Here is a 72,089-nt window from a genome sequence, read left to right on the forward strand (position 1 = left end):
GATTGTTTCCTTCTTTAATTGTCCCTTTCCCCAGATTTTCTGGGTTGGTGGCTCTCTGGTAGCCTTAAAAAAAAATCAGAGTCTATTGAACCTGGAGTCCTTCATATCTCTGAATCCTTTTGACTTCTCGGGGGTCTTCTCCCAGCACCCCTTCCCATCTACAATTGTCAAAGAGGAAGGTGTGGTGGAAGAAATCAGGACATCATTTGGGTGAAGAGCAAGAGTTACATCTGCACTCTACTTAAATGCCATTTTGGGTCTGTGTTTCTCTCATGTTCCAAATTCAGCCTCGTTGTGTGTAAATGTCATCAGGTGCTGCGAAAAAAACCTTTCAAGGGAGTCTGGGGTCACAAAATTATGCCATTGTTTTGTCTTCCAGTACTGAGGTTCATTCACTTGGGAGCCTTATTCTCCAAGCACATCTATTATAATCTCAGTACCAGATTGTATTTAAGGAATGACTCTTGATGTTATTTACACAGTGGATTGTGTGTGTAAAACAATAGAATTAAAGTAAACTAAAAAATGAAAATTCTTGGTTCTGGCCTTTGATTTTTCCTCAAGGTGCTTTTGAGTTGTTGAGTTACAGTTGACTTTGTAATCTTTGTGAGCATTAGCTTGTTCCTTCCTATATCATTCCTTTAATGAGAAGCTTTGAACAGTGACTAGCACATAGTAGGTAGTCAATAAATGTTTACTCCCTTTCCCCATCTCCTTAATCACCTTATCCAGAGAGAAATATGGTCTGATTTATTTTTAATCTTTAGATCATGAAAACTAGCATGAAGTTCAGTGCTTGAGCAATACCCTTGAGGGTGTTTCTGGTCAGCTTGGCTAACAAGACATGCTGTTCCTCTCCTTTGATGATACACTAATTGTCCCCTTAATCCTGTTTCTTATGGTCTTGGCCTTTTGATGAGGCTGTCCCAGAAGCTATAACTGAGCCCAGTTGGGTAAGAGTTGGGATTCCAGCAGATCTTTTGCTGCCCTGAAAGGAGAGGGGTGAGGGGCATAAGAGGACCTCAAAGATACCAGCGGAGTCCTACAGTACTAAAGTTTTACATGGAAACTTATTTGTTCTGTGTGACCCTTGAAGGCAGAAAAAAGCCAAAGTTGGGGGTGGGGGTGGAAGGAGAGGTAATAGAAGGCAGATTTCTGCTAAATTAAAGGATGGACATCCTAATCTGCTGAAATGGGTTGCCTTGTGAGTTAGTGTGTTCTGGGCACAGCACCTGCTAGGATTAGCTTGACCCTTCTAGCTCTGAGATTCTAGGATAAGTTAAAGGATGGTTAGTGTCTCCTCATTTGTCAGTCTGTATTTTATGAGTTCTCTATAGGGCTTTTCAGGACTCATTTCTCAGGAGCCTCAGAGGTTCCCAGATTAACCTTAGCCCTGAAGAAGGAAAGCATCAGGACCCTCTTTGATCCAAGTCAATGGCAATGCCCATGGTTTCTCAATGACTTACAGGATATAACCAGACATTTTATAGGCCCCTGGATATCAGTGGTTGAGGTCTAAGACAATAGAATAATGAAATGATAAAAGGCTGACAATACTAAGAATAGAATTAGAGTTAATCTAACCCTCTCATTTTAGCAATGAAGTATTAGGCCCAGTGGGATGAAGTGAGTTGCCCATGGTCTAACAGAAAGTCTTCATTAATTGGAAGTAAGCAGTAGAATGAAGAAATAGTAGGGTGGCAATCAGGAAACCTCAGTTCTAATCTCAGCCCTGCAACTAACCCTAGGAGTGAAATTGGGCAAGTTGCTTTTCCCTTCTGAGCCTTAGTTTCTCTGAAAAGTAAAGAGTTGAACCTGATGATCTTTCTAGTTCAAAATCCTATGATATGTGTGTGTGGGGGGTGTCCAGGAGAGATGTCTGAGTGCACTTTATCACTTTCCCTCCTATATGTGCCTGTCATCTTTGGGTTGATGATCTAGTGTCCAATCCTGGACCTGTGGAGCATCAGAACAAGGCTGGAAGGGAGTTTAGAAAATGATTTTACAGACAAGGAAGTTAATTGACTTGGGAGATAACTAACCAATCAACTCAAAACCCAGTGTTTTTTCCATTCTACTTATATTGAACTCATTTCTGCATTCAGCACTGCATCTAGATCCTAGTAAGCACTTAGTTAATGCTTGCTGATTGAGCAAGAGACTGAGAATAGCCCATGGATGACCTCAGAGGCTTTCCATAGATAACTTACTTTAGGGGCAACTAGGGGGCACAGTGGATAGAGCACTGGCCCTGGAGTCAGAAGGACCCAAGGTCAAATGTGACTTTAGACAATTGATAACTTCCTACCTGTGTGACCTTAGGCAGGTCACTTGGAACACCCCCCCCCCCCCAAAGATACTTGCTTTAAAAAAGAGTATGTTGACAGTTCATATAACCAAAGGCATCTTCTGTTTGAGGAAACTTGTGTGGCCATGGTATGTCTGGAAGCCTTCAGTATGGTCAGAGAGGCATGGGATAGAAAGTTCCTAATGCCAAATGAAATAGACACAATGCAACTGTTATTACCCTCAGGAGATGCCTTGGCAAGCTGAGGAGAAAAGAGGTGCTTGCTTAATAATATCACAGCCCTGACCCTTAATCCTGCCCAGCAGGCAACTGTCCCTTGCCAAAGTCCTTCCTCCACCACTTGCAAGAATGGATCTTGGTTGGTTGCCAAACGGGGACAAGCAATCTCACTGGTGATGATGATAAGAAGGCCAGACAGTATTTCCCTCCCTTCCTCCATCTCTAAAGACTACATTCTTAAGAGGGGGTCATGGTATATATCAATTGAGATACAAACTCAGGTCTTCTGACTCAGAATCCTGTGTTTGTCCCACTTCATCTTTTATTTTCTTTAATTTAGCCTTATTGTCTTTTGTTTTACATTACAGCAATTTCTGGATATCTTCCTTTCCCTAACCCAGGTGAAGCTCAGTTAAACAAAACCAAACAGAGTGACCATTGCCTGACCACATATGCATCACTCCATCTCCAGAGTTCCCCAGGAAATTATATGGGTATATTTCCTTATTTCTTCTTCAGGGTCAACATTGATTGTTATCATTACCTAGTCTTCAGCTATGTTTAATGCTATTTTCACACACACATACAAGACATATTTTGTGTATAGGTTTTCTGGTCCTGCTCACTTCAGTCAGAATCACTTCTTACAAGTTTTCCCATGTTTCTTGGAATTCCTTATAGTCATTGTTTTATTGTGTTGTTTTTGGAGGCAGTCAGGGTTAAGTGACTTGCCCAAGATCGCACAACTAGTAAGTGTCTAAGGTCAGATTTGAACTCAGTCCTCCTATCTCCTGAGTTTTATGCCCCATCTAGCTGCCCCATATTCATTATTTTTTATAGCACACTCACTGTTCCAGTACATTAATAGTACATTAATATAATCTCAATTTGTTTAGCCAGAGCCTCAGTTGATGGACACCCACCTTGTTTCCAGGTTTGTGCTCAGCACAGAAAAAGGCTGCTATGGATATTTCGACATGTATGGGACCTTTCACTTCCTTGGGAGTTCTTTCTATGACATTTCGCTACTGCTTAACCCTTTATATTGAAAAGATATTTTCAGCTTCAGAGAAGGGACTTAGTCTCAATTCATATTCAGAGTTGCAGAAAGTTTTCTAGGCTTTTCTAGGCTATCATTTGAATGATGGGATGAATTCTTTCATCCATAAAATCAAAAGATATAATTTAGTTTGTACAGGCAGCTGATTAATGGCCATCTCTTGCTATGAACTGACCCTGACTGAAACCCAGACTTAGATTAGGAGTTTAATTTTAGCACCTAGAAATCCTCACTGTTCCCTTCTCTTTGTTGTTCTTAAGTATTCTCTAGATATCTCATATTATCTGTGTGAGCAAAATATCTAACTTCTCAGGCCTTTTTTCCTTATCTGTAATATGAGGGACTGGTCCCTCTTTATAGAAAGAAGACACCATGAGTGGAGGGCACTGCCTACCTAGCTGCACGATGATGAGCAAGCCACTTTACCTAAGATTTGGTTTCTGTATCTCTAAAATGGGGGATAATAATCCTCACATCACTTATCTCAAAAGGAATGTGCTTTCCACAGTTTAAAGCTGCTATGGAGTTTTGAGGTATTCTAATGGCCTCCCCTATACTGTTACTGTAAGGATCTGACAGGATAATGGATGTGACTCACTCTGTAAATATCAGTGATTATTATTTTGCAAGATGTGTGGCAGCTTAGCCATCAGTCAGGTGTCTTTGGAGTCAGGAATAATACTTGCCTAAAGCAGGCAAATTGGGAAGAAAGTCTCTCCTTTGTATTGTGGTGTCCTGCAAGGTCAACTTAAAGTAGGTCCTGGGTTGTGGGAGTTGCTTAGCTACTGAAAGGGATACCAGGGAGAGAGAGAAGTAATTGTGCCACTTGGCCTCAGGGCTCCTACTGTGAGCCAGGGCCTATCCCTTTCCCTTCGTGGAGGGAGGAACTCAGCAAAGGATGCAGTTGTCAGGCAAGGAAGCTTCAGATTCCCAAGAGGCAGATGGGAGGAGGTGGGAGAACCTCCCCGATTGGCATCTTGATATCTGGGCAGAGGTTGGCTTGGACTTGCCTCAGCAGGCTAACTCTTGCAGAGAAGAGTTCAGCCTTCATGCATTCAACACTTTCCAACCACCTGCTATGGGATGCCAAGAAATTAGGGTTAGGAAGTAGAGTGGGAAAAGCTCAGGTCTGGGGTGCAGGAAACCTCTGGTGCTTATCAGCTGTGTAATCTTGGAAAGCTACAATCCCCCCCTCTGGGCCTCATTCAGTGCCTTCATTAAATGAAAAGTCCAAATTGAGCAGGAATTGTTCATCTTTTTTGTGACATGGACCTCTTGGCAATCTGGTAAACCCTTTCTCAGAATAATGTTATTAAATGCATAAAATACATGGAATTACAAAGGAAACAAAAAGTTAATGGAAAATATATAAATATATATAAATACACACAAATATGTACATATATTGTGTGTTTGTGTGCATACACATTCCCATTCAAGTTTATACACCCCCCCCTGAAATCTATCCATAGATTCAGGTTAAAACTAGTTAAAAACTGATTATCTATTAAAGTCCTAAATTCTGGTGATCCTATGATACATTCATGATCTTCCTGATCCTATTTCTTCTTCTGTTAAATGAGGATGATAATAGATGCTCATCACATAGACATATTTTTTGGTAATATGTCTCATTATATTTGATTTCTTGGAAATATTTCAAATTCCCTTACATAAAGTATATTTGCCTCTGTCACTTCTATAACAGGCTGTTCTCTCATCTTCTTGGACAAATATACCCTTCCCTTACTTATATCCCCAATATATTCTAGTATATCAAAGAAAAACACTTCTTTATTGCTTTCCAGAATCTCCCTTCTCTCTATTGGCCAGATTAGGTTTTCCCTGGTTCTTTGCCATCCCTTTCTCTCCTCTTTGGCTTTGATTACTCCCCATGACCAATAGTCCTTTCTGCTAAGGACGTGTGACCTCAGCCTGTGGAAAGAGGTTTCTCTGTTTCTCTGAGGCAGCTTGATTTTTTCTGTCTGTCTCTCTCTCTCTCTCTCTCTCTTTCTCTCTCACTCATTCAAAGAGAGGAACTTATTCCTGACTGCCCCACACCAATCCTCGATGGTCTCTAATCAGAGAATGGATGCTCCTTCTCCTGACTTGGTTATTTCTATTTATGGCACCACTATTCTTGCCTTCCACACTCACAATCTTGGAATTGTCCTTGACTCCTCCTATTCCTCACCTCTCCTGTCCAATCAGTTATCTAAGATGATGGAATCCCCTCTGCAATAATCTTGCACTTGCATTCCCAAAATTGTTCAGACAAGTGCCTTCACATTATGACCTACTTAGATTATTTCAATATCTTCCTAATAGCTACTCTTACTTTCACTCTATGCTGCTGCCAGAATAATCCTTTTATAAATGGAGCCAGTTATATTTCTCCTCTGTTCAAATATCTTCAGTGATTCCCTATTGCCTTCTTGGTAAAATTCAAAATTCTTTGCCTGGCAGTTAAACCTCTACACCAGGGGTGGGGAAACTTTTTTCTGCCAAGGTTCATTTAGATATTTAAAACATTCATTTGCAGATTATATTTAGTCAAACATTTATTTAATTCACCCTTAAAAAGCTACTATATTTATTGAATTTCAAGTCCTGCCTGCGGTTGCTTTGGCAATGCCAGATCAAAACTGCCCATGGGCCTCACCCCTGTTCCATACAATCTGGGACTATCCTAATTTTCAACTTTATTCTATATTGCTCTTCTCTATTAACTCTTTACTTCAACCAAACTGTTTACCCTCTGTCTCCCAAACACACCTGCTTTCATACATTTGTGTCTTTGCTGTCATTGTTACCTGTGCCTGGAATATCTTGTTCCTATTTCCATATTGAATCCTATTTATAATTCAAAACTTCAGCTCAAATACTATCTTCTCAATGAAACTTTCACTTCTTTATCCTCTTGGTTGATAATGATTTTCTCCCCTATGACATAATGTAGCATTTTGTTCTATCCATCTTTGATGTTCTTACGATATGATATTGCATGTTATATTTATCAGCTTTTGTGTCTTGTTATGCTTATTAGGCCATAAATGTCTGAGAGCAAGGACCAAGGTTATCTAAATTCTGTAGGTTTCCCCAGTACCAGAGATAGTACTCTGTAATGTTAAATGAAGGAATGAATATGGAATGAATAGTATCACAGGATTTAGAATTGAAAAGTGACCTTACTGATAACCTAACCTAACTCCATTTTACAAATGGGAAAACTGAAACCAGGAGAATGAAATCATTTTTCCTATAAGAATCATATAGATGCTAAGTTCCAACTTTGAAGCCAGTCTTCTTTTCCTACATCATAATGCCTCAAATGAGTCATTTTGTCTTCTGTTTCTCATGGTGAAGGCTTACAACTTTCCTTTTTGAGTCATGCCTTGTATTTGGTTCACCATTTGATTCTTCCAAATAGGATCAGGCCACCTCCCTATCCCCTGGAACACTAACAGCCTGCCTTAGGTAGCCTTGGCATTTGGATAACATGGTGGGTGCCAGAGGACTTGGCCACTAACCTCACACAAATCTCTTCTTGGAGCTTTGAAATAAGGAAGTCTAGAACCAATTTCTAGGTTAGGCATTCATAAAACTGTCCCTTGGGAGTGGATAGCCTTTCTCTTGTAAGAGCCAAGCTCAATCCTAGAGAAAAGAAAGCCAGTTTTACTGAGACATGCTTAGAAATGGAAAGCACTTGCTCCTTCTGAATAGTTTATTTGGGGCTTTTCAAAGATTTCTAAGTATGAGCAACAACAATACCTGGACTCCTTTTCAACATGCAAAAGGCACAAGGAAGTGAGACATGTGATGGGAAGGAGTGTGCAGTACTAAGTGAGACACATTTTGAAATATCTCCAGAGAAGCAAGATGTGAGTGGTGTCTCCAGAAACATGATCTAGAAATATATCCAAAGGGACATATGAAACATATGAAGTAGTTGCTATATGTCCAGAATGACACCTACCAGCAGAGGGAAGGGAATGTACTTTGTAGGAGAATGCCTTAGTAGGATCAGAAGATGGCCTTCAAAGAGGGAGAATAGCAGATTCCTTTGGCAGAGGCTAGAGGTGACCATTCAGCCCCCTAGACAAAGGGTGCAGGAAGAGAGTCAAGGAAGGATGGGGCCAAGAACAATGTGGTATTTCATGATTTCCCTACTTCCAGGAACTGAGAACAAAACCATAATCAGAAAAAAATTATTAGATAAAGAACTAGAAAGGACCTTGGAAACCATTATGGCACTGAATGAAAGCCACACTTAAGGTAACAGGGAAACCATACCCAAAGGAATCGAGACAGTGGATATACTCATGGTGTATCCCAAAAAAGAATTAAACAGACTACAAAAGACTTGGCAAAAATGAGAGGATATTATCATGATGATGATCTTAAATGTTGTGGAGTCTGTGTCCAGAACAGAGTTCTCTTTAGAAGTCTCCCCTGTGGCCCTTCTGTGTTATTTTGGAGTATCATCAGATTCCAGAGAAATAAGTCCATCATTTTTGAGGAAATAAAAGGCTGTAGTTTCAGAGCATCTGGATCCACTCAACATTCTGGCTGGGAATAGTCTAGTTCTTAATTGTTTTATCTTTTGAAAATATCGCTGAGGGAGTTAAGGATGGGAAGGAAAGGACCTGGCCTACCTCCCGGCTATCAGCCCAGAACTCACACCTGAGGTGGATCTCAAAAACTCAAATCAAAATCAAAGGCATTCCTTGTTTCTTTGTTTGGGTTATTTTTCTCTTTTCTCCAGTTTTAATAGCTTTCTTGAGTCCTTGGTTACTTCTAGACAATGGAATGTTTGCACATTGACAATATACTCAGATTGGGGAAAGGGTGGGGTTGGGAGGACTGTTTCAAGTTTTCATGAGACAATTGAAGAGAGCTCATCTTGAATCACACAGCACAGAGACACCAACAATCAAACACTAAGCACAGCCCATCTCTAGATGTATTTTTTCTTGAGGTACCAGTAAGCAAAGTATCCCATCCCTCCCAGGGAGCCCATAAGGAAAGATGCTCCAAAGAAGGATGGTGGTTTCCTCTTAACCAGTCGGAATGCATTGGGTATGACAGCAGAAAGTAGTGTGGTATGGATATCCCCGAGGACTTTCCGGAAGGCAAAGCGTCTCTGGACCCTCTCAAAGAATGATTGCAGGTTGGGTCGACTACCATCTTCCCAGTATTTTTTTGACAGTCCCAAGAATTTGAGGCGGTGTAAGGTGGCCCCGAGGAGGACATCAGCGAGTGTGAAGACGCAGCCACAAAGCCACAGCTCACATTTCTGCCCTGTGAAGCAGAGGGAGCAAAATAGGATTTAAAAAAAATCAAATTCATACTTCACTGGTCACCCAATAGCTTCTCTTAGTGTTGATATGGTTTTCCCAGAACCTCAGCCTCAAAATTGAATGCTTTCTTTGATTCTTAGAACATTCTTTACTTATCATATTCCTTGCTCTGTCCTTCACTGGCTTCTCATTTTCTAGTCTGAATCCTTTAGTCTGGCATTCATTAGACCTGACATCTACTCAATGCTGACATCTATATTACTGCCCTTGACCTACATCATGCCAGCCAAGCTTATCTTCTCTTTCCTCCTTAAATACAGAATGCACAATCCCTCCTCAGAGGTTTTACTTTAACTATGGTCCCGTTTTACTTGTCTAATCTATCTGTTATTCAAGGCCCAATTCATATATAATTCTTCCAGAAAACTTCCTCTAGTTGCTCCACCCCCTTGTCATCACTTTGTCCTTTGAACTCTTAGGACTGAAAGTATGATGTGACATATGGAGTCAGGACTTTTGGATTTGAATCATCTCAGCTCCTACACTGCTTACCTCTGTGACCTTAGAAAAGTCATGTAATTTCTTTTGTGACCTCAATTTCTCCTCTGTAAAATAAGACAGTTGGAATACATGACCAGTTCTAAATCCTATGGTCCTACTGCTATCTAGACTACCTGTATGGCACTAATAGTAATTATAATAATGGCTAACATGTATATAGCCCCTATTTGGGGCAGCAAAGTGACACAGTGGATAGAGCACCAAGCTTGAAGTCAAGAGAACCCAAATTCTGGCCTCAGACACTTACTAGCTGTGTAATCCTAGCAAAGTTACTTAACCTCAGTTTGCCTGAGTTTCCTTATTTGTAAAATGGGTTGATAACAATAGTATCTGCCTCCCAGCATTGTTGTGAGGATCAGTTGAGATAATATTTGTAAAGTATTTAGTACTTTATTGCTGTGATGATGAAGATGATGGTGATGATGATGATAATGCTAATGATAATGATGTCTGGGATGCAAGCAGCAGAAACTGGACTTAAATGGGGATATTGGAGCCAAAATGGTCCAAGGGCACCAGGTTTTAAATAGAAACCAAATGGAACCATCCTGGGGAGCTGCTCTGGACTTAACATCTTCCCTTGTTCCTCATGGATGGTTCTTGTGGAGAGATAAATAAACTTGATAACTTATCCTCATATCTTGCTTTAGAACCCTGTCATTTTCTTCTTTTGCTGCAAGTTTCTGAAAATTCAGTTAAGAGAACTTGATTTTGGATGCCATAGAAGAGATAGATTATTCCAAAGGGAGTCCTTAGGATGATCCAGTGACTTTGGCAGGAACTCCATTGAAGAAAAGGCCTTGGTGAAAGAATAAGAAAGTGTAGTGGAAACATCTTTGACTTAGAGGCAGAGGATCTGGGTTCAAATTCTGACTCTACAGGTAACTGTAGCTGTGTGATATAGGGCAAGTCACATCTCTTTGGGTTTCTTTTTTTTTTTTCCTCTATTAAATGAAGGAAGTGGTCTACTATATAGAAAATAACTCCAAGGAATGTGATCAACTAATCAGAGAACAGTTCTTTCAAGGGCACTGCCATCCTTCTTCTTGGGTGAACTTCATCTAAGTTCAAAATCTCAGCATTATCATTTTCTCTCACCTACATTTCTTTTTTTTCTTTTTTTTTAGGTTTTTGCAAGGCAGTGGGGTTAAGTGGCTTGCCCAAGTCCACACAGCTAGGTAATTATTAAGTGTTTGAGGCCCGATTTGAACTCAGGTACTCCTGACTCCAGGGCCGGTGTTATATCTACTGTGCCACCTAGTCGCCCCATCACCTACATTTCTAATCACTGGTTGGACTTTGTTATTTCTACTTCCACATCATCTTTTCCATTTGTCCCCAACTTGGATTCAGGCTATTATCACCTCTCAGACAGTTATAATAATATATTTAGACAAATACAATATATAAGGGTTATACGCTCAATTCTTTATCTATCTATTATTTATATTGATGGAGCATATGAGCAGAATCATTTTGAAGGCTACTGAACTAAATGATCTCTGAGGACATTTTTAGTACCAACATTCTAATGAGTTTTCTTGGGCTAGCTGTTCATCCATGTATTTATTCAATAAATATTTATCAAGCAACAACAGCGTGCAGGGTACTATATTATACTTTGGTCAGACAACAATTTAAATAAGACAAAATTCCTTAAAGTCTCTTAGGGTATAACTATAACATAAAACAGCACGTGAGTGTATTGCAAACATTGTGAGATCTGAGGGGGGTCATTATGAAAGTATGTATTTGACTGGAGAAGGAAAGTTGGGTAGGAATTTTGCACTTGAAAAGAATGAGGGAGAGTTTTGCAGGACTAGTGAATCGTGTGAACAAAAAGAAAGTACAGAAGGCCTATGGTGTATTCAGGAGACAGAGCATTGACCACTTTGACTAGAACAGAATGAGTGAAGATATTTAGGAAATAAGCCTGGAAAAGTTGAGCAGTTCCAGATTGCTTAGAAGCTTATACAACAAATAGAACATCACTTAGGAAACAGTAGGGTACCACTGAAAAATTATTGAGCAGAAAAATCAAATGACAAGATATAAGAAAGATTATTATAGCAGTGAATCAGAGAAGAGACACTGAAGGTAGGAATGCCTGTTAGGAAGCAATGATAGTAGTCCAGTGTATTATGGTAGTTCAGTGTATAGTCCAGTATAGTAGTATAGTAGTCCAGGAAGGTGGTAATCTGTGTGGATTTGGAAGTGGGAATTGAAATGAGGAGTTGGATGTAGAAAAATTTTGAAGAAGTAAAATCTATAGGTCTTGGTAAATGAATAAGAGTGAAGATAATCCTGAGGCTTTAGTCATGGCCAAGAAGTGAATAGCGGTGCCATAGAATAAGGTAGTGAAGTTAGAACAAGAAGCAAGGTTAGGAGAAACAAAAAAATTAGCTTTATACTCAAATTCTTGAGTATGAAGCATTGTTGGGACATCCAGGTGGATATGTGCTAAAAGCAGCTTAGAGATGTGGATCTGGAGTTCAGAAGAAGTCAAGGAATAGTATAGATAGATATTTAGAAATAGTATGCAAGGAGGTGGTATTTGAGGCCATACTAGGGAATTAGAGAGAAAAGAAAGAAAGAATGTAGAGAGAAGAAAAGAGGTTCAAGTTCAGAGACTTAGGTAACACCTAAATGAAGGGGTTCAAAAGAGAATTAAAGAACCAATGAATGAGACAGGAAAGGAATGGATAGTCAGAAGGAACATCAAGGCAGTGTTTGATCCTGCTAGGGATGTGCCCCAAGGAAACCAAGATGGGAAGAGCTCTCACAAACACCAAAATATCCAGAGCAACACTTTTGTGCTAAGACAGGAACCAGAAACAAAAGAATATTCCTATTGATCATGAAGTGGCTAAAAAACATGTAGCACATGAATGACTGAATAAATAAAAAGTTATTAAGTGCACGGTATTGTAATAACTTCAGGGAATGTGAATGGTTAGTACTTGTTCTCAAGAATCATAGGGTTACATTTTAGAATCAGAAGGTTATCTAGTCCAACCCCTTCATTTTTTGGATGAGGAAATCAAGGTGTGAGATCCACAAGTGGTAAATATCAGAGCTAGGATTTGAACTCAAACCTTTTTTGATATCTGGCTGCCACTGTACTAGACTTTCTTTTAAACATTCATAATCTAACAGGAGAGACAACAAATATATGTGGTTTGAGTTCATTATTAATTATAATTGTAACTGAGTCATAGAAAATAATGGATATGAAAATGTCAGAGAAGAATAGGAAACATAAATGAACTGATAGAGTGGCATAAGCATAAAAAGAATGTAAATAGAAAGAAAAAACCTGAAATAGGATACTGAATAGTTAAAATGACTGAACTTAACCCCATAATAGTTAAGAAAATATGCCTTTCTCCCTTCTTTTAAGAGGTGGGGGACTATGGATGTCCAATATTCCATAGTACTATCAGATATATTGGTTAGTTTTCTTAACTCTTGTTTTGTTTTCTTAAAAACGAATGGCACACAAAGGAAAATAGATAGGGACACAGTGAATGTGGAATAGGCTGCAACATAAAACCAGTGGGGAATTTTAAAGAACAAGAACAAAAAGTGTGAAGGGAGTGTTTGACAGGAAGGAAAGATGGGCTGGACCATGTGTTAAGGGTAAAGAATGAAAAATGGGCATTCAGAATGCATCCTTGGTATCCTTGTGGTAGGTATCATGAGGAATTGAGGAAGGTCCACATTATATTAGGTAGATTCCCAGTAGTGAACTAATTGGAAGCTATGTTCAAGATTCATACAGAAGAGGAAGGCATAGGTGGGTTATGATCTGGGTCATTGGTAGGAACCCCAAATTGATGAGTTAGGAGTCTGACTCTGACACTTACTTATTCTGTAACTATGGGTAGGTCATTTCCCTTCCCTGATCCTCCTAATCTATAATGTTTTCTAGTCTATAAAATGGGGATAATTCATTTAATCTATCTCATAAGATTGGGGAGAAAGTGCTTTATAAGACTTAATATGCCAGATAATCTTAGATGTTGTCAACAAGTACAGATATCTTTCCCAAAAAATTTAGCAGTAAAGGAAAGGGGGATAGATTGGTAGAAAAATGGAGTAAAAGGGTGAAAGGAAGGCTTTTAAAATTTTTCAGTACTGAGGAGATCTGAAAATGTTTGAAAGGTGGGAAGGAGCAATAGAGAAGAATGAAGATGCATGAGAAAAAAGAAAGTCCAGTAAGTGGTAGGAGAAATTATGCCTAGGGAGAAGGATCAGCAACCTCATTGACAACTATGGCTTTGTTCTATTCTTTGATGACAGAGAAGGCAGCAAGGGTGGCTGGTGAATCTGAGAAGTTTTGAGTAAAGGAAGAAGAGACTGAGAGAGCTTATGTCAGATGGTCTCAGTGACATTCCAGGTTATCTTCTGGGGGGGGCGGGTTGGAAAGGAAGAAGAATTTGAAAGAGAAGAGAAAATATAGTTTGAAACAGCTGCTGCAGGAGTCATTGAGGGAAGAATAGAATTGTTGGGTGGAAACAAGAGTCCAGATAAAATAATGCAACATGAATTTGGAATAGGGGAAATCAGCTGGGTTTTGTGATTTTCTCACTAATACCCTGCAGCTCTTAAGCAGGGGAAGAGAGATTGGATTGTGAGGGTTACCCAAGAATGAGGATTGATAATCAATGCCCTCCAGCTTCTAGAGAGCAATCTAACCCTTGTTTTTTAAAAAGCACTGACCTCTTATAACCCTGATTCAGTATCTCACTGCTCTGTTAAGACAAGTTTTTTCCTTACATATAATGGAAATTCCCTTCTCTTTATTCTGAGAACCCATTTTCAGAATGCCAGTGACCATGGGTCACAGTTACTCTCCATCTTTCTCGTGAAAAGCCTTCACTCTACTGAACAATGAATCTCAGTTGACAGTCAGCATGGAGCAGGTGCCCGTACCTAGTTTGTCTTCAAAAGAGCTACTGGAGACAATGAAGGGAGAGAAAGATGAGGAAGGATCTAAGAGGACCCAACAGCTGGACTTGTCCAGTCCTAGAAAGACAACTTCAGTGTTTGGTCTACACTGTTATAGTCACATCAGTTATATGACTGAGAAGAATCTGCATCATCCTTCCCCATCCCCTTGGAGATGTGTGCTCCAATTCTACTGGATTGGAAGATAAGAATTCTATATAATAGCCTCTATTTATTGTGTCACCATGGGTTTTTTATCTTTCCCAAGTCCCAGTTGTCTCTTTTTACCCACCTTACACCCACCTTACACCTGTAAAATGAAACAGTAAAGGTAAATAATGTGATAGGAGAAATCATTGAGGGGAGATCTAAAAATCATAGGATCACAGTTCTACAGCTAGATAGGACCTTATAGTCATCTATACAACTCCCTTATTTTACAGATGAAGAAACTGAGGCCCTGAAAGATCAATCAAACAATAAACATTTTTTAAGTACCTCTGTGTGTTAAGTGCTAGGGATATAAAAAAGGGAGGAAAGACAATCCCTGGCTTCAAGGAGCTTACAATCTAATGAGGAAGACAACAAACAAGCTATAAAAAGGATAAATAGGAAATAATTAAGAGAGGGAAGGCACTAGAATTAAGAGAGGTTGCTTGGGGAAGGCTTCTTGTACAAGAGGAAATTTTAATTGAAACTTAAAAGAAGCCAGTAGATGGAACTGTAGAAGAAGAGTACTCCAGGCCTAGGGGAGAGCCAGAGAAAGTGCCCAGAACCAAAAGATGGAGCGCCTTATTTGTGGAACAGCCAGGAGACCAGTGTCACTGGATCAAAGAAAATGTATTGGAGATTAAGATTGGAACATTATGAAGGGCTTGGGATGTACAACAGAGAATTATGGATTTGATCCTGGAGGTGATAGGTATGTAATATGACTGGATCAGACTTTAAGAAAATCACTTTAGTGTTTTAATGGAGGATGGATTGGAATATTGAAATACTTGAGGCAGGCAGCCTGCCCAGCAGGCTATTGCAATAGACTAGTTTTGAAATGATGAGGGTCTGTACTAGGGTGTTGGCATTATTAAAAGGGAGAATCATATTTGAGAGATGTTATAAATATGAATTTGACAAGCCATGGCAACAGGTTGGATATAGGGAGTAAGAGATAGAGAGAAGTCAAGGATAATACATTGAGATAGGTTGGGGGACTAGGAGGATGGTGTTGCCCTCAACAGTAATAGAGAAGGTGGGAGTGGGGAAAAGAGTTTACAGGAAAAGAGAATGAATTTGGTTTTAGACATCTTGAGTTTAAAATGTCTACTCAACATCCAGTGTGAGATGAAGTCAATCTGAACTCAATTCCTTTGACACTAGAGTTGTGTTCTTTCCCCTTATACTTTATAGTTTGTCAAGGGTTCAGGGAGCAGATAAGAACCAACTTTGGGCTTGAAGAATAGGTGCACTTTGGAAAGGAGGGAGGAAAACATAAGCTTGATGTGTATGAAGAACAATGAAAATATCAACTTGGCTGAAGGAGAAGGCTTTTTCAGAGTGGAGAAAGATTTCAGAGGACCAAGAATGCCAACTCTGACATTCTATGTTCTAATATATCTCTTTTAAGCCTGACATTTTATGTTCTATAGTCTAAGGGTCCTATCTCTAATGTTCTTTATTCTAGATTCTAGTGTGTCTTTCACTTATAAGGTATAAGAGACCATCCAACTCTAATATCTTTGGAGGTCTAAAATGCCATCTTTTATGGTCTAAGGTCTTTTTTGACCAGGTAGAAGAACTCAATTTGTGGTATGAAATGGATGTGTTTTTATAGGGTGTTGATCAGACTATGGTAGGTGAAAGTACCATCTTAGAAAGATTCTTTGGAAGATTATGCAGGAGAGATGAATGGAGAGAGAGTGGCAGGAGGCCAAGGCTTTCTGTACTTTGAGAACCTTAGCAGAAAGCACTTAATGAATTTTGAAGAACACATGCAGACAGATCTGAGGGGATCTTGGAGCCTGTTTTCTACGGGGTTTAAGAAATCAAGGCTGTTTCTTTACTATTTCCCCACCCCAAGCCCATTTCTGTATACCCTGCACATACCCTCATATTCCAGCTTCCTCTTCTCCAGCTCAGCTTCAATTTGGTCCAACACCATGGCCAGTTCCCCAAGGATTTTCTTCAGGTAGTTGACATTGTCATGTTCCAGGATCTTGGCCTGAGGAGATCCAGAGCTAAGTTGAGAGGGGTGAACCCCAGAGGCCCCAAGCGGCCAAGCTTCCCCATTCCCTGAATATTACCAAAGCCCACCCTACCTGTCCTCATCTGGATTAGACAGGGTGAGGACAGGAGCAGTTGAGAATGAAGTGCATACTAGTAGAAAGAGACTTGGGAAGAAAGTGAGAAAGCCTGGGTTTCAGGAACAGCATTGCTTACCAGTTATGTAGCCTTGGGTGAATCCCTGCTCCACTTTGCCTCAATTTTGAAAGAGTTGGATTAGATAATCTCTAAATTGGTGGCCAAGTAGAGAAAGCATTGAGACTAAAGCCAGGAAGACATGAGGAGTTCATTCAAATTCAACCTCAAATATTTCCTAGCTGCGTGACTTGGGGCAAGTTTCTCAATCTCTGTTTGCCTCATTTTCTTTATCTGAAAAATAGGGATAATAAAAGCATCTACCTCCCAGGAATGTTGTAAAGTACTTTGAAAACACTACATTAATGTCAATTAGTGTGATTGCTATTCCAATTTTGTAATCCTTCATCCCATAATTTAAGGTCCTTTTCAGTCAATAATAATAATAATAATAATAATAATAATAATAATAATAACTTTTTTATAATACTTACTATGCTCCAGGTACTCTATAAGAGCTTTACAATTTTGCTCTCATTTGATCCTTAAAATTACCCTGGGAGATAGGGGATATTATTTTTCTTATATATAAGGAATCTGAGACAAACAAAGATAAATGACATGCTCAGTGTCACACAGTAAGTGTCTAAGGCCAAATTTGAACTCAGGCTCTAGGCCCAGCACTCCATCTACTGTGCCATCAGTTTGTTTTTTCCTTAAGTTTTTTTTACAAGGCAATGGGGTTAAGTGACTTGCCCAAGGCCACACAGCTAGGTAATTATTAAGTGTCTGAGGCCAGATTGAACTCAGGTACTCCTGACTCCAGGGCCAGCACTCTATCCACTGTGCCACCTAGCCGCCACAACATCAATTCTAATTTTCTGTGTCCTCAAGTTCCTTTCAGCTCTACTGTTCTATGTTCTAAGATTTCTTCCAGTGATGACATCCTATGTTTGATGTTCTTAGGTCTCTTCCTCTCTAGCATTCTCTAACTCTCTGCTGATTCGGTATATCTGTCCTATCTGTTGTATAATTAGTAATGCACCCAGTCTAGCACTAGTCATTAGGTGCTGGGAACAGAATAGAAGGAAAAGACAAAACCTATGAAAATTGTACAGTCTAGTTGGGAAGATAAGGCTAACATGCATGAAATAATTAGAGAACATATGTATTTTTTCTTCTTAGACTAAGTTATAAGCTCCTGTTGCCAAGGATTATATAATTTATTTCTTCTGTTTTCTCCTCAGAACATAACTCAGAATTGGGTACATGCTCAGCATTAATAAGAAATTATTAGGCAATACATGAATCATTGAGTGAGTGAGTGAATGAATGGACAGGTACCAGGGAGTCTGAAGTGAGGAGTTAAGAGCTAAAATCTCCTTAGAGACAAGCTCCATTTAACAGAATGGACCTTGGGAGGCACCATTATGATTTGTTGCCCATAGGATTATAGACTTAGAATTAGGAGGAACCTTGGAAATCATAAATTCCCCTCATTTTATAGATAATGCAACTGAGATCTAATGAGACTAATTCATTTGTCTAGAGTCAGATAGTAAGTGTCTAAGGTGAGATTTGAACCCAGGTCTTGCTAATTCCAAGACCAGTAATCTACTCACTTCATCACATGGTCCACACTCACTTCAGTACCTCAAGCATCCATGATTTTGTAATTACTCCTTAGTCTTCTCCAGTCTCAGTATCCCTGATTCTTTCACTTACATCACTTTCTCTATCTGAGCCTCCATTTCTTTTCTGTAAAATAGCTCAAAGCTGTGTTGTCTGTTCCACAAGGATAATGTGGTTTTAGTCTCTTTTTTAAGGCTTAAAATGATACCCACAGATGGGTAACCTACCAGATATAGATGGACACCTAATCATGCTGTAGAAGACAATTTCATGAGATATTGTAACCATAAACATTCACCTGGTGGTGCCTTTCTGCACTATTTAATCCTTGGGTGACAGACACAAGTCCATCACTTGTCTGTAAAACTTTTCCACATTGGGAGGACCTGGCAGTATTTGCACCTCTCTGCCACAGCCTTCAAGAACTCAAGATCACCTCCACACCATGGTGAGGCATCTAACAACAAAAACAACAATAAGGATTTTACAGCTTTCAAAGCACTTTATAAATGATATCTTTTTATCCTCACAGTAACCTTGGAAGGTAGGTGTTCTCTCCATTTTTACAGGAAAAGGTAAAGTGACTGACTCCAGGTCCAAAACTTTATCCATTGTGCCACCTGCCTACTTCTAATAAACCCTGATGAAGATCTTAAGAAAAGTTTACTGCCCATATTTTCCCAGAACTTCTTCCATGTTTTGATGATGGGGCATCGGACATACACTCAAGTAGCTCATTAGCTTCAGAATTATAGATTCCTAGATGGTTATGACTGGAAGGATCTTAGGATATAGAATATAAGAACTAGAAGAGATCTTAGCACATAGAATGTTAGAATCAGAAGGAAGCTTAGACCACCCCAATTTTACTAAGGAGAAAAAAGACCCAGAGCAAAAAAGTCACTGGTCTAAGGTTACAAAATTTTTTATTTCCAAAATTGATATGTCTGCTAACCATCCTTATTTTTCCCTTTCCTAACAATAGAGTTCATAGTTCTTTTTTGAGGGCTTTGGATTTATTTGAATAACTTCTCATTTCCCAGAATCTTCCTGGTCCAGAGATTTTTAGAAATTTTATTTATTTAAGGCAATGGGGTTAAGTGATTTCCCCAAGGTCACACAGCTAGGCAATTATTAAGTGTCTGAGGCTGGATTTGAACTCAGGTCCTCTTGACTCCAGGGCCCTACTCTATCCACTCACTACCTAGCTGTCTCAGATATTTCTTTCCCTCTAAGGACATGGCTGGACTTTGGATGAGTGTGAGTGTGTGCTTGTTTGAGTGCTCATGCACACGCATGCAGACAAGCCTACAGGGGGGAGTGGGGCTTCCAGTGACTTACCATGAGTTTCTTCTGTTTGGAAAGGTAGGGCTCTGATAGTTGAGGCTCTTCTTCATGGTCCAGTTTCATTAGGTCGGTGCTGGCATTTGCCAAGTGTCCTAAGAAAAGAAGGCAAGGCAGATTCTGTCCCCTCACTCCCTCCAGCATCGCCCATACAGATAAAACTGATAACTCATGTTGTGGATATCATTTTAAGCCTTAAAAAAAAGGCTATATTGGGGCAGCTAGGTGGCGCAGTGGATAGAACACTGCCCCTGGAGTCAGGAGTACCTGAGTTCAAATGTGACCTCTGACACTTCATAATTACCTAGCTGTGTGGCCTTGGGCAAGCCACTTAACCCCACTGCCTTGCAAAAACCTAAAAAAAAAAAAAGGACTATACCATATTATCCCTGTGAAATAGGTAGCATAGCTATGAGCCTATTTTACAGAACAAATAGAGACCCAGAGAGAGAGAAAGTGATGTAAGTGAAAGAATCAGGAATACTGAGCCTGGAGAAGACTCAGGAGGAATGACTGCTGTCTTCCAGTCTTGGAAGGTCTGGTGCTGAAGAGGGAATGGGATTGTTCTTTGTCCTGAAGGGTGACTCTAGGGGGCAGAAGTGTAATGGACTGCCTTAGGAAGTACTGGCTCCCACTGCGGAGGACTCCAGGCAGAAGCTGAAGTACTGCACATTGGGGATGTTGGGAAGGGATCCCTGTTTGGATTCGATGACCTCTGAAGTCATTTCCAGGTCATAGATTCTATGAGGCATGGCCTATCCAAGTTCACACAGGACTTTAATCTAGAGATCAGGAAGTAGATTTTGTGGCAGGTCCCAGACCCACTCTCTGGATGCTTTCCTTATTTTTTTATTAGTCCCTCATTGGGGTTATAGTAATAATAGCTAACACTTAAATATCTCCTAGTATGGGCCTGGCATGATGATTAGTGCTTTATATTTGTTTTTCTCATTTGATTCTCACAACAAAATGGTAGGTAGCTACTGTTATTGTCTCCATTTGATATATGAGGAAACTGAAGCAAACAGGTGAAGTGACTTGCCCAGGGTCACACAGTGTATAAGGTCAAATTTTAACTCGGGTCTTCTTGACTCCAGATCCAGAATTCTACTTGTGCATCACCTTGCTGTCACTATTTCTTTCTTTGGTCCTACTAGATTGCCCAGCTCAACTGGCCAGGCAGTAGGATATAGTGAGAACTATGTTGGTTAACTTGTCAGGAAACCTAGCTTTGCAACCTGGAACCCAACTGCATGACTTTGGAAACTCACTAGACCTCTCTGATCCTCAGATATTAATACTTCTTTTACTGGTAGTCATTGTAGCCAGTATTGTAAGTTATAATAATATATCAATCATAATAGAAATAAAGAACAAAATCCTAGAGACCTTTGGAGATTCTATATAATTTCATACTAGAGTTTTGTGATTAAGAGAAGAAATAACAGAAAGCAGACTTGGATTTGATATTGTTCCCTATATACATATTGTGCCTCTATACACAGACATGCAACTAACTTCTTTCTCCTCCTTCTAACCCATAGAAGAACCTATGGAGACACATTGCTCCCACTTCTCAGTCAAAGGAGCCCCAAAATCATAGAGCACTGTCCCCAAAGTCAGGAGGACTTGAGTTCAAATCTGGCCTCAGACCCTTGATACTCACAAGTTGTGTGACCTTGAGCAAGTCACTTAACCCTGATTGCCTCACATCCAGGGCCATTTCCAATCATCCTGATTCATATCTGGCCACTGGATCTAAATGGTTCTGAAGGAGAAAGGGACTTAGCACAACACCTGCTCACACAAATCCAATTCACTTGATCATCATGGCATCACTTTCCTGATGTCACGGTCTTCAAGAATGAAGGACAAAAAAAGCATCAGTGGGGAAGGAGGAGTGGGAGATTTTATAATCAAAAGCGACTAAGAGATCAATGAACCCAACTTTTAATTTTACTGATAAGGAAATAGAGGAGACTAATGTGACTCACTCAAGGTTACACAAGTAGAAAATACCATGGCTTGCACTGGAACCTAGGATTTCTGACTCAAGTTCAGGACTCTGTCTACTGTCTACTTGGGTCTCAATGTGTCTTCCTAAATGATATTTTCTGATGACAGGCAGACATCAGGTAAAGTGATTATGTCAAATCCACCTCTTAAGCATCATTCTCTTCCCCCATGTTAGTCAAAGTAAATCCTTCTCTCTGCCTTTCTCTGTCTCTCTGCACTCCTCTCCTTCTCTCTCCTTTGCTTCCTCACTCAACCTCTCTCTTCTTTGTCTGAATAGGACCAGAATAGGCAGAGCAAAAGAGAGATTGGCAAACCAGAATGAGAAGGAAGAGGAGGAAGAAGCAGGAGTCAGCATCATGAAGGGAGAGAAATTGTGTGTGTGTGTGTGTGTGTGTGTGTGTGTGTGTGTGTGTGTGTGTGTGAGAAGATACTTTAGAAATCATCTAGTCCAATTCTTTCATTTCCCATTTTACATGGAGGACCCATGAAGCCCAGCAGGGTTAGTGACTTTGCTAAAAGTCATAGCAGTAGTGAGTAGTTTGACTGGTATTCAAGTTCAGGTCCTCCAGGTCTACTTCTCTAAGTTTTAGGCTATTACAACATGCTCCCAGTCCAGGGTGGGGTGGGAAGGAATGGTGAACATGTAAACACTCAAGAGACTAAGGAGAACAAATTTAAGCCAGAGGAATCTTAAGGTGCATTTATAGGCAGTATTAACAGAAAGACAAGATTTAGGAAGGAGGAATTTTCTATGGGAACCCTTCAAATTAGAGTACCAGACAACTAAGGACCACTTGTTTGTTCCCAAGGTCAAAACCCTACTTCTCTGAAGTTAGCAGTATTTGGCATTTTAGGATCCCAATGTCTACAATGTCCCACTGGGGAGGGGGCTGTTCCACTTGTGTCGGTCTTGCCTCTGGGGAATGTCAGGGTTCCACTGCTTTCTTAGCTTGGCCTCACCCTACCTAGGCTGCTGCAGGCTCCAGGGAGCACCTCCTCAGCTCCTGCTGCCTGGCTATATTAAGCTTCGTCAATGTTTCATGAATGTTTGAAGGTCAAGAGCAGCATCTTCTCTTCAGTCAGTCACTTGGGGCAGACACTGGCCCTCAACAGGGCTACTCAACATAGGTCTAGTGGGGAGGGAAAAGGAAGGAAAACCAGGGGGAGGAAGGCTCCCTTTGGACCTGTCCATTGATTGATTAGTGGTATCAAACTCCAGCAGGCGCCTGGCACTGTAGATCTCAAGGTGACTGATCGGCTTCCATGGCCAAGGTGACTTACCCTCCTTCTCAGCACCTACCCTGCTGCTGTGGGTGGGGGTGGGGCAGGGTGGAGATGTGTATCTTCTAAATTTCACATGTTCCACTTGACTCTCTACAATTGACCCTGATAGAAGCAGCAGCAGCTTTGGTGAAGGAGAGGGGGTAGGAAGGGAAATGAGGATGAAACCAAACCACTGATTGGGGACAACACAGAGGGTCTGGTTTTGGTTTGGGGAGAACACAGAGCCTGGAATAGGGGGAAAAGGACTGAGTCAGAGAGATTTAAAAAAAAAATAGAAAGAGGGAAGAAGGGAGAAAGGGCCAGAGATAGAGAGAGGAGGAAAAAACTGAAGGATTGAAAAATGAAAGAAGAGTTAGAAAGAGATGGAGAGAAATCAGAGAAAGAGAGAGGTGGGTAGGAAGGAAAAAGAAACAGATGGAAAGAATTGATTCTCAACCCCTGGGCTAGGCTTGCCTGAGCTGACCACTTACTTCGAATCTCAGCCGTGGCATACTTAGGGATCATGGAGTCAGTGGTGAGCTCAGGGTGGAGGATGCAGCCGTGGGTGTAGGCGTCCATGGGGAGGGAATCCAGCAGCTCACGGTACTGCAGTACCCGGGCATGAAGCAGGCTGCCAGCCTCAGGTATTAACTGAGCCACATGTTCTGGAATGGGGAAAGAGAAAAGAGGCAAGGTTGGGTATGGTCCACCATGAAGGGGATATCAGAAGCCTCTCCCAATCCTATTTCAGGGAGTGAGGTATTACAGACCCAACATACATGTCTTAGGTTCATGGTCTCAGTCCTGTGTCTGATCATATCCACTCTCTCTGGAACACAGTCACTTGGGAGAGAGTTGAACTTCTCTGGACTCTCCAGTGGTACCAGAATCCCTCAGAATCAGACTGGGAAAGAAAATCTAGAAGCATTTAGACCAACCCCTCATTTTACAAGGGAGGAAACTGAGGCCCAGAGCAAGAAAGTAGGTTGCTCATGATCACACAGACAGATCTGGGATTTTGAAATTTCAGGCTAAAGCATGTCCCATTATACAGACATCCTTGCTTACCCTGGTTTGAGGAGTCCTTTTGGCAGAGAAGACCAAAGGAGCTTCCCCCTGAGAAACTCTTAGACCTCAAGGAACTCATAATGTTTAGAAGTAGAAAGGTCAGAATGCTAGGGAAAAAATGTTCAGAGGTTCTTGACCTTTTTTTTTGTGCCAATCTGGTGAAGCCTATGTACTCCTCAAACTAGATTTTTAAATATATAAAATAAAATACATAAGATTACAAAGGAATATTGAAATAAACATATTAAAACAGATGTATTTTAAAATAAGTTCACTGGTCATAGTTTAAGAATTCTAATCCAATGCTTGCACTTTATCCAGTATAAAAACAGATTCAGAAGGGAGAAGTAACTTTTCCCATAGGTACATAGCTAGTAAATGGCAGAGGCCTTGGTTTACCCATGCTTCTATGCCTGCCTCCAGCCTTCAGGTTTTTTTTTTCCCATGGTAAACAAGTAACCATACCTCCAGTGAAAGTACGTTCCACGTAGTCAATGATCTGGTCATAATCACTGATTATGTTGTCTCGGTGAATGATGACTGGTACTTCTTCACCCAGGTTTAGGCGCATGAACCACGGCTCCTTGGGCTCACTCAGAGGCAGGCTGACATCCCGCTCATCACAGGGGAGTCCCTTCTCTGCAATCACCAGCCGTACCTGGTTGGGGGTTGGGGTGGAGGGGCTCAGAGGGGACAGGGGCATGGGAAGAGCCCAGACACACACAGGGGGAAACTCTGTTCAGGGGAGATGGGGGGCATGTGGGGAGGGAGATAACACACAATAGGGTATAATACTGGTTTGGGGGATGTGAGCTGGGAGTAACCTGGCAGGGACCTAAATATTCTGCTCATCCTCCTGAGGGTGGGCCAGTCAGCTACCAGTGATCATTCTCCACCATGTTCTTTTGTCTCAGAGAGACATTAGAGTTGGAAGGGACATAATGCACAGAACAAAGACTCAGGAAGGGACCTTAGAGATCATCTGTTTCAACCCTCTCATTTTACAGAGGAGGAAACAGAGGTCTGAAGAGACTAAAGTCAAGGCTGAATGCTCATTAATCAGAGCTGAGCTCCTCCAGTTTCACACCAGGTAGGAGGAGGCTTGTTCTGTCTGGAAGCCTGGATGTTGATGACTGCCAGTGGCAGCACTGTGGGGCAGTGTGAACTCTGCGTGGGTGGGTTCTGCTTTTTTCTAGTAGTCTGTTCCTTAGCACCTCTGAGACGTGGTACCTATATGTGCATACTTCTAAAGCAGGACATAAACACGAACTGTGTAGGATGTATGAGCTCTTGCACATCTATGACTTTGTGTATTTCTGGGTACACAGCAGCCCAAAGTGGGTAAGGCAGCCTTGCTCATCCTCACAACTTGCCTGGGGCATGGTGATGAGGGCTGGAAGAGTTGGGGGAAAAGCTTTAAGTTCCTCATGAGTTCTTTCCTGGAATATTATTCAATTTTTTCTAACTTAGCCCAGTCACTTGTCTCTTCTTCTTCCCAGATAATCCCAGCACCACTGACAGGAAAGCAGCAAGGAGGGAACCCAAGCAATACCACACACAGAGAATAGTTGCCAGAGTTGGTATAGATGGAAACATCCTAAACCATCACTAAAACTGGGCTTCAGCCTACCCATCTGTGAAATGGAATAGTTATACTGGAGTTCTGACATTCTGTGCTTCAGCAAAAAGAGAATAGTGATATCAATATCATCATTCTATAATTTTTAATAGCTGAAAGGACCTAACATTTGTGTAGTATATTGCATCAGTCATTCTACCCCAACAATTTACTCTCTCTCAGGGCTGTGGTTTCCTTATCACAAAATGAGGAAGTCAGGCTAGATAGTCTCTAAGCTTCTTTTCAACTCCAAAATCCTTTGCTTGTCACTTACATTAGATTTTTAGAAGTACAGATGCTTGATGGGGTAGGGGTAGGGGGAAGGAGCTATTGATGTTTTATTTAGAGAGAGTGACTTAGGGTAAATGTTATAGGTGTGAGGTTGCAGAAGCTACCAAGGAGAACCTCTTTTTTCCTGAGTTGAACTATGGACCAGAGCATCTGGGAAATCTAACTTGGAAAGGAGGAGTGTGAAGAAGGGTCATCAGAGTCATCTGCTTAGCTTTTTCATCTTTGTTGTGTGGAGGCAGGACCAGCTTTAAATAGAAATTGGAGGGGCTCCTGGTGGTATCCCAAGATATCATCACCCCTACCTAAATGAAAAGCACTGTACTCTGAGTTAGAAGACTTAGGTTATAGGACCAGCTCTGCCACATACTATCTGCATGACCTTGGGCAAATCACTTCATCTCTAGGGGTCTCAATTTCCCCAACAGTAAAAGGAGAGGATTGAACAAGATTATGTCCAAGTCCCTTCTGGTTCTAAATTCCTCCACCACCTAGATTCTTTCTACCTTTCTAATCTTACTCCTTATAGCCTCAACCCCACCCAGTGACAATGTAATCCTTGTATTCTTTGCACTAGATGCTCCAAGTATTTTCTCTTAACTCCATCTCTCAGGTCCAGGCATTTTCACTTACTATCTCTCTTGCCTAGAATACTCTCTCTCCTCATCTTTTACTCCTAACTTTCTTGGGTTCTTTCAAGTCCCAACTAAAATTCCACCTTCTGCTTTCCCTCTGGGAATCATCTCTAATTTATCTTCTGTATATCTTGTTTATTCATAGAAGTTTGTATACTCTTCTCCCACTCCCATTAGGTCATGAACTTCTTGAGCTCAAGGTCTGTGTTTTGCCTTTTTTTGCATCCTCAGCACATCAAATGCTGCCTGTGCCTAATAGCCTGCTTATTTACAGACTGCCCTGGCTCTAATTCAAATCAATAAGCATTTATTAAGCACCTACTGTATGCATGTTTATCCCATCCCTCACATTCTCTGCTTTGTATTCTAAAATCTTTTACAATTAAAACATTCTGTGGTTTCGTGATTATCATTCTAGATAGTCTTTACTATTAGTGACTCCTTCTTTTGGTTTAGGCATCTCTCTCTCTCCAGGATCCTCTGGCAAGCTGCTAATCCTTCCTACCCTTACCCCAGGGAGAGAATATTCATTCCCTGACTCTTTAGAGTGACTGAGTATCTCAAATTCTCTTTTGCTGAAGGAAAGGGCACCTGAAAGTACTGTATTGGGGATCTAAAATGATAGTATATCACATTTCTGCAGCAGAGGTTAGTATAACAGTATAGTATCCCTATGGACCTAGAAGATTGCCTTCCAGAGGTCCAACTGAAAGAGAAAAAAAAAAACTATTGGTGAACAGCTAGAAAGACTTCAAATTATTAAACTATACCCTAATGGGATTAGAATGGTCAGATTTAGAATGTTTTTAGAAAACAGTCAAATCCCCTTATTTTACAAATTAAGAAATTGAGGCCCAGAGAAATCCACTGATTTGTTCAAGGTCACAGTTACTGACAAGCAGAGCTAGGATTTAAACCAAGGCTTTCTGACCCAAAATCAAGTTCTCTTTCTTAACTTCTTCCTCAAATTTAAAACCATTTAAATGGTGAGTTAATTCTGAAATGAGACAGTCCAGGCACTGAAAATGCAAGGTAAAGGGTAAGAGCTCTGTTCAGTTGAGTGTTTGTAGCTGAAGGTAAAGGCTAAGACCAAGTCAAGGCTGGTCATCCAGGAGTTGGACTAAAGTTGGAAAGTATCTGTAGGGTCTCATAGGCTCAAGAAAAGCAAGGTACTCCACAGTGGACTGGGGACCATAGGAACTGACACCTGTCAGAGTTCACTCTTCCTCATATTCAAAGTCAAAGTTAAGAAGGTTTGGCTGCTGGCTATTAAGCCTCTCCAGTGGCCTTGACCATGGTGCTGAACACAAGGATTCCGCCCCCCCCCCATCCCTTCCTAGCACTCCCAAGGGTCTGATTGTCAATCAGTAACTGATTATGTTGTTCACTTGTTTCAGATGTCCAACTCTTCATGACCCCATTTGGCAAAGATACTGGAGTGGGGAGGATATCAAGTCCCACCTTCACTCCCTAAGAATCAAATTGTGTTACAGCCTCTCCCTAACCCAGCCCCTAACTTTTGGAGGAATATCTACTTAAAAGGACATAGAGGAGTAAGATATAATGGAAAGAGCAGCAGACTAGAGTCAAAAGACCCCGGGTTCTAGTCCCGGCTCAACCACTAACCTGCTGTATGACCTTGGGCAAGTTAATTCCCCTCCTCAGTACCTTTATCTATAAAATTGAGAGACTGGGGTGCAGGGAGAAGGAGAGGAAGGAGGGGAAGGAATTTGGATCTTTAAGATCCTTACTAACAATGCAATTTTATACTGTCTCCTCTTCCCTCATTGTTCCTATCTTCAGGGATGAAGAGGGAGAAGGGTGATATTCCTTTTTCCTCTGCCTCTCTGGTCATTCCCAGGGACTATGAACTCCATAGTACTGGTCCCTGAATTTCATTCAGGAAGTTGGTATCATTGAAGCTTATTTGAATTCCCAAAGGGTTGTATTAGCCCAAAGGGTTAATGAATCATTAAAGGTGTCCTGTGCCTTTAAATGTGCCTGACTAGCTCTGAAAGGACCCAGCAGGCCCCAAGGAGCTGTGACAGGCTGAGGAGGGTGGGGAAAATATGGGGAGGGGGGGGGTTAACTCTTTCCTTCCCAGTGTGAAAACAGGCTGGAAGGGAAGAGAAGTAGTGTAGGATAGTGGAGAGGTATTGGCTGGAGCTTCAGATGCTGGGAACTTCTGGGCATAAGACAGTTTCTCTGATATTCCTAAGCAACTCCTATTTGGAAGCCAGCATCATAGTCATCAAATTGGGAGGAATTTTAGAATTCATTTCCCTTACTTCACAGCAGAAAAAAACTGAGGCTAAGGAGTGAAGGGTTACTTGCCTAAGGTCACAGAGATTAGTCAATAGAACTGAGATTCTAACCTAGACTCTCTGACCCCAAATCTCATTCTTAAAAACAAAACAAAACCAAAAAACCTTTCGTGCTCCTTTCAGAACCCAGGCAACTTTGAATACATTGGTTTGAGAGGTGAATAGGTACGGGGAGGGCTGAACCTATGTGATTAGGGAGGACAAGCATCCCAGGCAGGAGAAAGTCTAGGCTGAGTGAAGTCCCTAACCACCAACCCCCAAGCCCAGGACTGGAAGTAGTGAGACCTTGTAACCAATTCTGAAACCAATTCATTTTATGACCCTGGGGAAGTCATTGTCTTAGGTCTTAGTTTCCTCATTTGTAAAGTGAGGGGTTGAACTAAATGATTTCTGAGAGACCCTGTAGTTCAAAATCTGTGGAGTCAGGGTGCTTTAAAACCACAGATCCTCTATTCACCCTGACCCCACCCCAACCCCCATCTCCAGTTCTGTGGGAAAAGGTTAGAACTAGCTATGTTGGGCTGGGCTGGGTTGGGCTGCAGTGTCTGGGACAAAGGATAATAGGATCTTATATATCTGGTCTGGGAAAATGGGAGTTCTTCCAGCTGAGCCCCTCATAACCCCTTCCTTCTCTTCCTTTTGACAGCAGCTTTCTTTGCTATTTTCTTTGTCTACACTTGTCTTCTTGGCCCTATCCCCTCCCCTCCCCCTCCATTCTTAGCTTCTCCTTGGGAACCAGAATACCCAGGCAGAAGGGATGAGCAGGTCTCAGACACCAGGATTTGGGTGGGTGGGTGGGTGAGTGGGTTGGGGACGGCTGCCTCCTCCTCCCGGAACCCTCAACTGCAACTCTAACCTGCCAGGAAAACCAGGCTAGCTGCAGGCTGGGGCTGGAGCACCCCGGGGAAACCCATGGTGTTGGCTGTTCCTTGGGGATGAAGAGAGCGAAGCCTCACCTACTCCGACACTCCTCCCCACCTCCCCACCCCTCCACCAAGCTCAGGTCCCATTCCATCCCAGGGCCCTTGAACCAGGAGGCTAAAATACCCGGGCTTCTGTGTTCCCCACTCCCATTGCCCTCCAGAGCCTGCCTCCTGCATGTACCTTCTGGGAGCTGAAGGACTGAGTCCAGTGGTAGAGAACCAGGCTCTCCTTGGTCCACTGGGAGGGGTCAGCTGTCTCCTGGCCCTCCGAGGCCTCTGGAGCCTTCCCTGCATCACTCTCCAGCGCTGAAATGGGCCACCAGCTACACTTGGTGGGAGTCAGATTGTTCGGCGTCGCCATGACAGGCTGAGCTGGGAAGGAAAGGGGAAAGGAGGCTTCCTAGTGGTGGCAGTAGCAGCAGCAGCAGCACTCACGGAGCATCACATGGCCTCTCCAAAGCCTCTGTTGTCACTGGGGCTCCAGGCTGGAATCACATTACTCATCGGGGGGCTCCAGAGGGACCGGCAGGGAGCCTTCCCCTGCCCCACCCTGAAGGCAAATGGCTGTGGCTATTGGGTCACTGCAGAATTCATCACCCTGCTCTAGTCCAAGCCCAGCATGGGCCCTGGCAGTTCTGCGAGACACCTGAGATTGCTCAGGGTGACTGGGAATTTGAATTATGTTAGAGAGATCATCCCGCCCACTGGGAAAGGGACCTTCATCTCTTCTGCCTAGGACATTGCTGGACAGAGGAGTGACAGCCCTGGGCTTGAAGATCCACTTTAAGTCCTGACTGCCAATATTTGCTATGTGACCTTGAGCAAGTTACTGAATATTTCTGAGCCTCAACTTTCTCATCTGTAAAATGGGAATTTTCCAGCATTAACATTCCATGTTCTAAAGGTGCTAGTATGAGTAGTCACCTGATAGTTGGATTTAAGTATCAACTGGAAAGTATCACCCATCCCCCCCCCAACCTCCTCCTCCTTAGAGGGGTAGTAGGGTTCAGCAGGAGCACATTGGAATCAGAAGACGCAGATTTGAGTCCCCTCTGTGTCACTATTTGTATAACTTTGAGCTAATTCCCTTTTCTCCTCAATAATATGAGGAATAATCATATAGACCCTACTTAATTCTCAGGATTGTATTTTTCTTTATGATAAGGATAGGAACTGGGGCTAACTTTTTGTTGGTATAGAAACTCACAAGTGAGGAATCTCCCTCTATCGTGAAGGTTTGCACCTTCTCTGACTCTTAAATACCTCCCTAAAATTTCAAAAAATTAATGTGATTTTCCCGGGATCACAGATTGTGTCATGTTTAAATCCAGGTCTCTCCAGCTTCAAGACTAGCTCTTAATTCACTATGCCATGCTGACTCTCATATTTTTTTCATGATTTAAAAATGTTTTATTGATGCTCTTCTTTTTAATATCATCATTGCTTTCCAATATCCTCCCTCCCCCACACCACCTTTCTTTGTGGAACATAAATGCAATAAAGCAAAACAAATCATCACTTTGGCTATGATTGAAAATGAATGCCTCCTTCAACGCCTATAATCAATCCATCACCTCTTTACAGGGAGACAGGAGACCTGCTTCATCATCAGCCATCTGAAGTCAGAATTAGATATCATTGAGTAGAATTCTGAAGTTAGCACTTAAGAAGGGCAACATATTCATACTGGCAGTCCATCCCATTGGCTGATATTCCAGCATTTGAAAGTTTTATAACAAGCTTTCCCTTTAAAGACAAGTCCTTCTGGGAGTAGCAAAGTGTTTAATTCTCAGCTATTCTCTAGTTAGTTTATCAACCTGGAATTTGATGTCCCCAACAATATGACTCCAACCTACCTTTACAGCCTTATTTCACATTGTGCTCTTCATTCTAACCAAATAGACTGCTGGCCCTTTTCAAAATATCATTCTGCCTTCCTCCACCTCTCTGAGTTTATAGAGGCCACAGTGCCTAAAGCCTAGGAGTGCCCCCCTCTCCACAACTTCCCTTTTATTGTTTTGAGGGCTATGTCTTCCTCCCAGTCCCTCAGTATCACAACTTAGAGTTTATCCTCAACTCCTTACTATTTCTCATCACCCCCATCATCCAATCTGTTACCAAGAATTGTTGATTTTGTATTTTCAATATCTCTTGAAAATGACCCGTTCTCTCTTCTAACATTGCCACTACTCAAATACAGGCCCTTATAACTTCATTCATGAACTATGCAATAGTCTTCTGGTTGCTCTGCCTGACTCAATTCTCTCTGCATTTCAATCCTCCCCTAAGGTGATTTTCTGTAGGCACAGGACTATCCTTCCCCTCAATTCCCCCTCCAACTCAATAAACTTCAGCTGCTTCCTATTGCCTCCAGGGTCAAATACTAGATCTTCTGTTTGACATTCAGTGTTCTTCATAACCTAATCCTCTCTTACTTTTCCAGGCTTCTTTTTTCTTTATTTTTAACATTCACTTTTAAAGTTGAATTCCAAATTCTCTCCCTTCAGCTTTTCTCTGACTCATTAAAAAGACAAGCAATAAGATATCAATTATACATATGAAGTCATGTAAAACATATTTTCATATTAGCCACATAGAAAAAAACAAGAAAAATAAAGTGAATAAAATATGCTTCAATTTGCACTCAGAATTCATCAGTTCTTGATGCTGAGGTAAAGGGAGCAGAACCAAGAGAACACTGTATACATTAACAACAATATTGTGAATTGATCACCTTGATGAATGCTCCTCTCCACAGTTCAGAGATCTAGGACAACCCTAGGAGACCTGTTATGCACAATGCTATGCACATTCAAAGGAAGAAAAACTAAACAAAACAAAGAAAAATCTATGGAATCTGAATGAATACTACATTCACTTTTTTCTTTTTACAAGGTAATGGGGTTAAGTGACTTGCCCAAGGTCATACAGCTACGTAGCTATTAAGTGTCTGAAGTAGGATCTGAACTCAAGTCCTCCTGACTCCAGGAACAGTACTCTATCCACTGAATCACCTAATTACCCCTGGTGTTCACTTTTTTTTTTTGCAAGCCAATGGGGTTAAGTGACTTGCCCAAGGGCTATGTTCACTTTTTTTTTTAGGTTTTTGCAAGGCAAACGGGGTTAAGTGGCTTGCCCAAGGCCACACAGCTAGGTAATTATTAAGTGTTTGAGACCAGATTTGAACCCAGGTACTCCTGACTCCAGGGCCGGTGCTTTATCCATTGCGCCACCTAGCTGCCCCCCACCATAATTTCTTATAGCACAATAGTATTCCATCATCATCATATGTCACAACTTGTTCAGCCATTCTCCAATTGATGGGTATCTCCTCAACATTCAATTCTTTGTCTCTACAAAAAGAACTGTTATAAATACTTTTGTACATATAGGTCCTTTCCCCTTTTCTTTAATCTCTTTGAGATACAGACCTAAGCAATGTGGTATTGCTAGGTCAAAGGGTATATTCAATTTTATAGCTCTTTGAGCATAGTTATAAATCGTTCTCTATAGTGGTTGGATAAATTCACAACTCCACTAAATAAGTGTACTTATTTTTCCCCATCTCCTCCACCATTTGTCATTTTCTTTTCTGTAGTGTTAGCCAATCTGATAAATGTAAGAGGTTATTTCAGGGTTGTTTTTATTTAAACAATTATAATTTGGAGTATTTTTTCATATGACTATTAATAGTTTTTATTTATTCTCCTGAAAACTGTGTGTTCATATCCTTTCAATATTTATCAATTGGGAAAAGCTCATAATTTTTTTTTATAAACTTGGTTCAGTTCCCTATACATTTGAGAACATATTCTCATATTCTCTATTTATCAGAGAAACTTGTCCCAGTTTCCTGCCTTTCTTCTCATCTTGACTATATTAGTTTTGTTTGTGCAAAATCTTTAATTTCATGTAATAAAAATTATACATTGTGGTTCCCAGGATCCTTCTCTATATTTTGTTTAGTCAAAATTCTTCCTTTAATCATAATCTGACAGGTAAATTTTTCCATGCTCTCCTAATTTATTTGATATTACCCTTTATGTCTAAATTATTTAACCATTTTTTTAATTTTTGCAAGGCAATTGGGTTAATTGATTTGCTCAAGATCACACAGCTAGGTAATTATTAAGTGTCTGAGGCTAGATTTGAATTCAGGTCTTCCTGACTCCAGGGCCGGTGCTCTATCCACTGCACCATCCAGTTACCCCTTATTTAACCATTTTGACCTTATTTGGGTATACAGTGTAAGATGTTGATTTATGTCTAATTTCTACCAAACTGCTTTCCAGTTTTTCTAGCAGTTTTCGTTAAAAGCTGAGTTCTTGCCTTCAAAGTTTGGTTCATTGCATTTATCAAATACTTGATTATTATGGTCATTTACTGCTGTGTATTGTGTCCTTATGTATTTTACCTATTTCATCACTTTATTTCTCAGCCAATACCAGATTGTTTTGAGGATTATCACTTTGTAATATAGTTTGAAATCTGATACTGCTAGGTTGCCTTCCTTGATATTTTTTCCATTGATTCCCTGGATATTCTTGACCTTTTGTTGTTCCTGATGAATTTCATTATTTTTTTCTATTCTATAAGCTAATTGTTTTGCATGGCACTGAATAAATAAATTAATATAGGTAGAATTGTTATTTTTAGTATATTGGCTCAACCTACCCATGAACAATTAATATCTCCTCAATGGCTTAAATCTATCTTTATTTGTATGTAAAGTATTTTGCAATTGTATTAATATAGTCCCTGGATTTATTTTGGCAAATAGATTTCCAAGTATTATATGTTGTTTGCAATAATTTTAAATAGAGCTTTTTCTTATTTCCTGCAGACTTTAGTTGGTAATATATAGAAATAATGAAGATTTATTTTATATATTACAACTTTGCTAAAGTTGTTCATTGTTTCAAATAGTTTTTAGATTGATGGTCTAGATTATCTAAGTATAACATCATATCACTCGCAAAGAGGGCTCATTTTGTTTCCTCCTTGCCTATTCTTATTCCTTTACTTTCTTTTTCTTGTTCCACTATTATAGCTAGTCTTCTAGTATAGTATTGAATAATAGTGGTTATAATCAACATCCTTGTTTTACCCCTGATCTTATTGGGAGGATATCTGGCTTATCCCTATGACAGATAATGCTGTCCTTGGTTGTAGATAAATATTACTTGTCAATTTAAGAAAAGTTCTACTTATTCCCACACTTTCTCATATTTGTATGTGTGTGTGTGTGTGTGTGTATGTGTTTGTGTGAGTCTTAAATAGGAATGAGTGCTGTATTTTGTCAAAAGGCTTTTCTGCATCTATTGAAATAATTATATGATTTTTGTTGTTTTGTTATTTAAATAATCATATGATTTTTGATGTTTTGTTATTGATATGCTAATAACGTTTATAGTTTTACTAATTATTGACCTGGTCCTGCATTACTAGTCTGAATCTTACCTGGTTATATTGGGTGATCTTTGTAATATATTGTTGTAATTTCCTTGCTGGAATTTTATTCAAAATTTTGTGTCAAATTCATTAGGGAAATTGGCATATAGTTTTCTTTCTCTGTTTTTGCTGTTCCTAGTTTATGTATCAAAATCATATTTGTGTTATGAAAGGAATTTAGTAGGATTCTTTCTTTGCCTATTTTTACATATAGTTTATATATAATTGGAATTAATTGTTCTTTAAACATTTGGTATAATTTACTTGAAAATCCATCTAGTCTTCCAGATTTTCTTAGGGATCATATTTATGGCTTATTCAATTTCTTTTTCTACGATAGGATTATTTAACTATTCTTTTTTCTTTTCTGTTAACCTGGGAAATTTATATTTTTATATATACTAATCTATTTCACTTAGATTATAAGTTTGATTGCCATATCATTGGGCAAAATAACTCCCTAAAACTGCTTTAATATAATTTCTATTGGGGCGGCTAGGTGGCACAGTGGATAGAGCACCGGCCCTGGAGTCAGGAGTACCTGAGTTCAAATCCGGCCTCAGACACTTAATAATTACCTAGCCGTGTGGCCTTGGGCAAGCCATTTAACCCCATTTGCCTTGCAAAAACTAAAAAAACAATAATTTCTATTGGTGGCAATTCTACCTTTTTTTAATTTTGATATTGGTAATTCGGTTTTCTTTCTTTAAATCAAATTAATCAATGGTTTATTTTATTGATTTTTCATTTTCTAGTTTTATTTAATAGTTCACCTTTTTTTTTCCTTTCAATATTGTTAATCTCTCCTTTGATTTTCAGGCTTTCCATTTTGGTGTTTAATTGGGGATTTTTAATTTGCTCTTTTTCTAGTGTTATTTATTTATTTATTTGTTTGTTTGTTTGTTTTTAGATTTTTCAAGGCAATGGGGTTAAGTGGCTTGCCCAAGGCCACACGGCTAGGTAATTATTAAGTGTCTGAGGTCGGATTTGAACCCAGGTACTCCTGACTCCAAGGCCGGTGCTCTATCCACTGCGCCACCTAGCCACCCCCTCTAGTGTTTTTTAGTTGTAGTTCATTGATTTGTTCTTTCTCCCTTTATGGATGTATTATACATTTAGAATTTAAATTTTTCCCTATGTACTTTTACTTGAGTTGCATCCCCCAAATTTTGGTATGTCTTCTTTATGTTGTCATTTTTCAGAAAACTTTTTATTTTTCTATGATTTATTCCATTATCCATTCATTCTTTAGGAATAGATCATTTTTATTTAATTTTCAATCTTTGATTTCATGACCCTTTATTAAATGTAATTTTATTGCCTTATGGTCTGAAAAAGATTCACTTAATATTCTATCTTTTGCATTTTATTATAAGGTTTTAAATGTCCAAATACATGATCAGTTTTTGTGAAGGTGCCATGTATATCTGAGAAAAGATTATGTTCTCATTGTTTCATTTTCCACTGAATTTTCCCCAGAGGTCTATCATATCTTTTCTAAAATTCTATTTATTTCTTTAACTTCTTTCTTATTTATTCTATGGTTAAATTTTCTATCTGTAAGAAAGGAAAATTGAATATCCTACTAGGATAAATTTCCTGTTTTTTTCCCTCCAGTAACTCATTTAACTTTTCCTTTAAGAATTTCAAAACTGAGAGGCAGCTAGGTGGCACAGTGGATAAAGCACCAGCCCTGGAGTCAGGAGTACCTGAGTTCAAATCTGGCCTCAGACAGTTAATAATTGCCTAGCCTTGTGACCTTGGGCAAGTCACTTAACCCCATTGCCTTAAATTTAAAAATAAAGTTAAAAAAAAAGAATTTCAAAACTGTGCTGTTTGGTGCATATAGTACCTATTGATAAAATGTAGTTTCCCTACTTATTTCTTTTAATTAGGTCTCCTTTTGCTTTCACTTTGTCTGAGATCACGATTGTTACCCATGCCATTTTTACTTCAGCTGAAGCATAATAGGTTCTGCTCCAGCCCCTTATTTTAACTGTGTATGAGTCTCTGTTTCAAGTGTGCTTCTTGTAAATAACATTTTGTTTGATTCTAGTTTCTAATCTATTCTGCTAACCATTTCAGGTTTTTTTTTTTTAGATTTTTCAAGGCAATGGGGTTAAGTGACTTGCCCAAGGCCACATGGATAGGTAATTATTAAGTGTCTGAGGTCAAATTTGAACTCAGGTACTCCTGATTCCAAGGCTGGTGCTCTATTCACTGTGCCACCTAGCCGCCCCCCCCCCCCATTTCAGTTTTATGGGTGAATTAATCCCATTCACCTTCCAAGTTATGCTTTTGAACTGGGCATTTCCTGCTATCCTATTTTCTTCTGTCTATCCTTCTCTCTCTCTCTTTTTTTTTTTTTTTACCTTGGCCCTCCTGGGGTGTATGGGGTATTCAGAAAGGACTAGCACCTCTGGTGTAGGCTTGCTGAACCCTTTTCAGGACTGCTAATCTATCTTTGGTATCTAACCAGTCACCCAACTGTCATCTGTGGTTCCAACAAGGTGTAGTATATGCTACAGTCACTATTTAGATAGATGAGCTAAATCAGATTGACTATAACTGATGGATTTCAAACCCAGTGATGAGTTAGGGGATGATTATACCAAGCAAGTGAAGATGTCTCCTTTGTGGAAGCAGACATTGTAGAATGATTACAGCTAGATCAAGTCATCAAAGATGCCAAGGTTATTGTGCCATCAATAGTCATCCTGACTGTCTTGCCACTGGAATTTGATTACTCAGGAAGAATGAGTGAGCTGAGAATTATGTACCTTTGCCTCATTTAAATGCAATTCATGATGAAATCAAGAAATCACCCTGTGATATGATTGGTCCTCTTCATAAACAAAGGACAAACATTATCTTATTCCTCCTCAAAAATCTGTTTATTTTTCACCACTGCTTCCCTTAATCTGCCCTCCCTTTTATCACCTCTTCTCTAATCTCCTTCCTTTTCTATTTCCTTGTGGGGTAATATAGATTGTATACTCAATTGATTGTATGTGTATATATACTCATCTCTCTTTGAACAAAATCATGTAAAAATGAGGTTCAAGCATTGCCTGCTCCACATTTCCACCTTCACTGTAAAAGCTCTTCCTTTTATGGAAGATAATTTTTCTCGTCCTTTTTCCTCCCTTCATCTTTCTCCCAGTACATCCCTCTATCTCACTCATCCATTTGTTTTAGATCATTCTAATATAATCTACCTATTCCCATGCCCTCCTTCTGTAGAATTCTTTTAACTGCTATAATTAATGATAACATTCTTAGGAGTTATAGGCATCATCTTCCCATACAGGAATGTAAACATTTTAACTTATTGAATTCCTTGTGATTCCTTTTTTTCATGTTTACCTTTTTATGTTTTTCTTGATTCTAGAATTTGAAAGGCAAATTTTCTATTCTGTTCTGGTCTTTTCATCAAGAATACTTGAGAATCCTGTTTCATTAAATGTCATCTCTTCCCCTCCCCTCCCCCAAAGGAAGTTTTGCTGAGTAGATTATTTTTGGTTGTGATCCTAGCTCCTTTGCCTTCTGGAATATCATATTCTAAGTCCTTCACTCCTTTAACAGGGTAGCTGTTAAATTTTATGTGATCTTTATTGTGGCTCCATGGTATTTGAAAGCTTTCTTTCTGTATGCTTGAAATATTTTCTTTTCTTGTCCTAGAAGCTCTATAATATTCCCAGAAGTTTTCAATTTGGAATATTTTTCAGCAGATGATTGATGGATTCTTTCAATTTCTATTTTATTTTTTGCTTCTAGAATACCAAGGCATTTTCCTTTATATTTTCTTAAAATATGATATCTAGATTCTTTCTTGATCATGACTTTCAGTTAATCTAATAATTCTTTTGGGGGGGCAGGGCAATGGGGTTAAGTGACTTGCCCAAGGTCACATACCAAGGCAATTATTGTCTGAGGCTACATTTGAACTCAGGTATTCCTGACTCCAGGGCTGGTGCTCTATCCACTGCGCCATCTAGCTGCCCTAATCTAATAATTCTTAAATTATCTCTTTTTAATCTAGTTCCCAGGTCAATTGTTTTTCTGATTATATATTTCATACTTTTGATTTTGTTTTATTGCTTCTTGCTGTCTCATGGAATCATTAACTTTTACTTACTCAACTAATTTTTAAGGAATTATTTTCTTCAGTTATTTTTTGTACCTCCTTTCCCATTTGTCCAATTCTGTTTTTAAGGAATTATTTTCTCTAGTATTTTTGAGCCTCTTTTATCTAGCTATTGTCTTTTCATATTGTACTGCTCCCACTTAATTTCTCACTTTTTCCTCCACTATTCTTTTTGGTTTTTTTAAAATTAATTTAAGGGGCAATGGGGTTAAGAGGCTTGCCCAAGGCCACACAGCTAGGCAATTATTAAGTGTCTGAGGTCAGCTTTGAACTCAGGTCCTCCTGATTCCAGGGCCAGTGCTCTATCTACTGCGCCACCTAGTGGCCCCTACTCCACTATTCTTAGTGGAATTTAAAAGTAAGTTTTTAGCTCTTCCAGGAATTCTTATTTGGTTTGTGTCCCATTCATATTTTTCCCTTGAGACTTTGCTTATTGCTCTTTTGACATCATTTTTTCCTTAATTTGTCTTAATTTTCCCTATCACCATAGTAGTTTTAATGTTCAGGTTCTTTTTGCTATTCATTTTTCTAGCCTATATCTTGACTTTGGACTTTATGCTAAAGTTGGGCTATGTTTCTGGTGCAGGGGTGGTGTGGGCACTGTCCCAAGATTCAAACTTTATCAAACTGCTGTTTTCAGAGCTAGTTTGAGGAGGCAGGGTTGGAAGCTGTGTGATCTGAGAGGTATGGTCATTACACTGTCTACCTAATCTACCCAGAAAGGATTCTGATCCATTGTAGCCACAAATGCCAGGAACTCTACTCTTCAGGTCTTAGTAGTCTTGTGACTACTGCTCCTCAAGGCGCCTGATCATTTGTGACTCTTCTAATCTGCTCTGACCAGAATTGTGATCCAGAAGTAGGTATAGGTAAAAGAATTGTCAAACAGCACCCAGTACTAGCACAGGGTTCCCCTGTGATCTCTATTTGACAAGTTGCCTGATCCCCTTGCTGTCTCTGGCTTGGGAGCTATTGAAGCTGCTGCTACTGTCACCACAGCTTCTGTTGCCTGAAATTGGTGTTGCTGTCGCATATATTCTGAACATGTACCTCTCCTTCTGATATCCCAAGTCGTTTTGGGTTGAAAAAATGTTTCACTCAGCTTTTTGTTGGTTCTGCTGTTTCAGAATTTGTTTTGAGGCATTATTTCAAAGTCTGGAGGGGAAATGTTGGATTAGGCTGTAGCGCTTTCTCTACTCTGTTATTTTGACTTTACTCTGGAAGTTGAACTTTCTCAGTCTTCTTACACGTTCTTCTGACACACAATTTTGATCCAGTAATATTGGCCTCCTGACCATTCTTCAAAAAAAGACAATCTTTACACTTCTGGGAATTTTTCTCTGTCCCAAATGTTTGGAATTCTCTCTCTCTCTCTCTCTCTCTCTCTCTCTCTCTCTCTCTCTCTCTCTCTCTCTTTATCTCCACCTACTGACTTTCCTGGCTTCCTCTAAGTCCCAATTAAAATCTCATCTTCTACAGTAATCCCTCTATCTCCGCAGAAAGTAGCAGAGTTCCTGCTTGTTAAATGTTTATTGATTTATTGATAGATGTCTAATAAATATTTATTGACTATTCTTGGGTATCTTACCATCAGCACAATACAGGCGAAAGAACAATAGCCCTGTAATTAATGACTTGAGTTCAAATATCATCAGTTACACCTGCTTGTGTGATTTTAGGTGAAATAATCTGACAGTAACTAAATTTTTCTTTTATAAAATGAGAGGGGTTAATCTCCATGATCTCTGACATTCCTTCTACCTCTAAAATATGATTCTGATGAACTTCTCTCAAGTCTTGGTTTTCTCATTTGTAAAATGGGTATAATATCTGCATTACTGCTCTCACAGGGTTATTGGGAAGAAACCACTGTCAAGTTCAAAATGTCATATGAGTGTGAACTATTCCTTCCAATATTTGATTATACCTGATCTTGTCAGGAACTCCCTTCACTGAAGTGGATTGCAACCCATGTATATTCTAGTAAATAGCTGCATGAGTTGATATGGCTAAAATTTAGATAGTTGGATAGGTAGATAGATGGATAGATAGATAGATGAATAGATAGATGGATGGATTAGGTATAGCTATGACTATTTGGATAGACCTAGACATGGATATCAACTCATGTAGCCACTATAATTATTACATCCCAAATTGTTAACACAGTCTCAATATATGTGGGGAGGAGACCATATGAAAGTAATAGTAATTTTTATTTAAACAGCAATTTATGACAACCAAGCACTTTACATAATTTAACAATCCTTTTATGACTTGAGTCTGTCTCCCCCATTAGACTGTGAGCTCCCCGAGGGCAGATGGCTTTGATCTTTTTTTTGTATCCTAAATACAGTGCCTGCCACATCATAGGTTATTTTTTTTTTCTCTTTGCCTAGGCAATGGGATTAAGTGACTTGCCCAAAGTCACAGGGTTCTGTAATTATTGTCTGAGGTCGGATTTGAACTCAGGTCCTCCTTACTCCAGGGCTGGTGCTCTATCCACTGTGCCACCTAACTGCCCCTACATCATAGGTTCTTAGTGCTTACTGAGTGACTGATTACCAGGCATCAGTCTTATTAGAGATTACAGCCTTCTTCATAATCTAAGATCTAGTCAAACTAGCCTTCTCTCTCCTCTCGTCTATGGCCCTCTACTTCCTTCATCTGTGTTGATTCTTAGCTGTCCCTCAGGTCTGGAGTTTTCCTCCCTTCTCCCTTCTCTGCCTTTAGAAATCCCTCATTTTTAAAAATATCAAATCAAGACTCATTGCCTGAGGCCTTTTGCTGGATTCTTTTGCTGCCAGTGCCTTTCCCTCTCTCCAATTTGCCTTATATCTTTGAATGTTTGATTTATGTTTAAATATACACATACACATAATTACATACAGCACATACATGTTATATAAACTTCTGGAGGGCATGAGTTGTTTCATTTGAGTGCTTGGCACATGGCAAGCATTAATGTTTACTGTTGATGGATGGAAGCATCACTATACTTATTTTATGAATCAATAGATTGAGGAAGGGGAAGTGATTCACCAATGGTTGTATAGCCTTAGCCAGTCACATCTTTCTGGATTCCGATGGTAAGACCAGTTCTCTTTCTAATCAATACACCAAGGGATGGACTGAAGGCAGGCAGGACAGGATTAAGGTTTCTGGGGCTTCAGGCGGCATCCTGGTCCTTGTGCTTTTGTAATATCAATAGAATTTTAGCCATATTGAATGCAAAGTCCTTCAAAGTAGTCCCCTCCTACTTTTCCAGTTTTCTTATCCCACCTCCCCACATATTCAATCCAGTGACACTGACCATCTAACTGTTCCGCAAACAAGACCCTCTATCTCTGGGCCCTCTGGGAATTTTTTCTGTTTCCCTGATTGGAATGTTCTCCCTCCTCTTCTACTACTAGTATCTCTAGATTCCTTAAATCCCAAATAAAATATCACTTTCTATGGGAAAATTTCCCCCCATCTCTCTTAATTTTTCCTCTTTTATTTCCTATTTTTCCTCTATGTAAACTAACCTTGACATGGTGCCTCCCCCATTAGATGGTAAACTCCTTGAGGGTAGGAACTCTTTTGCCTTCTTTTTTTGTATTCCATTGCTGCCACGAACTAAGTACTTCATGTTAGAGATCTTTTCCTCTTCATCCTTTTAAGTCTAAATTCAGGAGGAGAATCTTCCCTTTCATTCCCCATAATATAATCTGCCCTAAATAGGGTTATTTTCTCCCTGTAAAAAAGTATTTTGTGCTTATAACATATTCCTTCAAACCCCTATTGAGACAGTTTTCTCCAATTAGAACAAGGTGTCTGTTTGAACTAGGGTTCAGCTTTGTCATTCATTTTTCATAGTATTATGAGTAATATTAGCTTAGAGAGAGCAAATGACCTATCCTTGGTCACTCAGAAAAGCAGGGTCTCTAATTCAGGTCTCTTGACTATAAACCAAACCCAGTGCTCGAGGAATAAACACTTTAGATTTAAAACAAATTATAACTTTTTATGTTATAACATCACAAATTTGGAAACAAAATATGTGGCCATCAATTGGGGAAACTATATTTTGTAACTGTAATGGAATCATGAAATTGCACCCTAAGAAATTATGGATATGGGGCATTCAGAGAAATGTGAGAAGACTTATATGAACTGATGTAGCATGAAGAATGCAGACTCAGAATATGTGCACGCGCACACACACAAACACACACACATAAACACACACACACAAACACACATAAATGTAAAGGATGCTAACTTAAATGCAAATGTAAAGGATGCTAACCGAAAGTTAGTGATAGGATTCATCTGGTTCATACTGGTTTGGCAGAAGTGATAGATAACCAATTTTATTTTGAGTTCAGGGAACTGGTTGTTAAAATGGCATTTGCAATCAGGGTTCTCTGAGGTGGGTACCTGAGTAGCCACCCAAAGTAGAAATCACGAATTTACATTTCTTACTCTTCTTTAACATTCATCTGTGCAACATTATTTCCTAAGCATCTGGAGTATTTTTCATTCTGTCCATAGTGAAAAAAAAAACCTGACAGAGCTGTACTTGTAATATTTATTCATTTCTTAAAATTCAAACCTTTCATGAAATAATAAATTTTAATTCCCTTATTTTTGTTACTTCAGTAAGAAAAAATAATGTGGAGAGAAAAATGCCAAACAGTCAGGGGGTAACAAGCTATCATTTGTATCCACTTTGTGTTATACCCCAATTTCCCCTGAGATATGAGTACTCTGGTGTTCCCTGAACAGTGAAACCAATAGGAAGCTGGGACATGAGCCAATTGAAATATAGACTTCAAGGATTATCTTATCACACATTTCAGGAGCCATGGAAGTATAAGAAAAAAGAGAATAGGTAGAATGAGTTTTGGTTCTGCATATTTTTCAACATTAGCTGCTGTGGTCATGTGGCTGCTTTTACTCCATAAGAATATTTTTTGTTTTCTATGAGTAATATAACAATCCAGTTTTGTATACCACTTTTATTATTCTTGTGTGAGTATTAAATGCATGAAATATTAAACTACCTTTCAGTATATCTTTGTGTATATTTAAAACAGTCATTAGGACAGAGAACAGGTTGTTAATTTATTTTAATCCCACCACTGCCTAAAGTCTAACAATGTTCATAACTGAAATGACTAGTATTGGCCCCAGAAAAGAGGTAAAAAAATGCATTTCCATTCCATGGAGAGATGAGGGACTCAGGATGCAGAAAACTCTCTCTCTCCCTCCCTCCCCTCTCTCTCTCTCTCTCTCTCTCTCTCTCTCTCTCTCTCTCTCTCTCTCTCTCTCTCTGTGTGTGTGTGTGTGTGTGTGTGTGTGTGTGTGTGTGTGTGTTTGTGTGAGTCTTAAATAGGAATGAGTGCTGTATTTTGTCAAAAGGCTTTTCTGCATCTATTGAAATAATTATATGATTTTTGTTGTTTTGTTATTTAAATAATCATATGATTTTTGATGTTTTGTTATTGATATGCTAATAACGTTTATAGTTTTACTAATTATTGACCTGGTCCTGCATTACTAGTCTGAATCTTACCTGGTTATATTGGGTGATCTTTGTAATATATTGTTGTAATTTCCTTGCTGGAATTTTATTCAAAATTTTGTGTCAAATTCATTAGGGAAATTGGCATATAGTTTTCTTTCTCTGTTTTTGCTGTTCCTAGTTTATGTATCAAAATCATATTTGTGTTATGAAAGGAATTTAGTAGGATTCTTTCTTTGCCTATTTTTACATATAGTTTATATATAATTGGAATTAATTGTTCTTTAAACATTTGGTATAATTTACTTGAAAATCCATCTAGTCTTCCAGATTTTCTTAGGGATCATATTTATGGCTTATTCAATTTCTTTTTCTACGATAGGATTATTTAACTATTCTTTTTTCTTTTCTGTTAACCTGGGAAATTTATATTTTTATATATACTAATCTATTTCACTTAGATTATAAGTTTGATTGCCATATCATTGGGCAAAATAACTCCCTAAAACTGCTTTAATATAATTTCTATTGGGGCGGCTAGGTGGCACAGTGGATAGAGCACCGGCCCTGGAGTCAGGAGTACCTGAGTTCAAATCCGGCCTCAGACACTTAATAATTACCTAGCCGTGTGGCCTTGGGCAAGCCATTTAACCCCATTTGCCTTGCAAAAACTAAAAAAACAATAATTTCTATTGGTGGCAATTCTACCTTTTTTTAATTTTGATATTGGTAATTCGGTTTTCTTTCTTTAAATCAAATTAATCAATGGTTTATTTTATTGATTTTTCATTTTCTAGTTTTATTTAATAGTTCACCTTTTTTTTTTCCTTTCAATATTGTTAATCTCTCCTTTGATTTTCAGGCTTTCCATTTTGGTGTTTAATTGGGGATTTTTAATTTGCTCTTTTTCTAGTGTTATTTATTTATTTATTTGTTTGTTTGTTTGTTTTTAGATTTTTCAAGGCAATGGGGTTAAGTGGCTTGCCCAAGGCCACACGGCTAGGTAATTATTAAGTGTCTGAGGTCGGATTTGAACCCAGGTACTCCTGACTCCAAGGCCGGTGCTCTATCCACTGCGCCACCTAGCCACCCCCTCTAGTGTTTTTTAGTTGTAGTTCATTGATTTGTTCTTTCTCCCTTTATGGATGTATTATACATTTAGAATTTAAATTTTTCCCTATGTACTTTTACTTGAGTTGCATCCCCCAAATTTTGGTATGTCTTCTTTATGTTGTCATTTTTCAGAAAACATTTTATTTTTCTATGATTTATTCCATTATCCATTCATTCTTTAGGAATAGATCATTTTTATTTAATTTTCAATCTTTGATTTCATGACCCTTTATTAAATGTAATTTTATTGCCTTATGGTCTGAAAAAGATTCACTTAATATTCTATCTTTTGCATTTTATTATAAGGTTTTAAATGTCCAAATACATGATCAGTTTTTGTGAAGGTGCCATGTATATCTGAGAAAAGATTATGTTCTCATTGTTTCATTTTCCACTGAATTTTCCCCAGAGGTCTATCATATCTTTTCTAAAATTCTATTTATTTCTTTAACTTCTTTCTTATTTATTCTATGGTTAAATTTTCTATCTGTAAGAAAGGAAAATTGAATATCCTACTAGGATAAATTTCCTGTTTTTTTCCCTCCAGTAACTCATTTAACTTTTCCTTTAAGAATTTCAAAACTGAGAGGCAGCTAGGTGGCACAGTGGATAAAGCACCAGCCCTGGAGTCAGGAGTACCTGAGTTCAAATCCGGCCTCAGACAGTTAATAATTGCCTAGCCTTGTGACCTTGGGCAAGTCACTTAACCCCATTGCCTTAAATTTAAAAATAAAGTTAAAAAAAAAGAATTTCAAAACTGTGCTGTTTGGTGCATATAGTACCTATTGATAAAATGTAGTTTCCCTACTTATTTCTTTTAATTAGGTCTCCTTTTGCTTTCACTTTGTCTGAGATCACGATTGTTACCCATGCCATTTTTACTTCAGCTGAAGCATAATAGGTTCTGCTCCAGCCCCTTATTTTAACTGTGTATGAGTCTCTGTTTCAAGTGTGCTTCTTGTAAATAACATTTTGTTTGATTCTAGTTTCTAATCTATTCTGCTAACCATTTCAGGTTTTTTTTTTTTAGATTTTTCAAGGCAATGGGGTTAAGTGACTTGCCCAAGGCCACATGGATAGGTAATTATTAAGTGTCTGAGGTCAAATTTGAACTCAGGTACTCCTGATTCCAAGGCTGGTGCTCTATTCACTGTGCCACCTAGCCGCCCCCCCCCCCATTTCAGTTTTATGGGTGAATTAATCCCATTCACCTTCCAAGTTATGCTTTTGAACTGGGCATTTCCTGCTATCCTATTTTCTTCTGTCTATCCTTCTCTCTCTCTCTTTTTTTTTTTTTTACCTTGGCCCTCCTGGGGTGTATGGGGTATTCAGAAAGGACTAGCACCTCTGGTGTAGGCTTGCTGAACCCTTTTCAGGACTGCTAATCTATCTTTGGTATCTAACCAGTCACCCAACTGTCATCTGTGGTTCCAACAAGGTGTAGTATATGCTACAGTCACTATTTAGATAGATGAGCTAAATCAGATTGACTATAACTGATGGATTTCAAACCCAGTGATGAGTTAGGGGATGATTATACCAAGCAAGTGAAGATGTCTCCTTTGTGGAAGCAGACATTGTAGAATGATTACAGCTAGATCAAGTCATCAAAGATGCCAAGGTTATTGTGCCATCAATAGTCATCCTGACTGTCTTGCCACTGGAATTTGATTACTCAGGAAGAATGAGTGAGCTGAGAATTATGTACCTTTGCCTCATTTAAATGCAATTCATGATGAAATCAAGAAATCACCCTGTGATATGATTGGTCCTCTTCATAAACAAAGGACAAACATTATCTTATTCCTCCTCAAAAATCTGTTTATTTTTCACCACTGCTTCCCTTAATCTGCCCTCCCTTTTATCACCTCTTCTCTAATCTCCTTCCTTTTCTATTTCCTTGTGGGGTAATATAGATTGTATACTCAATTGATTGTATGTGTATATATACTCATCTCTCTTTGAACAAAATCATGTAAAAATGAGGTTCAAGCATTGCCTGCTCCACATTTCCACCTTCACTGTAAAAGCTCTTCCTTTTATGGAAGATAATTTTTCTCGTCCTTTTTCCTCCCTTCATCTTTCTCCCAGTACATCCCTCTATCTCACTCATCCATTTGTTTTAGATCATTCTAATATAATCTACCTATTCCCATGCCCTCCTTCTGTAGAATTCTTTTAACTGCTATAATTAATGATAACATTCTTAGGAGTTATAGGCATCATCTTCCCATACAGGAATGTAAACATTTTAACTTATTGAATTCCTTGTGATTCCTTTTTTTCATGTTTACCTTTTTATGTTTTTCTTGATTCTAGAATTTGAAAGGCAAATTTTCTATTCTGTTCTGGTCTTTTCATCAAGAATACTTGAGAATCCTGTTTCATTAAATGTCATCTCTTCCCCTCCCCTCCCCCAAAGGAAGTTTTGCTGAGTAGATTATTTTTGGTTGTGATCCTAGCTCCTTTGCCTTCTGGAATATCATATTCTAAGTCCTTCACTCCTTTAACAGGGTAGCTGTTAAATTTTATGTGATCTTTATTGTGGCTCCATGGTATTTGAAAGCTTTCTTTCTGTATGCTTGAAATATTTTCTTTTCTTGTCCTAGAAGCTCTATAATATTCCCAGAAGTTTTCAATTTGGAATATTTTTCAGCAGATGATTGATGGATTCTTTCAATTTCTATTTTATTTTTTGCTTCTAGAATACCAAGGCATTTTCCTTTATATTTTCTTAAAATATGATATCTAGATTCTTTCTTGATCATGACTTTCAGTTAATCTAATAATTCTTTTGGGGGGGCAGGGCAATGGGGTTAAGTGACTTGCCCAAGGTCACATACCAAGGCAATTATTGTCTGAGGCTACATTTGAACTCAGGTATTCCTGACTCCAGGGCTGGTGCTCTATCCACTGCGCCATCTAGCTGCCCTAATCTAATAATTCTTAAATTATCTCTTTTTAATCTAGTTCCCAGGTCAATTGTTTTTCTGATTATATATTTCATACTTTTGATTTTGTTTTATTGCTTCTTGCTGTCTCATGGAATCATTAACTTTTACTTACTCAACTAATTTTTAAGGAATTATTTTCTTCAGTTATTTTTTGTACCTCCTTTCCCATTTGTCCAATTCTGTTTTTAAGGAATTATTTTCTCTAGTATTTTTGAGCCTCTTTTATCTAGCTATTGTCTTTTCATATTGTACTGCTCCCACTTAATTTCTCACTTTTTCCTCCACTATTCTTTTTGGTTTTTTTAAAATTAATTTAAGGGGCAATGGGGTTAAGAGGCTTGCCCAAGGCCACACAGCTAGGCAATTATTAAGTGTCTGAGGTCAGCTTTGAACTCAGGTCCTCCTGATTCCAGGGCCAGTGCTCTATCTACTGCGCCACCTAGTGGCCCCTACTCCACTATTCTTAGTGGAATTTAAAAGTAAGTTTTTAGCTCTTCCAGGAATTCTTATTTGGTTTGTGTCCCATTCATATTTTTCCCTTGAGACTTTGCTTATTGCTCTTTTGACATCATTTTTTCCTTAATTTGTCTTAATTTTCCCTATCACCATAGTAGTTTTAATGTTCAGGTTCTTTTTGCTATTCATTTTTCTAGCCTATATCTTGACTTTGGACTTTATGCTAAAGTTGGGCTATGTTTCTGGTGCAGGGGTGGTGTGGGCACTGTCCCAAGATTCAAACTTTATCAAACTGCTGTTTTCAGAGCTAGTTTGAGGAGGCAGGGTTGGAAGCTGTGTGATCTGAGAGGTATGGTCATTACACTGTCTACCTAATCTACCCAGAAAGGATTCTGATCCATTGTAGCCACAAATGCCAGGAACTCTACTCTTCAGGTCTTAGTAGTCTTGTGACTACTGCTCCTCAAGGCGCCTGATCATTTGTGACTCTTCTAATCTGCTCTGACCAGAATTGTGATCCAGAAGTAGGTATAGGTAAAAGAATTGTCAAACAGCACCCAGTACTAGCACAGGGTTCCCCTGTGATCTCTATTTGACAAGTTGCCTGATCCCCTTGCTGTCTCTGGCTTGGGAGCTATTGAAGCTGCTGCTACTGTCACCACAGCTTCTGTTGCCTGAAATTGGTGTTGCTGTCGCATATATTCTGAACATGTACCTCTCCTTCTGATATCCCAAGTCGTTTTGGGTTGAAAAAATGTTTCACTCAGCTTTTTGTTGGTTCTGCTGTTTCAGAATTTGTTTTGAGGCATTATTTCAAAGTCTGGAGGGGAAATGTTGGATTAGGCTGTAGCGCTTTCTCTACTCTGTTATTTTGACTTTACTCTGGAAGTTGAACTTTCTCAGTCTTCTTACACGTTCTTCTGACACACAATTTTGATCCAGTAATATTGGCCTCCTGACCATTCTTCAAAAAAAGACAATCTTTACACTTCTGGGAATTTTTCTCTGTCCCAAATGTTTGGAATTCTCTCTCTCTCTCTCTCTCTCTCTCTCTCTCTCTCTCTCTCTTTATCTCCACCTACTGACTTTCCTGGCTTCCTCTAAGTCCCAATTAAAATCTCATCTTCTACAGTAATCCCTCTATCTCCGCAGAAAGTAGCAGAGTTCCTGCTTGTTAAATGTTTATTGATTTATTGATAGATGTCTAATAAATATTTATTGACTATTCTTGGGTATCTTACCATCAGCACAATACAGGCGAAAGAACAATAGCCCTGTAATTAATGACTTGAGTTCAAATATCATCAGTTACACCTGCTTGTGTGATTTTAGGTGAAATAATCTGACAGTAACTAAATTTTTCTTTTATAAAATGAGAGGGGTTAATCTCCATGATCTCTGACATTCCTTCTACCTCTAAAATATGATTCTGATGAACTTCTCTCAAGTCTTGGTTTTCTCATTTGTAAAATGGGTATAATATCTGCATTACTGCTCTCACAGGGTTATTGGGAAGAAACCACTGTCAAGTTCAAAATGTCATATGAGTGTGAACTATTCCTTCCAATATTTGATTATACCTGATCTTGTCAGGAACTCCCTTCACTGAAGTGGATTGCAACCCATGTATATTCTAGTAAATAGCTGCATGAGTTGATATGGCTAAAATTTAGATAGTTGGATAGGTAGATAGATGGATAGATAGATAGATGAATAGATAGATGGATGGATTAGGTATAGCTATGACTATTTGGATAGACCTAGACATGGATATCAACTCATGTAGCCACTATAATTATTACATCCCAAATTGTTAACACAGTCTCAATATATGTGGGGAGGAGACCATATGAAAGTAATAGTAATTTTTATTTAAACAGCAATTTATGACAACCAAGCACTTTACATAATTTAACAATCCTTTTATGACTTGAGTCTGTCTCCCCCATTAGACTGTGAGCTCCCCGAGGGCAGATGGCTTTGATCTTTTTTTTGTATCCTAAATACAGTGCCTGCCACATCATAGGTTATTTTTTTTTTCTCTTTGCCTAGGCAATGGGATTAAGTGACTTGCCCAAAGTCACAGGGTTCTGTAATTATTGTCTGAGGTCGGATTTGAACTCAGGTCCTCCTTACTCCAGGGCTGGTGCTCTATCCACTGTGCCACCTAACTGCCCCTACATCATAGGTTCTTAGTGCTTACTGAGTGACTGATTACCAGGCATCAGTCTTATTAGAGATTACAGCCTTCTTCATAATCTAAGATCTAGTCAAACTAGCCTTCTCTCTCCTCTCGTCTATGGCCCTCTACTTCCTTCATCTGTGTTGATTCTTAGCTGTCCCTCAGGTCTGGAGTTTTCCTCCCTTCTCCCTTCTCTGCCTTTAGAAATCCCTCATTTTTAAAAATATCAAATCAAGACTCATTGCCTGAGGCCTTTTGCTGGATTCTTTTGCTGCCAGTGCCTTTCCCTCTCTCCAATTTGCCTTATATCTTTGAATGTTTGATTTATGTTTAAATATACACATACACATAATTACATACAGCACATACATGTTATATAAACTTCTGGAGGGCATGAGTTGTTTCATTTGAGTGCTTGGCACATGGCAAGCATTAATGTTTACTGTTGATGGATGGAAGCATCACTATACTTATTTTATGAATCAATAGATTGAGGAAGGGGAAGTGATTCACCAATGGTTGTATAGCCTTAGCCAGTCACATCTTTCTGGATTCCGATGGTAAGACCAGTTCTCTTTCTAATCAATACACCAAGGGATGGACTGAAGGCAGGCAGGACAGGATTAAGGTTTCTGGGGCTTCAGGCGGCATCCTGGTCCTTGTGCTTTTGTAATATCAATAGAATTTTAGCCATATTGAATGCAAAGTCCTTCAAAGTAGTCCCCTCCTACTTTTCCAGTTTTCTTATCCCACCTCCCCACATATTCAATCCAGTGACACTGACCATCTAACTGTTCCGCAAACAAGACCCTCTATCTCTGGGCCCTCTGGGAATTTTTTCTGTTTCCCTGATTGGAATGTTCTCCCTCCTCTTCTACTACTAGTATCTCTAGATTCCTTAAATCCCAAATAAAATATCACTTTCTATGGGAAAATTTCCCCCCATCTCTCTTAATTTTTCCTCTTTTATTTCCTATTTTTCCTCTATGTAAACTAACCTTGACATGGTGCCTCTCCCATTAGATGGTAAACTCCTTGAGGGTAGGAACTCTTTTGCCTTCTTTTTTTGTATTCCATTGCTGCCACGAACTAAGTACTTCATGTTAGAGATCTTTTCCTCTTCATCCTTTTAAGTCTAAATTCAGGAGGAGAATCTTCCCTTTCATTCCCCATAATATAATCTGCCCTAAATAGGGTTATTTTCTCCCTGTAAAAAAGTATTTTGTGCTTATAACATATTCCTTCAAACCCCTATTGAGACAGTTTTCTCCAATTAGAACAAGGTGTCTGTTTGAACTAGGGTTCAGCTTTGTCATTCATTTTTCATAGTATTATGAGTAATATTAGCTTAGAGAGAGCAAATGACCTATCCTTGGTCACTCAGAAAAGCAGGGTCTCTAATTCAGGTCTTTTGACTATAAACCAAACCCAGTGCTCGAGGAATAAACACTTTAGATTTAAAACAAATTATAACTTTTTATGTTATAACATCACAAATTTGGAAACAAAATATGTGGCCATCAATTGGGGAAACTATATTTTGTAACTGTAATGGAATCATGAAATTGCACCCTAAGAAATTATGGATATGGGGCATTCAGAGAAATGTGAGAAGACTTATATGAACTGATGTAGCATGAAGAATGCAGACTCAGAATATGTGCACGCGCACACACACAAACACACACACATAAACACACACACACAAACACACATAAATGTAAAGGATGCTAACTTAAATGCAAATGTAAAGGATGCTAACCGAAAGTTAGTGATAGGATTCATCTGGTTCATACTGGTTTGGCAGAAGTGATAGATAACCAATTTTATTTTGAGTTCAGGGAACTGGTTGTTAAAATGGCATTTGCAATCAGGGTTCTCTGAGGTGGGTACCTGAGTAGCCACCCAAAGTAGAAATCACGAATTTACATTTCTTACTCTTCTTTAACATTCATCTGTGCAACATTATTTCCTAAGCATCTGGAGTATTTTTCATTCTGTCCATAGTGAAAAAAAAAACCTGACAGAGCTGTACTTGTAATATTTATTCATTTCTTAAAATTCAAACCTTTCATGAAATAATAAATTTTAATTCCCTTATTTTTGTTACTTCAGTAAGAAAAAATAATGTGGAGAGAAAAATGCCAAACAGTCAGGGGGTAACAAGCTATCATTTGTATCCACTTTGTGTTATACCCCAATTTCCCCTGAGATATGAGTACTCTGGTGTTCCCTGAACAGTGAAACCAATAGGAAGCTGGGACATGAGCCAATTGAAATATAGACTTCAAGGATTATCTTATCACACATTTCAGGAGCCATGGAAGTATAAGAAAAAAGAGAATAGGTAGAATGAGTTTTGGTTCTGCATATTTTTCAACATTAGCTGCTGTGGTCATGTGGCTGCTTTTACTCCATAAGAATATTTTTTGTTTTCTATGAGTAATATAACAATCCAGTTTTGTATACCACTTTTATTATTCTTGTGTGAGTATTAAATGCATGAAATATTAAACTACCTTTCAGTATATCTTTGTGTATATTTAAAACAGTCATTAGGACAGAGAACAGGTTGTTAATTTATTTTAATCCCACCACTGCCTAAAGTCTAACAATGTTCATAACTGAAATGACTAGTATTGGCCCCAGAAAAGAGGTAAAAAAATGCATTTCCATTCCATGGAGAGATGAGGGACTCAGGATGCAGAAAACTCTCTCTCTCCCTCTCTCTCTCTCTCTCTCTCTCTCTCTCTGTGTGTGTGTGTGTGTGTGTGTGTGTGTGTGTGTGTGTGTGTGTGTGTCTTTGGGTCAGCTGGCTTTGCTGATCCAAACAACTCTTAGTTACGAGGAAGGGCTCACTGGATGGGTGAGTGAGTGGGATATACATCTAGAAATGAATATGATTTTAAAACAAGGCATCAATCCTCTTCCCCCTCAAAAAAAAAAACCCCAAGACATCACAAAAAAATTGATTTAAAAAGTAGCTTTTTATTTTCACACACTTGTGAAAGTGATGTGGAATAGTGGAAAGAACATTGAATTTAGAGCTAAATGATGTGAGTTCAAATTCTAGTATTTAAGGAATCTAGGGAGACTAGTAGTAGAAGAGAAGGGAGAACATTCCAAGCCTGCTGCTTACTGACAGTGGGAATTTGGACAAGTAATTTAAAGTCTGGGCCTCTGTTTTCCTTTTATTTGTAAAATGAGTGGTTGGGACTAGACCACCTCTAAGTATCCTTCTAGCTAGAAATTTTTGATCTCTCAAACACTATCAGCTATAAGCTAGGGAATACAAATTTATTTTTGAATTTTACAATTTTATAATTTTGCTTCCCTACCCCCACAGCTACCCCCCACAGTAGGCAGTCTGATAGTCTTTACATTGTTTCCATGCTATACATTGATCAAAATTGAACGTGTTGAGAGAAAAATCATATTCTTAAGGAAAAAATAAAATATGAGATAGCAAATTTACATAACCCGTAAAATAACTTTTTTAAAATTAAAGATGATAATCTTTGGTCTTTAAATGCAGATACTCTAAAATTGTTCCTGATTGTTGCACTGATGGAATGAGCAAGCTTTGATGACTGATACTTTTTAATTTTAGATCTGGTAAAGCTAAGCCACCTTCTTTTGCACTTTTTTTTAAATTAAACCCCTGGATATTCATGATGTTTTGTTTCTCCATATGAATTTACTTACATTTTTCCCCAGCTCATTAAAGTAATTTTTTGATTGGTAAGGCCCTAAATAAGTTAATTTAGGTAGAATTATCATTTTTATTATATTAGCTCAGCCTATCCATGAGCAGTTGACATTTACCAGTTATTTAAATCTGGTTTCATTTGTATGAGAAATATTTTATAGTTATTTTCATAGAGTTTCTGAGTCTGCAAATAGACACACAAATATTTTATATTGTCTAAAATTACTTTAAATGGGATTTCTCTTTCTAACTCTTGCTACTATATCTTGCTAGTAATATATATAGAAATGCTGAGGATTTATGAAGGTTTATTTTGTATCCTGCTACTTTGATAAAGTTGCTAATTGTTTCCTAGTAATTTTTTTAGATGATTTTTTAGGATTCTCTAGGTATACCATCATGTCATCTGCAAAGAGAATGTTTTTTCTTTCCCAATTCTAATTCCTTCAATTTCTTTTTCTTCTCTTATTGCTGAAGCTAACAGTTCAAACACAATATTGAATAGTAGTGGTGATAACAGGCATCCTTGTTCCACCCCGATCTTATTGGGAATGCCTCCAGCTTATCCCCATTGCAAATAATGCTTGTTGATGGTTTCAGATAGAGATACTGCTAATCATTCTGAGGAACAATCCATTTATTCCTACATTCTCTAGTGTTTTTAGTAGGAACAGTGCTATATTTTGTCAAAAGCTTTTTCAGCATCTATTGAGATAATCATATGATTTCTGTTAGGTTTGTTATTGCTCTAGTTAATTATACTAACAATTTTTCTAATATTGAACCAACCCTGCATTCCTGGGATAAATCCTGTTTGGTCATAATGTATTATCCTAATGATAACTTGCTGTAATTGCTTGCTAAGATTTTATTTAAGATTTTTGCATCTATATTCATTAGGGAATTAGGTCTATAATTTTCTCTGTTTTGACTCTTTCTGGTTTAGGTATAAGCACCATATTGGTGTCATAGAAAGAGGTAGGTAGAGTTCCATCTATTTTCCCAAAGAATTTATATAGAATTGAAACCAATTGTTTCTTAAATGTTTAATAAAATTCACTTGTGAATCCATCTGACCCTGGAGATTTTTTCTTAGGGAGTCCAGTAATGGCTTTCTGAGATAGGGTTATTTAAGTATTTAATTCCCTCTTCATTTAATCTGGGCAACACATTTTTGTAAATATCCATTTCACTTAGATTATCAAATTTATTGGCAAAAAGTTGGGCAAAATAATTCTGAATTATTACTTTAATTTCCTCCTCATTGGTGGGGAGTTCACCTTTTTTCATTTATGATACTAGCAATTTAGTTTTCTTCTTTCTTTTAATCAAATTAACCAGAGGTTTATCAATTTTATTGTTTTTTTCATAAAAACCAACTCTTGGTTTTATTACTTCAATAGATTTCTTGCTTTCAATTTTATTAATTTCTCCTTTAATTTTTAGAATTTCTAATTTGGTATTTAATTGGGAGGTTTTAATTTGTTTTTTTCCTCTAATATTTTTAGGTTTTTGCAAGGCAAATGGGGTTAAGTGGCTTGCCCAAGGCCACACAACTAAGTAATTATTAAATGTCTGAGGCTGGATTTGAACTCAGGTACTCCTGACTCCAGGACCAGTGCTCTGTCCACTGTACCACCTAGCCACCCCTAATTTTTTTAGTTGCATGTTTAGTTCATTGATTTCTTCTTTCTCTAATTTATTCATGTAAGCATTTAAAGATATAATATATCCCTTGACAACTGCCCTGGCTATATCCCATGAGTTTTGGTATGTTGTCTCATTATTGTCATTATCTATGATGAAATCTTTAATTCTTCTATAATTTGTTGTTTGATCTACTCATTCTTTAAAACAAGGTTATTTAGTTTCCAATTAGTTTTAGGTCAATTTCTCCGTGGCCCATTATTACATGTGATTTTTATTGCATTATGATCTGAGGAAGAATTCACTAATTTTGCCTTTTTGCATTTGATTATAAGGTTTTTATGCCCTAGTACATGGTCAATTTTTGTGTAAGTTCCATGTACTGCAGAAAAAAATGTATATTCCTTTCTATCTCCATTCAATTTTCTCCAAAGGTCTATCATGTATAGGTTTTCTAACATTCTATTTACCTCCTTTGCTCGGGGACCTATCCCGAGCCTTTGCCTGGATACATACCTTTCCCAGGTCTTCGGACGTCAAGGACCCGTTGGTCTTCGGACGTATGGACCCTCCTTGGGGACGGAGGGCAATAACTGGACAGAGCACCCGGTAGCAGTCTAACAAGCAGGTCTTTATTGCTTACACAGCAGCGAAAAAATGGCTCTCCTCTTCCCCAGCCCCATTCCTTTTGTAGTCCTCAGCTCCTCCCCCGAGCTTCTCCCCTGTTCCAACCTCATGGATGGAGCCACTCCTGTTACTGGGGCATTCCCAGCACCCATGTGGGTGGGTTTACATGCCCAGGCGTCTCCTAGCCCATAGGTGGCCAAGGTCCAGAGCTGCGTCCATGACAATTCCTCCTTTTTGTTTAGACAGGGGTAGTGTTCATCTTTGGTCATTCTTTGGGATTCTGGAGAAGAGCACAAAGGTCAGCCTTTGCCTCCAATAGAACGCTTTAGAAACAAAACATATGTAGCAAAGGAGGCAAGGTAGAAATAGTCATAGTCTTAACCTACAGCAATGAAATTATTTCAGATCTGAATTAGACACACACAGACACAGGTACAAACACACAGAAACAACATTTTCTTTTGTAAAATTTACCAAGCTGGGATTGATGCCCTGGACGGCATCAAATCCCAGAATATAGGAACATTTTCCTATCCCTCCAGGCCAGTAGAGAGATGTGAAAATGCCCCATTGAAGTTTAATTACACATTTACACATATTATGTTTTTGAATGAACCAATTAAGACCAGTCAAAAGAAAATAACTTTTAGAATCAATTAGAATGTCTTGAGGAACCTCTTGTATAAATTCATTAAGATTTTTAAATAGCCAATTAATATCAAAAATTGAATGCATTCTTAAGTAACTCTATAAAATACAATTTTAACTATTCTAGTACAGAGATGTAGTCATAAGCACAAGCACTGGTGAGGTGCATTCGTCTTCATATTTCACAGTGACATTGGACAGTTCTTGCAGAAGGGCCTCAATCCCCGGAGAAAGCGCTGCCTGCAGTTGCATTCACCGGGAGAGATGAAATGCAGAGCGGTAGAGATTTATATTGGCACTGAACGAGGGGTGCGATGTACAAGAGACATGGTATCTGCCTTGATGTTGATCAAGGTGGCCTTCATTAGGGATATCAAAAAACGTAGCAAGCAGGGGCCAAAAATGCAAAGAAGAAATAATATGGCAATAGGACCTACCCATCTGACCCATTTGGTTGGTGCCCAGACTGGTTTCTCCTTCTCCTAGCCCTCTGGACTCGGATCTGGTTGAATACAGATACCCTTCTCCACTTATAATTACTGAGCCTGGGCCATGCCATTGGCCGTCTGGGCTTTTCCAAAGTACTTGGCTGCCTATTGGGCAGGGAGAGGGATGGCTAGTTGCATGTGTGTGGAGTGTTTGTGAAGTTCCTGCGAAAAAGCGCAAAGCTGGAGAGGTACCATCATCTCTCAATTGAAGAAAATCTATGGTGTATATGGCCTGTGCTAATTGTGTATAGATAAGGCGGCCATGACCACTGACTCCCCCTTTTTAATGAGGAGAGTCTTAAGGGTACGGTTGGCACGTTCAACTATGGCCTGGCCGGAGGGACTGTATGAAATTCCAGTACTATGTAAAATGGAAAATTCTTGACAAAAAATTGCAAATGCCTTGGAAGAATATGCAGGGCCATTATCTGTTTTTATAGCTGTAGGGACTCCACAAGTGGAAAAACAGGACAAAAGATGTGCTATAACATGGTGGGCTGCCTCACCAGGTTGAACTGACGCCATGACAAAATTGGAAAAAGTGTCTATGGAGACATGAATAAGGGTTTTCCCATAGTGGGTAACATTCATCTGCCATAAAGCGTTAGGACAGTCTCCACAGGGATTAATGGCACAATCAATAGGTGGGGGACGAAATGGAGCATAGCCAAGGCACCGTTTCACTATGTCCCTGGCTTGATCTTTAGTGATGCCATACAGATGACAAAGAGAACGAGCTGAAAGATGGTACTTATCATGTGCCTGATGGGCTTCTGAGAGTAAAGGGCATAGCAATGCTAGATCTACCATATCATTGCCACTGTAGATGGGTCCAACAGCAGAGACATGGGAATGGACATGCAACACAAACACAGGACAGTGACGAGAGGAGAAGATTTTGAAGGTCTGCTAACAAAGAAGCAATAGTACTAACACGAGGATTGATAAAAGCAGTAGGGAGTTCTGAAAGTGCCATAGCACAATACAGACTGTCAGTGATAAGATTAACAGGCACGTTGGCAAGATAAGCAAGAGCACATGTAACAGCAAGGAGTTCATTTTTCTGGGCTGAGGTATACTCAGTGGTAAAAACTCGCAATACTTGCTTTTGTGGGACGTAAAAGGCTGCTTGTTTATTTTTGGTGGTGTCTGTGAACACATTTGGTCCATCACCAGGGGTAGAGGAAATAATTCGTGGTGGGGGGTGTAATGGAAGGCTGTCCCATCCACCCAGTGTCGGGGGTAATGGAAGATTAATGACATCACATGAAGTGAGTAGGGCAGCCCATATATTTAAAACAGGATATCTTGCAAACATGCAAAGACAACAATCAGATATAGCTAGAAATAATTTTGCCAGCATTGTAAATTTACAAGAGATGCTTCTTTTACTTCTCTGGAAATATTGCCATTCTATGACACCTTGCTTTCGATAGAGACAACCAATATGCGACCTTTGATTTAAAATGGTGGCAAATATAGGTTGCTCAGGATCAAATTGAACTATGGACTCTTGACACCTGGAAAGGATCTGTGCCATTGCCTCCTTTGCTTGTGAGGTCCAATATCGGGGGGAGGTCAATGTAGAATCTCCTTTCAGGATATCATAAAGAGGATACATCAAATCATCAGGAATAGGAACTATAGAACGTATCCATTGTATGGAGCCAATCAGTTTCTGGAAATTATTAAGGGTCCTACACTTCTCTAAATTCACCTTTGGGGGTATTCTAGATGCCCGTCCTTCACTAAGGGTGTGACCAAGGTATTGATAAGGGCTAATTTCTTGTATCTTATGAGGAGCTACTTGAAGCCCGTATTTACTCAAAGTAGCATTTCTTTTGTTAACTCTTCTAGCTCCGAGGATTGCTTAGTAGCCATAAGAATATCATCCATATAATGGATTATGATAGCCTTGGGATATTTACTGCACAGCAGGTAAATGATAGCTGCAACATATGCTTGGCACATAGTTGGACTACTGGCCACTTGGTTGACGGGCTTTGAAAATTTTTCAATGGTACCGTAAATGCAAATTTATCCCTATCCTCAGGGTGAAGGAGAATGCTATAAAAACAATCCTTAATATCTATTATCTTTATGACAAATTCCCTAGGTATAAAGGCAGGAGAAGGAAGACCCGTCTGTAATGGGCCCATAGGGACCATTCTTTTATTCACCACCCATAAGTCAATAAGCATTCTCCAAGTGCCAGCTTTCTTTTTTATTACAAATACTGGAGAATTATAAGGGCTGGTGGTAGGCTCAATTCTGTGTTGTAGCAATAATTCCTTAACTATATCTTTTAATGTGGTGAGCTTCTCTGTAGAAAGGGGCCACTGTTCCACCCACACAGGGTTATCACTCCAAGTAATCTTTGGGCAGCTCACCATTGCAGTAGCCCCTAGGAGTTTGTTGTCAGATGTGCAGGGGTGGTAAGATACAATTGTAACTGATGTAACAAATCTCTACCCCACAGGGCAGAGCCCAGTCCCTTAATCTTTAAGGGATGAATAAAGCCCCTTTGTCCTTCATATCTGCATCTCAAGTGATGTTCTGCTTTTCTAGCACCTTGATGGCCTCCCACCCCTAGAATAGGGGTGGTAGATGACATAAGCAGTCAGGAGGGGTCCCACTGTACTGAATCAGTAACAGACACATCAGCTCCTGTGCCAATCATTCCTGACACCAATTTGCCTTCTACATCTATCTGTATAATGACGGCTGTAACCCAGCTTCAGTACAACAATTTACTTGTGGGACGCTCTCACTTTCAATCCATGGCAGAGATATTCCTCAGCAAATAGCCGTGCCAGGGGGAAGGGTTACTGGGTAGCAGTGTGGGTCGGTAAGATACACAGTAGTGTCACCAGATGGCAGTAGTTGGGTATGGACAAGTACAGGGGAGTATCCTGTAGCAACCACTACTAGTCGGGGAACTGTGGCTGGGACCACCTCTATAGAGGCAGTACTCCAGGGGGTGATTATTAATGAATCCTCTTCCTTTCCCTGCTCCGCAACTGTTAGAATAGTTTGACCTAAATCCTTTCGTTTTTGTAGTTCCCTCTGATAGCGCTCCTGCAACTCTTTTGGTTCCGGGTCTGGCCCATGGGCATCTCTGAAGCTACTGTGATCAGATAGGCTCTGGTGTCAGGGCCCCCACGGGGAGGGATCCTCCTCCTGTTTCCTGGAACCAGTGTTTTCTTAGATCTACAGAACCTTGCCATATGTCCAATTTTTCCACAGGAATAGCAGGTGGGCTTTTTACTGCCCCTCTTTTGACCTGTGCTGCACTTTGCCTTAAAATGCCCTTCTTTTCCGCAATTAAAACAAGCGCCCTTTTGTTGTTTAAGGCCTTCACTAATCCCCTGAGCTATTGCCATCGCCATGACTTGGTGTTCTCTACTTTTGGGGGGGCCTCTAGGAGGCGCTCGATTATATCATTTAGTGAGGGATTGGCGCCCAAACCAGCCAAGAGCTGTTGGTATTCGGGATGAAGACCCTCTTTCACCAACTGCAGAATAAGCAGTTTGGAATCAGTTGTGTGTCCTAAAATACGTATGACTGTCTCTTGTACCCTGCTGATAAAATCTTTTTTTTTTTTTTAAGATTTTTGCAAGGCAAATGGGGTTAAGTGGCTTGCCCAAGGCCACACAGCTAGGTAATTACTAAGTGTCTGAGACCGGATTTGAACCCAGGTACTCCTGACTCCAAGGCCACCTAGCCGCCCCTGCTGATAAAATCTGTAGGGATTTCATTGGCTTGTTTAAGACCAATAAGTTTCTCCCTTTCTGACCCTTGGGCTTCTAGCTTCCCAAAGGCTCTGACATGGCAAAGTTGAATAGCTGCAAATACCATAGGTTGTAAATGTATTTGGTCTCTAGGTCTTTTCCATCTTCCTGTTCCTGTAACCATCTCAAAAGCCTCATCTGGGTTGGTGATACCCCTCTCCTCTATGTACTGTTCTGCCTCTTGCTTTACAAAGGCAGTAAAAGTGACTGCTTGTCCTGGGGTGAGCACTGCACCTGCAACCTCTTGCCAATCATAAGGGATCCAAGGCCATGCAGCAGTGGCATTAATTAATAAATGTTTCACATATGGCCAAGAGGGGCCGTACTTGGCAACAGCTTCCTTGAGCTCTTTCAATACTTTAAAGGGAACTGGCTCATGATGGTGATTGTCACCCTGGCCATCATCAAAGACAGGACCAAGAGTTGAAGTAATACCCTAATCTTCCCAATCTACAATCTCCCCTTCTTCAGCAGCCGCTTTAAGACTGAGTGCTATAAGACTTTCTGGAGCAGGGCCCCTGGAAGAGCCAAAAGTGAAACTGGCTTGCTGTTTCAGAGTCATGGCGGACAGAGAGGCGGAGACTTCTTCCTCATCAGTCTCTGCCTGTGGGTGTGGCATAAACACTTCTTCCTTTCTCAATGTCTGCTGCGTCACAGCCCTGGGTCTTAATTTCTGCTGCCACAACCCTGATTCTGACTTCCTCCCTACCCTTCCCTGCTCTTGCTCCACCCTCCGAATGGCTACTTCCTCCTCCTTCTTCCCCAACTCGATATTTATTATGTTTCTTATTAGTTTCTCTAAGTTCTGCCCAAGGATAAATCAGAGGAGGAGGATTATTACAATTCTCCTCCTCAGAAGATTCTCCTAATGATTCTCCCATTTGTGTGCCAATTGTTTCTCTCCCACAGGGACGAGAAGCCCCTTGTAACATTGTATTTATGAGAGAATAAAAGGAGACATCCTGGTCAGTTAGGATTCCAGGGCATGACTCATAAAAAGAAGCCAACTGTCGCCCAACTGTCTCCCAGTTCTCTTTTGTAATCCCTGAATGTTCTAACCACGGGGAGACCTCCCATACCTTATTTACAAATTCGTGGCACTGCTTAATTTGTGGCTTAAATTGATGCTGCTTGCCTAATTTATATAACTGACAAGCTAGAACTGCCTTTTCTTTGGGTCTAATCAGGGAAAACCCAGCCCCTGCCCCATAACTTTGTCCCAGATTAATCTCAAATTAATCTGAGTCTGTCCAGCTCTTCCCCCTATTAAGGGAGGCCAGGCAGAAATTCTCTTTGTCCCTGTTCAGGCGCCAACTGCTTGGGGACCTATCCTGAGCCTTCGCCTGGATACATACCTTTCCCAGGTCTTTGGACGTCAAGGACCCGTCGGTCTTTGGATGCATGGACCCTTCTTGGGGATGGAGGGCAATAACTGGACAGAGCACCCAGTAGCAGTCTAACAAGCAGGTCTTTATTGCTTACATAACAGTGAAAAAATGGATCTCCTCTTCCCCAGCCCCATCCCTTTTATAGTCCTTAGCTCCTCCCCTGTTCCTCCCTCATGGACGGAGCCACTCCTGTTACTGGGGCATTCCCAGCACCCATGTGGGCGGGTTCACACCCCCCCAGGTGTCTCCTAGCCCATAGGTGGCCAAGGTCCAGAGATGGGTCCATGACATTCCTTAACTTTCTTCTTGTTTATTTTATGGTTAGATTTATTTAAGTTTGAGAGTGGGAAGTTGAGGTCTCCCACCAGTAGAGTTTTTCTGTCTATGTCTTCCTGTTACTCATTCAGCTTCTCCTCTAAGAATCTGGATGCTATACCACTTGGTGCATACATATTTAGTATTGAAATTGCTTCATTGCCCAAGATGCCTTTAGGAGGATATAGTTTCCTCCCTTATCTCTTTTAATAAGATCTATTTTTGCAGCTGCCTCAGCTGAAGCAAAATATATTTTGCTCCAACCTTTTACCTTTACTCTATATGTATCTCTGTGCTTCAAAAGAGTTTTTGGAAGCAGTGTATTGTGGGCTTCTGGTTTTTAATCCACTCTGCTATTCACTTACATTTTATAGGAGAGTTCATCCTATTCACATTCAAAGTTATAATTACAAACTCTTTATTGCCCTCCATGCTATCTTCCCTCTGGTTTGTATCCCTTTTTTTCACTTTATCCATATTCCCCAGTATTTTGCTTCTCAATACCACCTCCTTCAGTGTATTTGCCTCCTTATATCCAACCCCACTCCTTTCTTTCCCCTTTCCCTTTGACCCTTCTTCCTTCCCTTCGTTGTGTTAGCTCCCCTTTTCCTCCCCCTCCCCTTTCCCCCTTTTCCCCTTTTAATACTTGAAAGGTAAGATAAGTTTCTTAACTCAATTGAGTGTATGTTAACTTCGAGCCAAATCTGATGAGAGTAAGATTCAGTAAGATTCTATTGCAATAGGTCCTTTGTATCTCTTTATGTGATTTGATATACCCCACTCAATCTCCTCCATCCTCCTGTCTCTTTACTGTCCCCCCTTTTTAAGTATATATTGCTTTTAAATCATTCTATCAGAGTCATGGATAAGTCATGAGTGTCCATTGTTTGTTAGCTAAGTATATTCTCTCTAATAGGGTTAAAATTCTTGAGAGTTATAAGAATATTTCTCCCATGTGGGGATATAGCCAGTTTCATCTTAGTGTATAGCAGTTTTTTTAACTTTTTTTCTCTTTGCATGTGTCTCTTGAGTCTCCTGTTTGAAGTCCAATTTTCTATTTAGCTCTGGACTTTTCATCAGGAAAAAGTTAGAAGTTTCCTATTTCATTAAATTCTCTTTCCCTCTGAGTTTTGCCAGATAGTGAATTCTTGGCCGTATTCCAAGCTCCCTAGCTCTTCAGAATATTGCATTCCAGGCTCTTCTATCCCTTAAGGTTGATACAGCCAGGTCCTGTGTAATCCTTACTGTGGCTCCTTGGTATCTAAATTGTTTCTTTCTGGCTGCTTGCAGGATTTTTTCTTTTATCTGATAGTTCTGGAATTTGGCCACAATATTCCTTGGTGTTTTCATTTTGGGATCCCTTTCAGGAGGGGATCAATGTATTCTTTCAATAACTATTTTGCCCTCTGGTTTCATAATATCAGGGCAATTTTCCATCATTAAATCCTGTAATATTGAGTCCAGGCTTTTTTTTTAATCCTGTTTCCAAGAAGTCCAATAATTCTTAAGTTATCTCTTCTGGATCTTATCTCAAAGTCAGTAGTTTTGCTGATAAGGTATTTTACATTTCTTATATATTTTAAATTTTTTGGTTTTGTTTAACAGATTATGAAGTCATTAGTTTCCACAGATTCCATTCATCTTTTTTTTAGAGAAGAATTTTCTTCATTTAGCTTTTGCAACTCCTTTTCCAATTGGTCAATTCTATTTTTGAAGCAATTTTCCATGTGCCTAATTGAGGTTTTGAGAGAATTATTTTCTTTCTGCATTTGCCCAATTTTATTTTCCAAGGATTTGTTTTCTTTTTTGCAAGGTGTTAAGTTTCTCTTGAGTTTCTTTTCCCAATTTTTCCAATTGATTTTTAAACTCCTTCCTGATTTCTTCTAAGAATTCTTTCTGGGCTAGACACCAATTCATATTCTCCTCAGAAGTTCTAGATCTCTAAGTTAGGATCTTTGCCTTCAAGGTAGTTTTCTATGAAACTACACTTTTCTTCATTTTCCTAGGATCTTGTGTTGGGAAGGGGCTGGTTCACAGATGTTTGGTGTTGAGATACCTAGAGGTTTTGCTCCCTAGGTTTAGTAACTCCAAATGGGCCGGCCAATAGAGGTGCTGGTTGTTTTCTTTGGAGTGTCTGTTACCCTGATTAGTATCCCACTCCCTAGGGCACACCTGGCTACTGGTTATCCTTGAACAATATGGTCTGGGCCCTAGGGTTAGATAGTTAATCTCCTTATTCTACTGAGAGAGATCTGTTGTTCATGCCTGAGCCTGGGTGGGTGGGTGGGTGGGGGGTGTTGCAGTGTTTGTTCTGGGAAGAGGATTCTGCTGTAAGTATGGAGGCCCACGACCCTGGTCCTCCAGACCAGCCAAGTGGAGCAGATTGATGTCCAGTCCCACACTGCAACTGTCTATGCTAGAACTCCCTGTCCAGCTCTGCTGGAGCTCCCCACCACTCACACAGTCAAAGCTTCCGGTTAGTCTCTGGGCCTTACCCTACCACCCCTGGCCTGGCTCTCTCCTCTCTGCCCCTGGCTCACCCACACTCCTTTGAGACAGTCTTTGTTGGGTGATGTTCTTCTTCTAGTTTCTTTTTCTGGGTTCTGTCAATCAAAAATTTTTAAGAGACTTGATTCATATTGTTCTGAGGGAAAGCCAGGAGATGTTAGCACAGTGTCTGGCTTCTCCCCACCATCTTGGCTGAGGGGCAAATTTTTTAAAACAAACCCTTTGGGGTCACCAGGACAGTGACTTTGAACAATAACTAGATGAGCTGAATTTCCCTAACTCCCATTCAGCTAAAGCAAAAAAACATGTGGATAGAGCAAGGTCAGCCTGTAAACTTGTGGATATAGTGTATATATGTAATTGTAATAGTTTTTTGCCTGTAGTCTGTGATCTTCTATGCTTCTATGATAGAAGTGTGAGCTATTATTTCTATGTCCTTCAAGATTTTTTTTTTTAGATTTTTGCAAGGCAAATGGGGTTAAGTGGCTTGCCCAAGGCCACACAGCTAGGTAATTATTAAGTGTCTGAGACCGGATTTGAACCCAGGTACTCCTGACTCCAAGGCCGGTGCTTTATCCACTACGCCACCTAGCTGCCCCCAAGATTTTCAAAGGACAGAGAGCACTATTAGATTGGGCAGCTGCAGTATACACACTTGATTTTTTTTTAAATGACTCTTTAGGATTTAAAAGAATTGCCCTTGATCCCTCTTTTGTACTTTGGAAAAAGCTTAAGGGAAGGGACAAAATAGACCTCAAAAGGGGCGGCTAGGTGACACAGTGGATAGAGCACCAGCTCTGGAGTCAGGAATACCTGAACTCAAACCTGGCCTCAGACACTTGATAATTACCTAACTGTGTGGCCATGGGCAAGCAACTTAACCCCATTGTCTAGCAAAAACCTAAAAAAAAAATAGACCTCAAAAAATAAGAGGTGTCAGGTAGGTGGATAGAGCACCAACCCTGAAATCAGGAGGCTCTGAAGTCAGATGGTCTAAAGACAGTCAGTACTTACTTAGCTGTGTTACCTTGGGCAAGTCACTTAACTGCACTGCCTTGAGAAAACAAACAAAAAAGTTCACTGACCTCATCTAGGATGGGGTGGGGTGTCAGCTTTAATGTAAGATAAATGGTCAATGTAGAAGGAATAGATTATTTTAAAAAACATATTGGGGGCAGGTAGGTGGTTCAGTGAACAAAGCCTGGAATCAGGATGACTTGAGTTCAAATACAGCCTCAGATACTTAATAACCTAGCTGTGTGACCTTGGGCAAGTCACTTAACCCCATTGCCTTGCAAAAAACCCCTAAATTTTTTTTAAAAAATGAGGTCTTCGGATGCAAACAACATATTCCACACCTTAGCTAGGATCTGAATACACATGAAGAGACCAGTGAGAGAATGGATTTGTTTCAGGGTATAAACAACTTCTCTATCTTTGTCTCCAGCCAGCCACTCAAATATATGAAACTCTACCAGAGTCTGAAAATATAGCTCATCTATTCTTCATTAAGAGGTACAATGCAAAAATAAGGAAATGATCTTTGAACCAGGAAGAATTGTATAAGACTTCTCTCCATTTTCCTGCTTGGGGATGACAAAGCTCAGAAGGCAAGCTCTGAGAAAGTTAAATTAGAGAGATTTTATGCTAATTCTGGATTATGATCATAGTTCTTGCTGCAAGAACACTTGCTGCAAGAAGCACTCCAGATGAAAAAAGAATAGTAACACAGCAACTGTGGGAAATAAGTCCTATCCCATTGAACCTGGGGCTTACTGTGGTTTGACAGCAATCCCAGGGAGGTCAAGCGGTCAACTTGGGCAACAGAGAAGTCACAACCTGTGAAGAGCTCGAGACTTCTCCATCACAGGTCAACAGCTGCCTAATGGCAAAGTAACCTGCCCAACTTAGGTCAGCAGCAGCTGCTTAGTGGTTAAGTGACCCATCCAGATAAGAAGGGAAGCAGTCATGTCCTGTGACCAATCAACATACCCAGTCTGGTCCAGCAGGACCCAAGTCTGAAATAAGCCAGGTCAGCAGTCACATGACTTGCCCAACCCAGCCAGTATTGGATTTATCTGTTCAGTTAAGAGACAAAGGTACCGTTTCTTGTATGGAATCAGCCCCACTGAACCTTCAGATAATTTCTATAAAACTGACCCATGCCCTGCAGTGACCTTTGAAGGGACTCTCTAGAGAAAAAATTTTGAGGCCTCACATTTCTGGAGCTGTGAAGTGCTTGTGTACATCCTATACATGTAAGTCCCTTCAAGTGTCCTGCAAACTTGTGGTTGCTTGTCTCTTCACAGACATTATATGTATGTGTCAGAGAGGTTCCCCAAGTTTTTTTGAGAAGTGGGCTTGCAGAATTCTTTGTTAACTACTATTCTTGCTGTGCCATTTGAATAAATGACTATGTTGAATTGAATCTCAGACTTCTATGACTGATGCAAAGTGAAATGAGCAGAACCAGTATAACATTGTACAAAGTAGCAGCGATTCTGTATGAAGATCAATTATGAATGACTTAGCTTTCTCAGCAGTACAATGATCTAAGACATTTTTGAAGGAATATGATGAAAAAAATGCTGTCCATTCCAGAGAAAGAATTGATGGAGTCTGAATGCAGATTAAAATATACTTTTTTTAAAGCTTTCTTTTTTCTTGGGTTTTTGGTTTTTTGGTCTGCTTTCTTTCACAGTATGACTACTATGGAAATGTTTTGCATAAATAACTTATTTCAAGCTGCTTACTTTCTCTATGAGGGAGGAGGGAAAGGAGGGAAGGAGAGGAGAGTATTTGAAACTCAAAATTTTTAAAAGTGAATGTTAATTGTTTTTACAAATAAAAAAATGAAGTATTAAAAAAAGAATGGAACATCCTGGTTAGTTGTTAACTGGGGCTCATGAATTACAGATTAAGGAAAGTATGATACCCCCAAAGTTACCCCTAAAACTCTGGCAATACTAGCAACAACCTCCCCTGTGGACCCAACCTAGTGGAAAGAATGAACCCACAAGAGGAATCACCCTTGAGAATTCCATTGCAAAATTTTCCTCATTGGGTTGGATCTGATTCTCATCTCTCTAGCTCTAGTACCTAGAATAGTGTACAACATATAGGGAGTGCTTAGTTAACCATGTTAAATTGGATTGCATTTCACTAAGTATAGGCCATACACATAGTAAGCTGTGATTCTAACACTCCTCTAAGGCCTCCAAGCCTTATCTGTTTTCTTCTGGTTAAGCAAACCAACATTGGTCTTTGATGGCATTGGCTTGTTCAGAATAGTTAAGGTGAGAGTGTACATATCTGAATGTGACCTTGACCTACCTGGTAATAGTCTTTCATTACTGCCTTATTAGGCTCTAATGTGATCTCACATAACCCAGAGAATGAGCCTACTTTCATTTTCTACCACTGACACAGGAAGACCCTGCTTTATCTTCCCTCATTAAAAGATAGGGTCCTTGATGGCTGAGACTGACTTAATGGCTTCTATCTGTATTCCCAGGATCTAGAACATGCTTGATGTAACTCTTAATACTCTCTCATTCATTCATTTACAAAGCTAGCTCTGGTCACTGTTTAACAATGACAGTACCTAGAAATCTACAAGCTGACAGGGATTTGACCTACTTTCATCACCCAATGAAACATCAGTCTTTCAGGAGATGATTTGAACTTGAGATCTCCCCAAAATCTGGCAGCCAGCTCCTGCCATTCTTCTGACATCAATGGACTCAAAGATAGGCTAAGTCAGGCTCAACTGAAAATGCTTTGTATAAAACTTTTGGGGAGCAGAACTGAACCATTGACAACACTGGCTCCTCACTACATTTCTTGAAAAATCTCCTAGATTTTGACAGGAAAAAAAAATAATAGGCAGTTACATGACTAAAAATCTTAAGAACTGGATGCAGAATACCAATACTCAATCTATATCCCAAAGACATCATAAAAAAACAGAAAAGTCTCACATATTCAAAAATATTTATGGCAGCTCTTTTTGTAGTGGCAAAGAATTGGAAATTGAGGGTATATCCATCAAATGGAAAATAGCTGAACAAGTTATGGTATATGAATATTATGGAGTTCTATTTTTCTGTAAGAAATATTAAGTGGCTGAATTTAGAGAAGCATGGAAGCTGATGCTGAGTGAAGGGAACAGAAGCAAGAGAACATTGGACACATTAAGGAAACACTGCTAGATGATCAACTATGATAGATACAGCTCTACTCAGTAGTTCAGAGATCAAGATCAATTCTGAGAGACTGCCATGGATGATGCCATCCACATCTGGAGAAAAAACTATGGAATCTGAAAGCAGAACAAAGCTATATTCACTTTTTTACAACTTTTAATGTTTTTCCTTTCTCATTTTTTTCTTTTCCCTTAGTTCTAATTTCTCTTTTACAACATGACTAATATGGAAATATGTAAAACGCAAATGCTCATGTAGAACTTTTATCAGACAGTTTGACACCTTAGGGAATGAGAAAGGGAAGGGATAGTGGCAGAAAAATGTAAAATTCACAAACTTGCAAATGGATGGATGCTGAAAAGTACCTTTGCATGTAACTGGAAAAATACAATTTCAATAAAAAGATGCAGAACTTTACCTGGGCTAACCAACTCCATGTTATCAGAAGGAATTCTGTGCTCATTCACAAATAATTTGTGATAATTTGCAAATGATGATATTAGAGTATAAAGCTTCTTGAGGCCAAGAACTATTTTCTTTTTATATTTTCATTTCCTAGCACAGTGTCTGATACCTTGTAAGAACTTAATGTTTATTTATTGACAAAGTTTTTTTTTTAATTTAAGGCAATGGGGTTAAGTGACTTACCCAAGATCACACAGCCTGGTAATTATTAAGTATCTGAGGTCGGATTTGAACTCAGGTACTCTTGACTCCAGGACTGGTGCTCTATCCACTGTACCACCTAGCTGCACTGGACAGCAAATTCTGAGAAGCATATTAGTTGTGTAATCATGAGCAAGCTACCTGAACTCTCAGTGCTCCATGTTTCTGATCTTTAAAGGTGAAGAATTTCCTATCTTCAGGAAATCATAGCTGTGGAAAACTTAAAAAACAAAACAACAGTGAAAATACAGAGCAGTGTGTAGAGGTCTAATCATCTTCCCCCTTCCCCCTGATCCCATGCCATAAATTCCAGTGACTCCCTATTGCCTCAAGGATTCAAATGTTGATTACTGTGGCATTCAATAACCTGCCCCCCTCCTACCCTTCCAGTCTTCTTTTACTTTGCTGGCTGACAAAAATC

The 72,089-nt window shown here is 39.4% G+C and overlaps 1 protein-coding gene across 2 annotated transcripts; it reads right to left on the minus strand.

The window, feature by feature from the left end:
- Positions 1–6,856: 6,856 nt before the first annotated feature.
- On the minus strand, positions 6,857–30,225 carry LOC141504834 (ganglioside-induced differentiation-associated protein 1-like 1). Of its 2 annotated transcripts, XM_074210150.1 has the most exons (7): positions 30,046–30,214; position 29,792; positions 24,542–24,809; positions 23,500–23,673; positions 19,727–19,824; positions 16,502–16,616; positions 6,857–8,888 (listed from the first exon to the last, which is right to left on the minus strand). In XM_074210150.1, the coding sequence occupies exons 1-7, from the start codon at positions 30,156–30,158 to the stop codon at positions 8,545–8,547; spliced, it is 1,113 nt and encodes a 370-aa protein (XP_074066251.1). In that variant the 5' UTR covers positions 30,159–30,214; the 3' UTR covers positions 6,857–8,544. The 2 variants fall into 2 exon arrangements, with proteins under 2 accessions (XP_074066251.1, XP_074066250.1); XM_074210149.1 differs by lacking the exon at position 29,792 and having other exon boundaries at positions 24,542–24,734; positions 30,046–30,225.
- Positions 30,226–72,089: the final 41,864 nt, after the last annotated feature.

The sequence above is a fragment of the Macrotis lagotis genome, chromosome 1 (genome assembly GCF_037893015.1).
Source record: "Macrotis lagotis isolate mMagLag1 chromosome 1, bilby.v1.9.chrom.fasta, whole genome shotgun sequence".
In the NCBI taxonomy this organism is placed as follows: domain Eukaryota; kingdom Metazoa; phylum Chordata; class Mammalia; order Peramelemorphia; family Peramelidae; genus Macrotis; species Macrotis lagotis.

Coding starts and splice junctions, on each gene's coding strand:
- LOC141504834 (XM_074210150.1), bottom strand. CDS start 30,158: ATGCAGGGAAGGCTCCAGAGGCCTCGGAGGGCCAGGAGACAGCTGACC. Junction 23,674..24,541: donor GGAACGTACTTTCACTGGAG/GTATGGTTACTT, acceptor TCCCCATTCCAG/AACATGTGGCTCAGTTAATA. Junction 16,617..19,726: donor CCAAACAGAAGAAACTCATG/GTAAGTCACTGG, acceptor GGATCTCCTCAG/GCCAAGATCCTGGAACATGA.